Below are 71,526 nucleotides of genomic sequence, written 5' to 3' on the forward strand. Positions count from 1 at the left end.
TTTGAGACCGATAAAGTACCTAATTAGAATGAAAGATAACTTACTCTCCAATCATCACCGTATACAAGTAAAGATTAAGCTTTAAGACTCTATTACGCTATATTGTTCATGTCGCTCTCAGGAGTCGGGTAAAGCGGGTGTGTCGCCGAAAGAAATATATATTATACTTCAGAAATCTGTCTAAGGTTTAGCCTGATCCTGCCGTGTTAAGCCCCATCCAAAATTCCAAACACACGCGCTTTGATTAAGGCTTGATTAAGATTTGCAGAGCTTCAGCATTTGCCATAAAAAGGCGAGCAGTTTTTTTTATAAAACTATATAAATTATTTATCACTGTAATCACAAAACTTCAATCTATTTTCGTATTGTAACGGAATTTTAAATTATGTCTTTATTTTCGAGAAAATTTGGTCCAAACATAAGGAATATTTTGTTGATGTTTGACCATCAAAATCTTAAAAATAAAAAAGTTGTCTAAAAATGTGCTACAATACGGATATAGTAGGTATAGAGAAACAAACCCTATAACATAGGATACAACATTTTAATGAACAGTGCTTTCCATAAAATCAATAAAATGAAAAATATACGAAATATTATACATGTACTGATTTCTTTCGAAAATCGACAACTATGAAACTGTGATACCTTCCCCGACACAAACGGTACATTGTGAGACAGGAAATTGAAGAGAGAAACAAGCCCTATAACATAGGATACAACATTTTAATGAACAGTGCTTTCCATAAAATCAATAAAATGAAAAAGATACGAAATAATATACATGTACTGATTTCTTTCGAAAATCGACAACTATGAAACTGTGATCCCTTCCCCGACACAAACGGTACATTGTGAGACAGGAAATTGAAGAAAGAAACAAGCCCTATAACATAGGATACAACATTTTAATGAACAGTGCTTTCCATAAAATCAATAAAATGAAAAAGATACGAAATAATATACATGTACTGATTTCTTTCGAAAATCGACAGCTATGAAACTATGAACCCTTCGCGGACACAAACGGTACATTGTGAGACAGGAAATTGAAGAGAGAAACAAGCCCTATAATATAGGATACAATATTTTGATGAACAGTGCTTTCCATAAAATCAATAAAATGAAAAATATACGAAATAATATACATGTACTGATTTCTTTCGAACATCGACAACTGTGAAACTATGAACCCTTCCCGGACACAAACGGTATATTGTGAAACAGGAAATTGAAGAGAGAAATAATCCCTATAACATAGGATACAACATTTTAATGAACAGTGCTTTCCATAAAATCAATAAAATAAAAAATATACGAAATAATATACATGTAGATACTGATTTCTTTCGAAAATCGACAACTATGAAACTATGAACCCTTCGCGGACACAAACGGTACATTGTGAGACAGGAAATTGAAGAGAGAAACAAGCCCTATAATATAGGATACAATATTTTCATGAACAGTGCTTTCCATAAAATCAATTAAATGAAAAATATACGAAATAATATACATGTACTGATTTCTTTCGAACATCGACAACTGTGAAACTATGAACCCTTTCCGGACACAAACGGTACATTGTGAAACAGGAAATTGAAGAGAGAAATAATCCCTATAACATAGGATACAACATTTTAATGAACAGTGCTTTGCATAAAATCAATAAAATAAAAAATATACGAAATAATATACATGTAGATACTGATTTCTTTCAAAAATCGACAACTATGAAACTATGAACCCTTCCCGGACACAAACGGTACATTGTGAAACAGGAAATTGCAGAGAGAAACAAGCCCTATATATAGGATACAACATTTTGATGAACAGTGCTTTCCATAAAATCAATAAAATGAAAAATATACGAAATAATATACATGTACTGATTTCTTTCGAACATCGACAACTGTGAAACTATGAACCCTTCCCGGACACAAACGGTACATTGTGAAACAGGAAATTGAAGAGAGAAATAATCCCTATAACATAGGATACAACATTTTAATGAACAGTGCTTTCCATAAAATCAATAAAATAAAAAATATACGAAATAATATACATGTAGATACTGATTTCTTTCGAAAATCGACAACTATGAAACTATGAACCCTTCGCGGACACAAACGGTACATTGTGAGACAGGAAATTGAAGAGAGAAACAAGCCCTATAATATAGGATACAATATTTTGATGAACAGTACTTTCCATAAAATCAATAAAATGAAAAATATACGAAATAATATACATGTACTGATTTCTTTCGAACATCGACAACTGTGAAACTATGAACCCTTTCCGGACACAAACGGTACATTGTGAAACAGGAAATTGAAGAGAGAAATAATCCCTATAACATAGGATACAACATTTTAATGAACAGTGCTTTGCATAAAATCAATAAAATAAAAAATATATGAAATAATATACATGTAGATACTGATTTCTTTCGAAAATCGACAACTATGAAACTATGAACCCTTCCCGGACACAAACGGTACATTGTGAAACAGGAAATTGTAAAGAGAAACAAGCCCTATAACATAGGATACAACATTTTAATGAACAGTACTTTCCATAAAATCAATAAAATGATTAGATTAGAGTATAATCCTTTATTTTTAATTTCCTTCTTCATTTGTGCAAAAATACCTAGCCAGTTTTACATAAAACGCTTATTTTGCTACTTTTTCGGACTAGTGAAATGGACTCTTAAGTGTTAATAAACTATAAATAAACAGTAATCACTACTATTATTTGTTGTCAAGAATTCTGTTTTTTGATACAAACCACATAAAATAATTAAAAGTAGTGTTTAAAAAGAGCGATTTTCGCAAATCTAAAGTTTGTCTGCATTCATGGGACACAGAGCACAGAGTAGATCTTAACAATGCAAAAATTAGAATGAAAGAACCGATAGGCTATAAAAAACTAATATAAATAAATGTATTACTCTCTCTCTCTCCCTCAGGCTTCTGTAGCAGTTAATAGTTTAATAGCGAATGGTTAACGTTTCATTTTAAGAGAACGTCAACGGTTTATATCCAAATTTTTGTCATTGTGCCATATTAATTACCAAACGTAATAAAACAAAAACCTATTTAAATATGTAAACAAACATGAATAACATGATTAAAAATAATTCTTTTGTTCTCATAATTGTCGCTAGAAATGCTATCGTAATATCTTATATAACATTTTATTTCAGATATTAATATATGACAAATTATATTACTTAATAAAGGAGTATATTAATATTAACATCGAATATCAAAATATGATGAAATCATACAGATATCAGCATGAAACATCGGTATTCATTTATACATCATTATCTATTAGTTTAAGCCTAACCAGATCACTCCGCCATCATAAATAACCACAAAATTAGTTTATTTTCAGTTAATAAAATAAAAATATCACTGTATTTGCATTAAGCGAATCACCAAAGCACACTCGTGCGTCCCCAAACGTCACAACGATGACGTAGACATAGTTTTCATTCATCGAGCGAATCGATTTGAGGAGGAAGCGCCGTTTCCTCAGTTTTTTTTCTCTTGAGTAAATAATGATTCATTTTACCGAATTAGAGAAATGCCAGGGGCGTACATGGAAGCAAGGGAAACAGTGATTCTCCAAAAAAATACAAAAAATCATCTTCTAGAAGGATGTACAATGTAGAATGTTTAGGAGAGGGGTTACAGATCTATTGTGTGTTCCCCTTTCTTGAGTTATAATGAGTTATAACTCATTATACAGTCTCAGAGCTTGGACAAAAGCCAGTATCTGAGACAACAGTGTTCGATAGAGTTTAGATCTGGTGAACATGCAGGCCAGTCCAAAACTATGACACCTTACGTTTCAAAACATTCTCTAGCCATTCTGCTGGTATGGGGAGGTGGATTATCGTGTATAAAGTTAAAATTATCCCAAATACAGCTCTCTAAAGTCTAACGATTGGTTCTAGCACTAAATCAACATACCTCCGAGCTGCTCCCAGCATAATACCTCCCCAGAATATTACAATTCCTCCTTTATATTTTGGTACAGATTTGGCAGCCTGGAGCCTCGCTCGTCTTCCTGGAGCTCTGAGAACCCGAATTCGATGGTGATCTGATCTTAAGCCAATTCTGGTCTCACCCAAAAAAAGAATACTTTGCCAATTCTCAATCGTCCAGTTTTGATGTTGAAGGCACCCATTTAGCCGGTCAATTTTATTTTGGCGAGATAACTGTGGGACCCGGAACTTCCTTAGTCAACGATAAAGTAAAGTCCATTATCTCATTTGTTTCGAGGTTTACAAAAAAATGTTAAATACAAAAGTTATAGGGAAGATTAAGATACACATTTTAAAATTATTATACAGTATACAGGGTGCTTCAAAAAAGTGTGGCGGATATAACATATGTTTTTTTAAAGGCAACAACCTATTTTTTATTTCATTTTTAGAATCTGCGTAAAATTCTATAACTTTTTTATATATAATGTTATATACCTAAAATAAATAGTTTTTGTAATATTTAAATTTGTTTATACAAATATTAAATTGCAGTGTGGTAAAAAATTGTCAGTGGTACCATTGTTTCTGAAGTTGGAACACCAAAATTTGGTATGAGAGTTCTATAGAGATTAAAAAGAAGATATATGTTAAGATATTTTAGTTAAATGCTACAGGGTGTTCAAAATATATTTATAAATTTCAACTACTTAAAATTAAAAAATCTAAAATTTCTTAAATGGTACACCCTATATATTTTGATTTTTTCTGATAGATTTTGCAAAGCTCTTCAACTTTTATTAAGTATGTCATATATCGATTTTTAATAATTTGCGATTTATTCCAATTTTTTCTATTTTTACCCATATCTTTAATACAATTACGCTGTAACATCATAGTTACCATGACAAAAAATAATAATTATTATCAAAATTTCATTTGTCTGTTAAGCAAGTTAAGAACAAAAGGTGAATTTTAGTTTAATTTGTTGTAATAAGTATAAATGTTAGAGGTAGAGGTAATGGTTTCAGATTTTCGTGAAAATGGATTAGTCAATGTGACTGATATACACGAACAAGCCAAAATAAACATATTTTTTGGTTCAGTACTATATATTATATAGTACTTTGCTAAGTACTACAAGAATAGATGTAGATTATCTAGAAAACATTTTCATATTATATTATATTATAATATTTTCAGTGTGTAATGGGACGGTTTTGTGGCAGTAGTAATATTGGCTTTACGAAATGAATTATAAACCAGAATTACTACGAGAACAAAAACTTTACTGTATGTCGGAGAAAATTTCAATATCAGTAGGCGTTAACAATTAGGTAATCTAGCATTACCATAATCTGTGGCTATTCGGCCCGACGGAAAATCGAAATGCCATCTTTCATAATATAGAAATACACCAAAAAATTCACGACTACGATTTTAGTTTATTTGAGTAAAGTTAGTTAATTTTGACTAATAATAACAATTGTAACTAATTATTAAACTACTTATTAAAAATAAGTAATAAATATGTTTGTTTTGTTACGGTAACTATGATGTTATAGCGTAATTGTATTAAAAATTAGGGTAAAAATAGAAAAAAATGGAATAAATCGCAAACTATTAAAAATAGGTATATGACATACTTAATAAAAGTTGAAGAGCTTTTCAAAATCTATCAGAAAAAATGAAAATTTATAGGGTGTACCATTTAAAAAATTTGAGATTTTTTAATTTTAAGTAGTTGAAATTCATAAATATATTTTGAACACCCTGTAGCATTTAACTAAAATATCTTAACATATATCTTCTTTTTAATCTCTATAGAACTCTTATACCAAATTTTGGTATTCCAACTTTAGAAACAATGGTACAACTGACAATTTTTTACCACATTGCAATTTAACATTTGTATAAACAAATTTAAATATTACAAAAACTATTAATTTTAGGTATATAACATTATATATAAAAAAGTTATAGAATTGTACGCAGAATCTAAAAATAAAATAAAAAATAGGGTGTTGCATTTAAAAAAACATATGTTATATCCGCCACACATTTTTGAAGGACCCTGTATACTCTATAATAATTTTAAAATGTGTATCTTAACCTTCCCTATAACTTTTGTATTTAACATTTTTTTGTAAACCTCGAAGCAAATGAGATAATGGACTTTACTCTATCGTTCACTCACCCTGTACAACCCTTGATCACGAAGCCTTTTTCTTATGGTTTGAACTGAAACGTTCACACCTGTAGCTGCCAGAAGTTGTCTTTGTAGCTCAGGATGAGAAACATACAAATAAATACATTACAAATAAATATTTTTCTAAAAAGATCGATTTTTCTACTGAAAACTTCACCGTACGCCCCTGGGAAAAATACAGGTAAAACAGAGTAATTTCCTGGCCATTAAAAGCCCACAGCCCTGCTGAAACTATTCGCCATACTTGCTGACGTATGATACACGAATTTTATAAACAAACCGAATAATATTATAAACAAACTCTCGGCAGACGCTTAGGCCAGATTATCGGGAGTTGTCGAACAGGGAACATATATCCTCTGGAACGAATCTAGTCGAAGTATTTTTGTGATAATATTTGTAGAAAGCTCGGTCTTTAGTTTTATATAATTTACGGACAATCATGAAACTGGAAAGTTTATTGGTCTTCAGTGTGTTTGTTTGCTTCAGTGTTGCTGTAAGTATTTCTTTCTTATTTTCTATATCTTAATTTTATATCATTGTTCAACCATTTCCAAAAATATGGTGTAGCCTCCCTAACATATTTATATTATCTCTTTGTAACTGGGCCCATTGTTGTCTATTGTTAGCTATATGGGCCCAAGTTATTCCTGCTAATTTCCTAATATTATGGTTCCATCTAAGGTTTGGACTTCTTCTATATCTCTTAATGCCTCGTGGATCCCATGCTCTAACTTTTGGTCCATCTGTTATCCGTCGTTCTTACCAGGTATCCTGCCCATTGCCACTTGAGGGATTTGACTCTGTGGATGACATCAATTACCTGGGTCTTTTATCGTGTATCCACTGTATACTTTTACGGTCTTTCTTGGCTTGGTTATTCCCAGCATATTTCGTTCCATTGAGCGTTGTGCGACCTGCAGTTTCCTTATGACGTCCGTTTTAAGTGTCCAGGAATAGATCATCACTGGTAGTACACATTGGTCGAACGTTTTCTTCTTTAGATAAAGTGGCATTCTAGGTTTGAATATGATTGAGTTTCTTCCATAAATACCTACTCCATGCTGACTTAATTCTTCTGTGGATTTCTGCTAGTAGAGATCCCGACCTGTGTATTAGTTATCCCAAATATATTTGTATTTTTCTACTATTTCTAGTGTATACACTGTGTCAATTTTAAAACTTCCCACCCTTAATATCATTCTTGCAGTTAAAATTATGAAAAATCGGAAAGACACGTCAATTTTATTTGTAAACTTTAAAAGAATAGTTTTAGCCTTTTTCTTTCAACCCCCTAGGAGGAGCAGATGTCACCCTTACAATCTTAAATGGGAATGGGGGTCAATTGGCACATCGTTTTAAAGGGCGTTTAATTCGCTTTTTATTAGTATCCTACTTTGTTGCTTTTTTGCCAGAGGTTTCCGAATAATTGTGTTTCAAAGTTGCAGAAACAATTAAATATGTCTGCATTGAGATTTTGGTTTTCAGACTAGTGTTTACACAAAAATGATTGCAATGGATCTCCTTGTAGTACAAATGTGATTAGAATATTAGGTTACAGCACTTATAGTACGCCCTATCTTATAAGTTGTTCAAAATGTTGTCCATTTTCCTGTAAACAATAATAGAGTCTGTTTTCAAATTCCTCCCAAACATTTCGGTAAACTTCACCGGGAATTGACCGGCATTCTGCTGTAATTCGCCTTTTAAAATCATCAATATCAGTAGGTTGTGTTTAATAAACATTGGATTTAAGATGTCCCTTAAGAAAGAAGTCTAAGGGTGTTAAAACAGTGATCTTGGAGGTCATTCAATTGGTCCACTTCGGCCAATTCATGTACCCGGAAATCTCTCGTTTATCCACTGTGGGACCGGAAGAAAATGAGGTGGAGCACCATCCTTCTGGAATGTTAACAAATCCTCCTGTAAAACTGGATTACCCTCTGCATCAATTTGAGTGTCTGGCTCTTGGGTGATAAAAGGATCAATAGTCTCTTGAAGCATATTAAGATGCAGATCACCTGTCAAGTTTCCTTCAATAAATAAAGGACCAATTCATTCAAGCATTTCCAAAAACACCAGCCCGAACATTAACTTTTTGGGGATATTGTGTATGTCCTTCTCGAAAAATATGAGGGTTCGAGAAAAATAAGAAATAATTTGAGAAATGAAACGTTAATGGTTATGATGTTTTCTATTTATTAGTATTTCGACCCCCCATAGAAAAATGTAATGCCAACGTCCATGTTACTACCTAATCTTCTAATCATTTGTACTACAAGGAGACCCATTAAAATGATTTTTGTGTAAACACTAACCTGTAAACCAAAATCTCAATGCAGGCATATTTAATTGTCTCTGCAACTTTGGAACGCGATTATTCGGGAACCTCTGGACAAAAAGCAACAAAATAGGATACCACTAAAAGACAATTAAACGCCCTTTAAAACGATGTGCCAATTGACCCCCATTCCTATTTAAGATTGTAAGGGTGACATCTGCCCCTCCTAGGGGGTTGAAAGAAAAAGACTAAAAATATTCATTTAAAGTGTCCCATATATTTTTGTCCCATATATCATATTTTTAACTTCAAGAAAGATATTAAGGGTGGGAAGTTTTAAAATTGACACAGTGTATATAATATACACGTAGTTTTTTTTGGTGAAATAAACTTGAAAAGTACACTTCCCCAATAAATTAACGCACCACAAAAAAATAACCAAAAGTTTAAGTTAAGTTTTTGGCAAAACCACTTATCCGATTTGGACGATTTTTTTTTTGAATGATAGGTTATTCTTTCCACAGTGTTGCTATACTAACTGTGTTTTGATAGGAACCCTTTTTATACTAATACCGGGTGTAGCAATTATAACGTGTTTTTTTAATAAAATTTGTGATACCCTGTGGAGGTTTTTTAAAACTCTCAACATTAAGACAACGTTTCGTAACAGCTCGGACCGTTCAAACTCAGCTCAGAGATACTAATGGTCTACAAGTTTGCACAGAAACTAGCATCTCTATTTGACATTTACTGGTAATCCGTGTTTTTCCATAGCCTGCTACTTACTTTAGTGAATAAAATGGAAAAATAGTAAAGAAAAAAAAGGAAGATAATGGAGTAAATAAAAAAACAAAATGTAAAAAAAGATAAGATTGATACTGTAACTGATCAACTCTACAGGGTGTCACAAATTTTATTAAAAAAACACGTTATAATTGCTACACCCGATATTAGTATAAAAAGGGTTCCTATCAAAATACAGTTAGTATAGCAACATTGTGGAAAGAATAACCTATCATTCAAAAAAAAATCGTCTAAAGCCGGAGTCTCATGCATCCGAAATCCGATGACACGACGATCCGCCGGTGCTCCTATTGGTCGAAATATTTTGACAACAATTTTTATCCGATAATTTTAACTAATCATCCGACGTCGTATAAAGTTAAATTTTGTTTAACTTTTGTACGATATCGTGTGTTTTTTAACCTCACTTTTTTTGAAAACATTTGTTTTTAAAAACAAGTTTAGTGGGAAGTGGGCAATTTCGGGATATTTGGCGAGGAAGTTATTTTTATAAGTGTTTCTCCAATAAAACATGACATGAATCTCTATTCAGCGCAGCAGAAAAATGTCAAAACTGTCAAATTTCGGAACGAACTTTCGGATGTATGTGACAGGCTTTTTTTATTTCACACGATAACTTCAAATTTCGCATGTCGTACCATCGGATTTCGGATGCATGAGACTCCGGCTTAAATGGGATAAGTGGTTTTGACAAAAACTTAACTTAAACTTTTGGTTATTTTTTTGTCGTGCGTTAATTTATTGGGGAACTGTATTATGACTTTGGTTTACCCTATATAAAAAAATAGTTTTATAGGATAAAACTTCAGACCAAAAAAAGCCATCCTGTATAATTTAAACAGTACTAATGAATAATGTCACAGGCTTCTTGTACCGATGTTTTACAGTGCAACAAAGTTGTACAGGGTGTCCCATTTTGGTTGAAATCATACGGTATCTCCGTTATTAGTGAAGATAGAAGGGTGCGGTTTGCACAAACCTGTCTCACTTTTTTGTCAAATGGAAGATGCCGTAAACAAAATTTTCATAGCCTTCTTCGTTTCCGAGCTACAGGGTCTTTATGAAAATTTTGCAATTTGGGACACCTCCTGTATCTCTGTTATTGTTAAAGCTATCGAGAAGGTGAAAACTGTTTATTGTAGAACTTTTTACGTAGAATACAGTGGCGTAGTCTGTTTTTCTACCAAAAAAATATTTTTGAAAATATGAAATAAAGTTATGTTTTTTTAAATGGAACACCCTGTATATTTATAAATCATATGATCTGTCTTGCCATAAGCTTCTAAAAAAATATATATCACTCTATATTTATTTTCATTATTTACTGCAATATTTAAAAGTTTTTATTAAAAGATCATATTTATTAGTAGGCCATGATTGATAATAAAAGAAACTAAAGAATTATTAAAAGTATACTGGCTATCTATCTCTTGTTTTATTTTGGGAGCTGCTAATAAATTCTTTATATATTAGGGAAACTTAACTCTCTACCGCTATTTGTAAATCTTGGAATACGTGTATACGTAAGAATAATCTATCGTATCGGAAATTTTAGATATTCCTTTAGCTAATTTACGTGAAATATACTTTCAGCAAGATGTGGAACATTCCCCCTCATAACTATTGAAATATTAGAATACTGTTAAATTATTATTTTTCAAATCAATGAATTGGAACCAATGAACGCATATTGATAGCCTCCTCGATTCCCGGATTTCGTTCTCGATTTCTGATTTTGGGGATTTCTGAAATACGAAATATATCGTGGGCACTCCAACCATGTCGAACACCTGAAAAATGCTTTAATAATTCAAGATTTAGATATTTGCAAACCCATCCCGTTATAAAAAAAGAAAAATATATTCACAGTTTCAGTGGTAACAGTTATTTCAAAAGTAAAATATATCAATCCCAAATAAAGTTTAATATGTGTATGACTATTTTAGTAAATACCATTTTGATTTTTTGTTATTTATCACGGCCTACTAATAAGAAAATGATATATTTTAAATATTGCAGTAAATAGTGAAAATAAATATAGAGTGATATATATTTTGGAGAAGCTCGTAGCAAGACAGATCATATGATTTATAAATATACAGGGTGTTCCATTTGAAAAAACATAACTTTAGTTCATATTTTCAAAAATATTTTTTTGGTAGAAAAACAGACTACGCCACTGTATTCTACGTAAAAAGTTCTACAATAAGCAGTTTTCGCCTTCTCGATACCTTTAACAATAACAGAGATACAGGGGGTGTCCCAAATTGCAAAATTTTCAAAAAGACCCTGTAGCTCGGAAACGAGGAGGGCTATGAAAATTTTGTTTGCAGCATCTTCCGTTTGACGAAAAAGTGGGACAGGTTTGTGCAAACCGCACCCTTCTATCTTCACTAATAACGGAGATAGCCTATGATTTCAACCAAAATGGGACACCCTGTACAAATGTAAATTAATGTTAACAAAGTGTGTTCTCTTAAACAGCTTTTATTAATGCTACATTTTGTTTCGCGCACTGTATAACATAGAAAGAATCTAAACAACATTCTTTCTTTCACAACACTCAGTTTGTGTTGTTTTGCATGTTTACTTTCAGGTAACATATCGGAAATTATATTATTTTTGTTGTTTTTTACAAGAATGCCGGTTTAAATATAGTAGGTATTTTATTCAATTCATTTCGATTTATTTCTGTTTTTTTTTCAGTAAACTGCGGTATTAAAATTCTAATTGATTTTATAAATTCGCGATTATATAACTGAATTAATTATTCCTAAACTGGGACATATTTACATATTTGCTATACTTGTACAATAGGTTTCTATCTAAAAGTGCACGATTATCACCGGTACTACCGATCGAGTACTACCAGTCGACTCAGTGTTGCCGAAATTTTCGAGCCAATTTCTTGAGGAGTATTAAAACACCTTCATTTTCCTTCAACGCAAAAAAATTCCAAATCTTGTAAAAAATCAACTAATTTCGTGTATTTTACCTATTTTATAATTAGGAGAAATTTTTTAAAAACTTATAACTAGTAATTTTTGGACCACAATGTATTTAAATATTTTTTTTTCCATAGCAACTGTTAAAATTGCCTTATATTGCTTATATCTATCAAAAATAGTAGATAAAATAGTACTTTAACCACAAGGGTAGATTAAATGATACTTTAACAGCGAGGATAGGTTAAAAACTTTATTTCTTCTCGCACGTTTTTGATAATTTTTGTATTCCTTTTCATAAGTTATTCGGGATTTAAATGGAAGAAATTTGGATATGGCGTTTGTCGCATCAGCCTGAATATCTGTTGGTAATTGACTTATTTCGTTTTGAGCCATTTCTGGCTCCAATTCAATCAGCAATCGATACGAAAGAGAATTAAAAAATATTGACTCAAAACTGACAACTAAAGAGACAGCTTTATTTATTTGTCAAATTACATAGAAACCAACGCCAACCCAGCGCAATATTTTTTCTACTCGTAATAAATTCCTTGAAATAATAATTTCTGAATATTTTTTAAAACGTAACTCGCTATGGAAGAAAATATTGTTTTTACACGACGATAAAATTGCATTATCGTCTCCCGAATTTTTTTCTCGATCTTCGTACATTTTTTGGAATAATTCCTCTTTGATTTGATGATCTAAAAGATTTAGTTTTTTTCTCGATCTAATACACGCGTAATAACTACACCCACATACTAATATATTTGAGAAAACCCACCTAAAAACCTTCAAATTGTTTTTATATCATATAACTTACGACTTTGCTAGACGCCGTTTGGTAGATAACAGACCACCATGGCGAGGAATTCGCTCTCTTAAATTAACAGGGTTTACGTAAAAATAAGGTATTTCGTCTATCCGGAGTTCCTTGTATATTTAGATTTTGATTAGATAAATGACCAGAATCCGAGTTTAGGTGTTTAAAGCATTTAGGCAATTTTAAATTCCAATAAAAGCTAACTTTAATTGGAATATGCCCATATTGGGCTATACCAATAGCCTAATATCTTCTTCTTCTTCTTCTTCTTTTAGAAGGCGTATCGCCTATTTAGTTCCGGTTTCCTCCTCGTCTAAGCAACTCTTGCGAGGTTGACTGCCGACTGTCTTGTCAACGTTTAGGTGGTCGTCCAGTAGGTCTTCTGCCATGGGGTACGTTGTTGCGAATTATTATGGCCATTCTGTCGGGGCCCATTCTATTGACATGCTGATTCCATTCTCTTCTTCTCTGCCTTATCCATCTGACAACGTCGTTTGTTTGGCACTTTTCTCTTATGTCTACATTTCTCTGTCTGTCCCTCAATGTGTATCCAGTTATCATTCTTAAGGTCTTCATTTCAGTAGTTCGTAGGATTCTCTTTGTTACTGATGTTTCAGCTCTGGTTTCCGCACCATATGTCATCACTGGTCGTATGCAGGTTTTGTATATTCTTGACTTACATTCTGTACTCAAATGTTTGTTTTTCCATATGGGATATTTAAGATGTCCTGATATTGCGGCAGCTTTATTGGCTTGTTTCCTTACTTCTTCTTCCAGGAATCCTGAGCTTGTAATTTTGCATCCGAGGTATTCGAATGACATTATCTGATCAATAGTTTTGTTTTTTATTACCAATTTGCACCATAGAGGCTCCTTTGTAATGGTCATGCATTTGGTCTTATTTGTGGAAATTTGCATGTTAAGTTTTTCTGCCTGTCTGTTAAAAGCTTGTAGCATTCTTTGGAAGTCGTCCTCTGACTCTACAATAAGTACTGCGTCATCCGCATAGCATAATATGTTTACTTTATGCATTCCCATTCGACATCCTAATCCAGTAGCCTAATATGTAGTTAAAAAATGGCCGTTGTACTTTAAATCGAATTAAAACTTGACCCCAAAAGTTATAGAGGGCCAGACAAAATTAATATTTGAACATTAGTTATTTTTAAAAACAAATTATTTTTTTAATTTAAATGGAACACCCAGTGTATTATTCCGATATCCAATAAACAATCCATGTCTCTTCAAAGGATTGTTAAGTTTGCCTACCTCTCAGACTAAGATTTTCTTACATATTTTCATTATTATACAAATTAGTGTTATTCTCTGATGATATGAATCACCCTTTATATCAGGGTTCACAAAAAAATAATAATTTTTGTTTCTTTTTCCATAGCAACTGTTAAAATCATGATACAAAGAATACAAGGTATGATATTGCGCAGGTTGGTCACTACGTCACAGGTGATAAACGGCACCATTGGTCGGCAAGCTCCGCGCGGTAGTTTCAAATTGTCAAACAGATGACACAATAAACGCGAAAATAATTTTTCAAATGTCTAGCTCCTTTGAATAAGAAGACTAAGGAAGGAGCATAATGCTATCCATGTATTCATGCATGGTGGGCGGAAAAAGCACCATAAAAGCTCTGTAGGGTGGGGATCCTTGACAGTTCTGTTTGACGATTCATTTGACACATTTGAATTTGATTTGAAATTTTGTGGATTTGTCAGTCTTTACGGAGCTTATTTTATGTTATTTATTATTTATTATACTACTGATAGTTGTATAAAGGTAGTAAATCTAGATGGAAATTGTGGCAGCACTTAAATTAACAGTGACACAATCGCGATTTATCGAAAAAGACTCTAAAATAGTTGGTTGTGTAGCGTGCGGTAGATCTCGGCAAAAATTGAGTGAAATAATGGAACAACTTTTCGCTAGTAAGTGACTATATAATATACATACGTGTAGTAAACCGATCATTTATGAAATTCACTTAAATTAACTAAATTATATATTTTTCTTGCATTTTAGCTTTTATTTATCACTTGTCAAAGATTAGATGTCAAAGAATTTAGATACGTTAGTTTGACTTACCTGCTTCAGTAGCGTATCGGATGTTTGTGTTAATAAATACTTATTATAACTTATCTATTTTTATTAGAATTATATATTTTTATAACAATTTTAATAACTACCAACATTTATTCATAACGTAAAATAAAACAACAAATTATTGAGTCTAGCCCACGTCTACCCTACATCATAGTTTTACATTTTTTAAATAAAATTAGAACGACACTGATAAACCGGAATTTAAGTCGGCCATATTTGAGGCCCTTTGGTGTACCTAAGATTTTTGATATGCTCCTTCCTTAGTCTCCTTATTCAAAGTCTAGCTCGATAGTTTGACATAACTTTTGGGGTTATGTCCTAATTCTTCCCTATTTTAGGTCTTTTTTTACTAGTGGCAATTGAACAATATGGATAGTTTTTTGTATGGTGTATGACGTCACAGGTGGTATGAGCAAACTTAACGAAATTGAAGCCGCTATCGATCATACCTTGTTTTCTTTGTACCATGTGTTAAAATTACCTTATATGTATCAAAAATAGTAGATAAAATAGTACTTCAACCGCAAGGGTAGATTAAATGCACAAAACATCCCCCTTTAGAACTTCGTCTGTCATGTTAAGAAATGAATGTAAATAATAAAGCGCCTCTCGTGTTTGTTCGCATTCAAAAAATTTCATTTAATGCCTGTACATATTTTTAATATATTTTTTAAATTTACATTTTTTTAATTGTAAAGTAATATATTACATTTAAATGGAATATATTACATAACAATTATGTCAATTACATGATTACAAGCTTGATTTCAATCTAACATTTTTTAAATAAAACGAATGATAAAATTTCAATATATGTATATTTGTCGTAGGTATGAAAAAAGTAAAATATAAAATGAACAAACGCTTACTTACATTGCAATAAAACTTCCACTTTTACTTTTGCAATCCAAACACAATGTTTCTATTTCACAAATAAAAATATCCGACAACACTAAAATCACTGAAACTTCCGCGGCTAACAACGAAAACTGAAAAATATATCGGCAGTTTTGTTTTGGACCTGCATATCAACATTATGCTGTACTATTATGTGTTTGTTGTTGAAATAATATAAAATATCTAATTATAACTTGTAAATTTTAATATATTTTTTAACATGATTTTAACTACCTTTGACAATAACTAACTTTTTGGTATCAAGATGACATTTTAGACGGCAACTGACATATATGTCATAATATTTGAGTCTTATGGTCTTAAATATGTATGTAATATAATTCAAATTACTATATATTATAATGCAACTTTATACTAAGAAAACATTTATACATTCATAAAATACAACAAAGTCTAATAATATAGTTTGAAAACAATGAATATTGAATTAAAATTGAAAAAGTTAAGCATGACCACTTGTGTCAAAATTAGATGATTAAATTTTCGCAATTTGTACACCATTTGATGACCGGTGGTGCCTCTAGTGTTTGTTCGGGCGGTTGGGCTTTTACTCCCGCTTATGGCCATTAAAGAAAAAGTTCTAAAGGGGGATGTTTTATGATTAAATGATACTTTAACAGTGAGGATAGGTTTTTTAAAAACTTTATATCTTCTCGCACGTTTTTTAATTGCTTCCATTTTTGAAAATTTTTGTATTCCTTTTCATTAGTTATTCGGGATTTAAATGGAAGTAGTTTGGATATGGCGTTAGTCGCCTCTGCCTGAATATCTGTTGGTAATTTACTTATTTCGTACGAAAGAGAATTAAAAAATATTGACTCAAAACTGACAACTAAAGAGACAGCTTTATTTATTTGTCAAATTACATAGAAACCAACGCCAACCCAGCACAATATTTTTTCTACTCGTAATAAATTCCTTGAAATAATAATTTCTGAATATTCTTTAAAACGTAACTCGCTATGGAAAAAATATTGTTTTATACACGACGATAAAATTGCATCATCGTCTCCCGAATAGTATAAAAAATAACTAAAAATACCTTTTTTGCTTACAGATGACGGTAGCTCCCAAAAAGAAATCAACAGAAAAGAACAAACGTAGATTTCAAGCAGTCCTACCGGCAAAATGCAAGGACATATGCGAAGACACCAAGACGCGGTACCCAACCAAAAAGATCCAGAAACTGATCAAAAGAAAAAAGTACTTGACGCTGTTCAACAACAAAGGACCTTTACTGGAACCGGCCTCCCAGCCTGCTCCATTTAATGTGCTCAAGGAGCAGGAACTCGAATCTGAGAATTTGTGCAGGACAAGGACAGTGAATATGTTTCCTAAGGCCGCCTTGAATTTGGTCACGGGTGAACCTGCGTTGATTGTGAACGTGCCTAGTTATCAGCAGAACCTAATCTACGAAACATGTGTGTAAGTAAACTATATTATTATTATTATACAGGGTTGGGGTTCACCACATACGACACGGAGTAGCTAAACAATTTGATTTTTACAAATTGTTTTAGGTTAGTTATAAAAAAGTTACAAAATATTTTTACAAGATACAGAGTCTCCCAAATAAGTAAAAATGTTAAAGTTGTATTTTTTTAAAATGGAACACCCTGTAGATTATCCTATTTTTAGATTCTACGATTAAAATAAAGGCAAATTTAATTAAGGTTTATCACACTACCGTTTTTTGAAATATTTTCAATTTTATGAAATTACTGTAATAATTGTAAGGCTTCATTTCTCCAAGGGTATCAAAGTTTTTAATACTAAATATTTACTGAATTTTATTTATTGATCAGATATTGTGTTGCAGTAATAAAAATAATACTACCTTATACAGAGTGTCTAAAAATCTATATTATATAATTACTAGCTTTAAACGGCAATAACTTGTTTAATTTAAATGGAACACCCTGTATATTTTACGAGAATCTTATGCACAATGTAATTGTCTATCAAATTGTCTTATACCTTTTTTACCTATCTCTTCAATTTTTCGTAGAAGATGCATTTTCTTATAATTTAGACCTCATTTATCACTATACCCATGGAATATTAAAATTTTAGATTATTTTTAAAGATGTAACAAATTTTCAAAGAGTACCAGATACTAATATTGTCGATATACTTGTAAAAAATTTAAAAAAATGTAAATATATTTTTTAAATAGGTATACTCTTTTACAAAGATTTTAATAGTTTTCTTTTTGTAAACCAATGGACTTGCAACATTATTATTTTTACCACCTGTACATTTTGTACATATGTTACTTTAAAAAAAATCTAAAATGTCAATATTCCATGGGTATGGTGATAAATGAAGTCTAAATTATAAGAAAATGCATTTTTTACAAAAACTTGAAGAGATAGGTAAAAATGGTATAATACAATTTGATAGAACATTATCTAGGTTTCTACGATGGAGTTGTCATTTTTTTTTGTTTCCTACCAACGAGTCAGACAAAATTTTGAGAGATGACAATTAAAAAATTACATAAAATCCTGTGAGTTAAAATGAGGCTCACAAGAACTGTCATTGTCAGATTCCTAAATTTTATACAAAACAACTAATTAAATATGCTTAATAACTAGGAAGTTATATGCACAATTCGGTATATTTCCTTTAAAATTTTTACAAAATATAAAAGATTATAATATTATTAAAATATTTATTGGAATTGACGAAATTTTATTTAAATCCAAAGAAAGTATTCTCAAAAATTATACCTACAGTTCTTAATGAGATTATTGAACTATCTGGCGGAATATGAAAGTATTTTGTTTTGAAATCAATAAAATACAAACGGATGTTAAACCATAACATAATATATCCGAGTATATAGGAAAAATTAATAAAATGATGTAATCTTACCGTGACAAGAGACTAACTTACCTGGAACAGCTAGAAATTTAAAATCAGTTAAAACCAATAATAATATCAACGGCAAACAAGAATAATAATTGTTAAACACGTATTTTATGCCCCTGTTGTAAAATGCTTCTTAAACCCACCCCATAGCAAATATACAGGGTGTTCCTTAATGATTTGCGAATATTTTAGTGAGCGATTCCTGAACATATTGTAAGAAAAAAACTTTATATTAATGTGACGGCCGCTAGAGTGCGTAACTCCTATGTAAAATAACATAAATAAATAAATAAATATAAATAAATAAATAAATGCTTTTATTGTCAAAAAATTTTTCAATTTGTAGACAAAGGTAAACTAACAAACAAAGTAAAAAAACAAGGTACACAAACAAACCAACAAAAGATAGTACAAAACATTATACAAATAATATTGTCAGTCTTATTGTTTAAAATAAACATTTATAAATGTTTACAATGTCAAAGAACAAAAAAATAAAAATAATATTCAAAAATATTTAGTTACTTTATAGTAAAATATCAATGACCTCTAAATAAATTTATTTCGATGTCATTAGTAAATATAGCAATAGCGAACATTAGACCAGTGTTTACAAGATCAAATTCGATTTTCAAAATATAATTCATTTACGGCGTAGAAAGCCTTGTCTAGTAAATACGAGTTCAATGTTTTGCGAAATGAAAAAAATGATGTTATGGATTTGATTTCAATTGGCAGGTGATTGTGCATTTTTTTCGAGTTGTATAATAGTGAACTTTTAACTAACTCTGAGCGTGGGGTAGGTAGATAAAGATCTTGCTCGGCGTTCCTGAGTGGATAAGTGTGAGATGGCCTTTCTTGGGAAGCTGATACATGTTTACGTATTAGGCAAACGGATTCAAATATAAATAAGGAAGGAAGAGTCAATATATTTAATTCTTTAAAAAAGTCCCGGCAATGAGTTCTGCTGTTTAGTCCCAGTGCATATCGAACAGCTCTTTTCTAGAGCTTGAAAATGCGGTCAAATTGAGTCGCACAACACGTACCCCAGAATGGAAGGGCATACCTGAGGTGCGACTCAAAAAGTGCATAATAAACAGTTCTAGCTACTGACAAGTTAAGCTCCTTAGAAACAGACCTTAATGCAAAACAGGCAGAGCTTAATTTTTTCGACAAGGCTTCGATATGTATATCCCATTTCAGAGAATTGTCCACAACAAGCCCTAAGAATTTTACAAATTTTACGACGTCAATGGTGGTGTTGTTAAGTACAAAAGGCTGCAACGAGTTTTTATACCACAAAGCTTTAGTTTTAGAAATGTTGAGACTCAGGAGGTTCGAATCGCACCAAGATTTAATGGTGATTAAGTCATTTGATATAATCCTATGAAGTGCTGTGATGTCCTTGTTGCTCCAATAATCGTGTGTCGTCCGCAAAAAGACATATTTTGCCACTGATGTTTATGTTAGCAATGTCGTTAATAAAAAGAAGAAACAAAAAAGGGCCTAGTACTGAGCCTTGTGGTACTCCACATTCTATTGGCTTGCTAGAAGACAACGTATCCACCCTCACAAGTTGACTTCTGTTGCTCAGATACGACTTAAACCACTCGAGAGATGATCCCCTGAATCCATAGTAAAGCAGTTTATTAATTAGGATCTTATGATTTACAAAATCGAACGCCTTAGAAAAATCACAGAAAATTGTTGCTGTAGAATGATGGTTGTTTAGGCCGGAGTAAACTTTATTAAGGAGGAAAAACATAGCGTCATTTGTGGACTTGTTGCTTGAAATCCAAATTGATATTCAGTAAGTATTTTGTACTTAAACAGAAAAGATACCAGCCTTCTTTTAACCAACCTTTCTATGATCTTAGATAGCGTTGGAAGGAGTGCAATTGGGCGATAGTTAGAAGCTTCATCTTTGTCACCTCCTTTATGCAGAGGAATGATTATTGCCGTCTTAAGACATTTTGGAAAAATATCATTTTGGAATGACATGTTTATTAAAGTTGTTAGCTGATTCAGAGTGCTTTCTGGCAGATTCGAAAATATTTTTAAAGTTAGCCCGTCGGTCCCAGAAGAGGATTTATTTTTGATGGTACTAATTGTACTGCGAAGCTCTTCTAAAACTACGGGCGAAAAAAAGAAACTGTGTAAGTTTACATTATCATTAGAGAGATAAGAAAGTGGATCATGAGAAGGACATATGGTATTAGTTAAATTTTTAGCTACATTTACAAAGTAATCATTAAGGTTTTCAGGTGAGATAGAGATATTGCTAGTCGAAGAAGCTTTGTTTCTCAATTCATTCACAATAGACTATGTTTCTTTAGCAACATTACCAGAATTGACTATTCTCCTATTATAATAAAGGTCCTTAGCGGCTCTTATAGTCTTATGATGAATTTTTCTGTATAGTTTTAGTTTAATAAAATGGAATTTTTAAGAAATTTTGCATAGATACGATGTACTGTAAATAATAGCTTCATAACCTTCAGTAAATTTTGGATCTTTTTTGTTAGAACCATTTTCTCCTATCTGCTAAAATAAAGTGATTAGGGAGGGTTAGGTCTGCTTTTATTTAAACGTTAATAACTCCGGAATGGATGATCGGAATCCAACAAATGATAGCTCGTTTAAAAGAGCGTTTCTTACTCTATATTATATTACATAAAAAATAAAAATAACCTTTTGAACATAGGCGCCAAGAGGCGCTGACTTACAATTTAACAAACATTGCGCGTTTTTTCAAAAAAAATTAAATGCGATAGTATATGTAATTTTAACATTTACTAAAGAGTAATAAAAGCTTAACAAGACCGCGAAAACCGCATCTTGATATCTTTTTTCAAACCAAAATTATTAGCAATGTTAGGTATAATAAACACGAAAATATAAGACCTAAATTGCCTTATTTTTCTAACACGGTATTACTAGTCATCTTGATTATGACCATTCTAATAAAAAATAAGATAAAAAAGATTATTTTATTCAAAAAATCGACAATCAACAAGCATACCATACTACTACGTGCATCTAATAGTTAAGATATCAATGATGGTAGACAAGAAACGATAAAAAAAATATAAATATAAAATATAAAAATAAAAAAAAAATATAGAGAATTATAGACCAATAAGCCTTCTCTCGCATCTATACAAGCTCTTCACTAGGATTATCAACAACCGACTGTCTACGAAACTAGATTCCTATCAGCCAATAGAACAGGAAGGCTTTCGAAAAGGTTTTAGAGAGTACCATCTCGATCATCTACAAACAATTAAAACAGTCATTGAAAAAACAACAGAATACAATATACCTCAACATTTGGCCTTTGTAGATAACCAAAAAGCCTTTGACAGCATCGAAACCTGGTCATTTCTAGCTGCAATGGAGGACGCGAGATTTGATTCCAGATATTATTCCATTATTAAAAATATCTATGATAGTGCAACCTTCCAAGTTAAATTAGATGATGACCTCAAAACAGAAAAAATACTACTCGGCAAGGGCGTGAGACAAGGAGATACCATCTCTCCCAAGTTATTTACACTGGCACTGGAAAATGTCTTCAAGAAATTAGAATGGGAAAATAGAGGTCTAAACATCGATGGGGTACACCTTAGCCATCTTAGGTTCGCAGACGATATTGTCTTGCTGAGCACCGACATTCAAGAACTAAACACCATGCTAAATGAGCTAAATGACCAATACCAGAAAATTGGCCCTAAAATCAACTTGAAGAAGACCAAGATAATGAGCAACAATATCCATAACATTACCGTGGACAACGTTATTATTGAAAACGTAGACCATTATATATATTTAGGTCATAAAATCAAGCTGGGCAAGGAAAACCAAAATACGGAGATCAAACGCAGGATCCATTTGGCATGGGTAGCATTTGGAAATATGAGCGATATTTTCAAGGATAAAAAGGTGCCCATGAACCTAAAGAAAAAGGCTTACGACAGCTGCATTCTACCTGTGCTTACGTATGGCTTAGAGACTATGGCAATTACTCGAAAAACAGCAGAACAACTACGAGTAGCACAAAGAGCCATGGAAAGAATCATGTTGGGAGTCACCATTAGGGAAAAAATACCCACATACGTCAAAAAACAAAATTAATAGATGTCGTTAAAAGAGTGGCAAGTCTGAAGTGGCAATGGATAGGACATGTGGCAAGACAGGATCCAGACCGATGGCCCCAAAAAGTAATCCTATGGAGACCTAGGGGAACAACAAGAAATGTGGGCCGACCAAAAAAGAGATGGGTCGATGACGTCAGGGCAGTCAGGCGGGAAGACAATGGATAAGATTGGCTAGAGATTGCGAAGCATGGAAAAACCTAGAAGAGGCCTATATCCAACACTGGATGGAACCAGGCTGAGAAAGAAGAAGAAGAAGAAGACAAGAAACGACACCTCAGTGAATTCATGGTAGGCTTTGGAAAAAATGCTTTTAGAGGGATAGTTTAAACATCAAAATATTATTATATCAACATTTTGATAGTCTCAGCAGCATTTATCTTTTGATTGCTTTTCTCAAAATGCCTTACTTACATTCATATGTTTTTTTTTCTTAAAATAGGTCTAAGAAACACCTCCTAAAATATTAATATGTCATTAAGAAACACCCTGTATATAGTTTGTTACAGTGTATAGTCTGTCCAACGAGAAGATCCTTGACAGTGATAGTTGTGTCTGTCATTTTAATTTCAAAGTAGTTTATTTTATTTTAAGTATTTTAATTTGTAAGTTGGTACAACTGGAGCGCATATCAGGAAATTAATATATGTATTTAAAATTTGACTGACAAAACAAACTATTTTATTAATAATAACACTTACCAAATTTTATACCTCACAGGTTGATTAATTAACTTTAATCTTAATTTTTTAAACCAGTACCTTTTGACATTATTTTTCTGCAGTACTAAAATCCATTATTTACCTATCGTGTGATGTCGATATTTTACAGCTACTCCAGTTTTTAGTATGTGTTTAGTATGGTCCTTCTACCATATTCGAGATGCACTTATCTACGACGAGATGGTATACGAACTTTATTGATAGTAACTTTATTGGTGTATCTGTATAAGACTTTCTGCCTGGGCAGCGAGTATTAACCATAAACTGTGCTCTGGGTTCTACAGTTAATTTTCACTCGATTTTTCCTCCACTTGACTTCAAAAGACACAAAACACTCGTAATAACACGAATCAAAATGCATCATCTTCCAAAACGCAGGGTATTTGACAAAAGTTGTCACAAAATTATAACCTATAATTTGGCAAGACTTTGACAAACGTCAAAAATCTAAAGGCAAATTCATACGCATCGGCTTCCGTTTGTCGTTCATCGTTCCGTCAAACCAATAAAATTGAAATATGATCTGTCATTTTTGAAATAAACCAATAAAACTGGTTAAAAACAACAAGTGACGACGCATGACGAATTTATATTTAAACCCATCCATAGTTAACTTAAAGATTATTAGAAACTTTTTTTAGTAAAATAAATAGATTGGTATGGGACGTCATCTGCTTTTCTTCTGTCATCGTCTGTCGAAATCTTACCTGAGAAAAAAAACAGAGTTATAGCTAGACAATTAGTTTTCCGAAAATCTTGAAAAAAGCCTAACACAAGCCGAAATATGTATATGTAGAGATATAGTTACTCTCATCATACTTGAAACATCTAAAAGTGTGTTTTATTAAAATACTGAAATCTGGTTTTTCTAAAGCCACATGTTTAATGTTATGAATGGGCTCTGCGATTTACAATAATACACGTGGCGAAAATTTGAGTTAAAACGGAATTTCTTGCTATTGTTCTTCTATAAATATATGCTTATAGTATTAAATAACTTAAAACTATCCTATCATAAATGTTTCATCACTAAGATCGAAAGCAAAATCGATTTTTAATCATTTTACAATGGAGAGTAATGATTAATATATCTGCTTTGATCTTACTACATCAATTAGGTGTATATTTTTTGTAAAGACTGTAAAACAATATCATAAAGTTACAAGCATTATTACTTCAAAATTACTTAATATATAAGATTATGCATTTACAGGAGAAATTGTAGCAGACACATATGTTTATCGGTTGTACTGATGATACTTTTTCTAGAACAACAATATAAAAATGGCGAAAGTTGTTTTACTTTTACTAATACGTTATGTTACTCGATTATAATCATCTTCGATGTCTAGTAAGATTAATAATTGGTCGTAACTAAAATATGAAAGTAATTGTTTCGTTTGGGATGTTCAGTTTGAAATGTCAGTTACATAACAATAATTATTTATAACAAATTGTTCTTTAACGTACTTTTCTTGTAGATTAAGAGTCCCAAATTAAGATTTCTGATATATAAAATCCTTAAGTGGCTGACTCACTGATTAATCACGATCCTGCTCAAACCACTCAACGTAAGAAGCTCAATTTTGGCATACAGGTTGATTCTAGGGTGTAGAGGTTCGATAAGAAGGGAATTTTCGAAATTCCAGTTCCAGGGGGGTGAAACCACCCCTCAAATATTACAATATTTTTTATTTAAAAAATGGTCATATTTTAAAAATCTATACAGGGTGTTTCGAAAAATCTGGTCATTGATTAATCACGATCCTGCTTAAAGCGCTTGACGTAAAAAGCTGATTTTTGGAAAACGGGTTGACTTTAGGGTGTATAGGTTCGATAAGAAGAGATTTTTCGAAACTCGAATTCTAAGGGGGTGAAACCACCCCTGCAATATTAGAATAGTATTTTTTATTTCAAAAACCGGTGAGTTTTTCGGAAAAACTCTCAAACACGTATATTTTATTTTGTTGTTTTACATATTTAAAGATTTCTTAAAAATTTATACAGGGTGTTTCATAAAATATGATCACGATTCTGCTTAAACTGCTTGACGTTTAAAGCTGATTTTTGGCAAACGGATTGACTGTTGGGTGTAGAGGTTCGATAAGGAGGTTTTTCGCGAACCTCAAATTCCAAGAGGGTAAAAACGCTCCTCAAATATTACAATATTCGTCATTTAAAAAACGGTTAGTCTTTTGGGAAAACGCTTAAACAAGCATAATTTATATTGTTTTTTTACATATTTTGAAATTTTTTAAAAAATCATACAGGGTGTTCCAAAAAGTTGGGTAATTGATTAACCGCGATTCTGCTTAAACTGCTTGACTTAAAAAGCTTATTTTTGGCAAACGGATTTTTCGAAAATCAAATTCCAGCAAGATGAAACTATCCCTCAAATATTACCAAGTTATATAATAATATCGCCATATTGTTTTTTCTCATGCTGACATAAATGTGAGAAAATTTTATCCAGTTTGTATGTTAATGGAAATTCTTGCTTTGCTTTATCATCACCATTACAAATGATTAATTCGACGAGAACAAAGTCGCGGGTACACGCTAGTTGTACTTATAGAATCTTTTCCTTTTCCAGAGATGGTGACGGCAAATGTGTCGACAAAGAAAGTCGCCCCTACGGTTTCCAGACGGCGTGCAAACAGAAATACAACAAAGTGAGACTGGTATCCATAAATTCCGAAGGAAAACTGGAACATGGCAAGTTTTTCGTGCCCAGTACGTGCGTTTGCAGCAGCTATACCTTCAAGCGATAACAAACCTCCAACTCTCAGCCAGTTAATGTCCAGAATTCGAATTAGTTGAGAGAAAATCTGGAAAATAAGGACAAATTCTGTCACCCCCCCTTAGATTAAATATATTAAAAAATATAGCATACAATCATAACGGTGTTTCACAGTTTAAGCCAACAGATTACTGACATTAGTCAGTCTGTTTCAATGAGACCGAAAGGTATCATAGATATACAAATCTGCTGTATCTTTTATATAATTAATCTAAAGTTCCCACACTAGTTACAAAATAATCTGCTCCAATATTTTTCTTTTTAAAGACTATTTGAAAATAGATATCGCGATCTTTGAGTGGAACTAACTAATTTGTGACTACTGTGTGTTTGCAAGCCTATTCATAGTATTATTAAAGAGATTTGTTAGTGTTTAGTTCAAATTAGCAAGAAATACTTTATTATATTAAAAATCTATAAGTGTGGTTTTAGGTCGGACGACGCATTACGGATGCATGTAAACCCACACTAAGACACTAAAACTGATTCGTGATCAATCAAATGAAACAAAAATTTAAAATTTGTTAAATGAATTGTAAAGTGTGATATACCTATTTATTTTACATGAGTTTCAAACTTTATTTTAAAAATAAAATATCTCTATCTGTCCAACGAATTAGGGAAACTTTCGACAGATTGCGACATCAAAAAAAAGACAGAAAATACGATTTTCCTGTACGTTAAAGTGACAGACACAACTGTCACTGTCGCGGATCCTCTTATTAGACATACTATATGATCAGGTACAATATGTCTCCAGATTGTCTACTAAGAGGAAAAACTTTTTCATTATTGGAATTTTGAGAAAAAATTCATTCTTCATTCATTCAATTCATTTCTTACTTGGTTCCTGTACATTGTAATAAAAAAAAATATTTTAATGAATATTAATTAAATCTCATAATATTTGACTTATTTAGGTTTAGGTAATTTATTTGAAACTTCGTCATTTATTCTATTTATGTTTGTTTACTTTTTTATATAAATTATTTTTTTAATAAAAATGTAAAATAACATTTTTTTGCATATTATTTACCATTTGCCTTAATTTTCCAGTACCTAATGTAAAAAATTAAGAAATAAAAACAAATATGTACAGGGTGGTCGAAATTGGTCTGTTTTAACAGAGAAAACCTTTTACCTGACTAGATAGAGCAAAACCGACATAGATGTCATGGGCTCGATTTCTGAGACACGTTTTCTCATGGGCTCGATTTCTGAGACACGTTTTCTCATGGGCTCGATTTCTGAGACACGTTCGGTTTTGCTCTATCTAGGCAGAAAATAGGTTTTCTCTGTTAAAACAGACCAACTTCGACCACCATGTACAGGGTGGGTCAAATTCGACGCTTTTAAATGGAAACACCCTTTTCTATAGGAGATAGACGAAAACTAATATCGGTGTCTGGAGCTCAATTTTTGCCAAAAACATGATAGTGAAAACTGCATATCGATATCTGTTACCGTTTCGGAGTTACGGGGTGTTTTTCAAAAATATGCACTTTTAACAAATCGCTGTAACTTTTTTGTAATGGAAAATTTTGTATTTTTATGAAAACATTTCCAAAGCACCTTTTTACGTAGAATTTAATGGTTTAAGTATATTTTTTTTTAAATTAATAATTTAAGAATTATCAACAGAGAATTTGATTTTTTATATGGGACAACCTGTGTATTTTTAATTTATTGAAAATAATTTAAAATTACCTTTCCAAAAATATAACACACTTGATATTTTGCTCAATTCCTTTTCGAGATATAGAGTATATAAAAATTCGCCCGCTTTAAATGAGTAGGCTTTGAACGGCACCGGCTGTAATGCAAAAAAATCCAGCTATGCGCATCAATTAAAACGAAAATAATATTTGCTATGAGAGATGCAGAATTTTATAACTATTTAAAATATATTTAATCAACATCAACACATTTAAACTATATCTAATAACAAGAAAAATAAATAGCAAACCAAGACATGAGATTTTGGTATAGGTGTTCGACATATCGACCGTCTAGATTATACGGAAGAATAAGGAACCTTTATTTTTCCGCAAATATATCGATAGGATTAGATCCATGGGCACCAAGTCAGGCGGCCTCGACGGCCAACGGCTGGAATCTTGGTTGGCTATTCAATTATTCTTGAAATTGGATGCAAAAATTTGCTGATAACTTTAGCGATCAGAGGCGGTGCGTCGTCTTGCTGGAAAAATATGTTTTCGAGTTCCATTAAGGGCATATCATCAATAAAGGGTCCAAAGCCTACTAGTTAAAAGTGGCGAACTTTTAAAAATTCTGTATTTCGAAGGGGATATAACAAAATATCAAGTGTGCTATATTTTTGGAAAGGTAATTTTAAATTATTTTCAGTTAATTAAAAATATACAGAGTGTCCCAAATAAAAAATCAATTTTTCTGTTGATAACTCTTAAATTATTAATTTTAAAAAAAGTATACTTAAACCACTAAATTCTAGGTAAAAAGGTGCTTTGGAAATGTTTTTATAGAAATACAAAATTTTCGATAGCAAAAAAAGTTACAGCAATTTGTTAAAAATGCACATTTTTGAAAAACACCCCGTAACTCCGAAACGGTAACAGATATTGATGTGCCGTTTTCACCCTCATGTTTTTGATGAAAATTGAGATCCAGACACCGATATTAGTTTTCGTCTATCTCCTATAGAAAAGGGTGTTTCCATTTAAAAGCGTCGAATTTGACCCACCCTGTACAAAGGAATTTTATATACAATTAAGAAAATGAAATAATTTTACAAAATCTCAAAGTCAAAACAGGTTTGCCCAAGTCATTTCTGGAATTTACCAGACACCGGAAACTACGACGCTTGTTTTTTTCTTAAATCCGCTGCAAATTTGAAAAAAAAATAAACAGATATTTCAATCCGGTCTATTATTATAGTCTCAAATCGTTCGATCATTCCGTTATAGTTTATTTTTCTTTATTAGATAAAAAAACTGGTCTGGAAACATCTTGGAAAATGCATCTGGTCTCGTGGAAACTGTAATAAACAAATTCTGGATAGACAATCAATCGAGCACCAGTCAAAAAACGAACACAGTCTTGTTTAAATTTCGACTAAAAATGGAGGAGCTTAATGAATATATTTTCGACTGAGCCAGAACTTTAAGTAATGTTGTAAATATTTTAACTTGGAAGGTATGCCAGCCAATTATTAATGATTTAATATGTAAAAACAACGAAACATTTTAGGCACGCCTACGTGTTCGACTTGATTTAAAAGTTCCTCGAGAATTTTATTGGGAAAAAAGCAAATTAATTTGAGGAGGTGTTTGACGTAGAGGTGCAATGTTATGCTGCAGGAAAATTTCTAAAAATAAAAGAATACATCTGTCAAATAATGATAAAAGACGCTGGTCAGAATATAAAAATGTTGATCTAATGACACTTTGACGTTTAAAAATCCAAGGAGGCAATAGAGAAAGAAAACCAAGAGAATCAGAAATTATCAGTATATGTATACTTCACGCCGCGCCACAGCCGCACAGTGCTTCGTCCCATGGACAAAAATCGAAAAAAAGTTAAAATTTATTAATATCTGAATATGTAATTATATACTTATAGCAATGTTCAACCATCCTGTATATTATTTTTCATAAACAGCGTTTTTCGTTAGCAAATATTTTCACTAAAAATAAATTTTGCGATCATTATCTTATAAGTGAAAAGAATAACATTCATAGTAGTTCTGTATATTATGGAGTTAAACGGTACGTACTTAATTGAAAGCCACTATGGATATTGTTAAACAAGGAATGTACTTTAAATTTATTTCTAAACAAGTTCGTGATTGTTTAGTTTTTATTTATTTTTTAAGATGATTCTTAAATGTGTATAAAAATTTTACGTTTTCAAACTTCAAAAAGGCATTTAAAAAAAACATATCAAAACATATCGTAATTATTGAATATATTTGTTGTCATATTCATACACTTTTAATTTTTGTATAGTTCACCTGCGCCTGCTTGCGACGAACTTTATTTTATAATACTTTTCAGATGGAGTAAAATTGATAAGCAATGCCGATCTGGTTAATACTTGGCTTGATCATAAGGACAAGAACTCAAAATTATTTGTATTTCAAAAAATGTGTTCTTTATTAGATATTGATAAACCTTCCAGTCAAATGAAACAACACTTGTGCCTGAAAAAGTCCACTATGTTGGAGCGAAACGTCGCATAAAAAAAGTTTCCATGTTTCAATTTATTATAAAACCTCATACCCAAGAAAAGGAAAAAATAATATATGGATATGGTCTATTAAAGAAGTAACTATTAACATCCGAACCCCTCATACCAACAAAAAGAACAGTAACAACGCGAAAAAGTAACATATTAGAAAATGATGTACATAAATATCTTATATGTGAGGATACTTCATCTACCTGTGATTTGGATACTATAAATTTGGAAGATTCTGTCAGCAGTGATTCTTCTGAATCAGAGTAGTTACGATCTATGCATTTTGTTGTCCTAAAGTAAATTTATAGTATCTTAAGTTTTTGTTAATTAAATATAACATTAATGTTTCTTTTTCATTAAAGAAAAATATTTTTATCTTATATTAGGCTTATATTGTAGGAATCATGTTCTAATGTTATTTCAATTCTTTTTTATCACAAGGATTTATTTAGTACTTACACCGTTTTCATACTATAAATTATTATTTGCTTAGATGGAACACAGCTCCAACATTTTTATTATTTATAAGATTTTTTTTTTCATAAACGTGGAACTAAAAACATCATCATTTAGTACAATGAGAGTACTCATCATTTGTGTCAAATAAACCTAGTTTGAATAAATTGCCTACAATAAAAGAGAAGTTTTGGATTCTTGTCCTCTAGAGCCATATGTTCGAAGCACTGTGCGCCGCGGCCGCCTTCATGTTGATCGCATTAAAATAATATTGAAATCGTGGTTTTGCCATAATATTTAAGTATTTTAGTTTTTTCCTAGTGCAGTCATTGAGACATTAAAACACTTAGGTACGAGGTTTGTGTGATGTAACGCTGTTTCGGGTAGTAAAAAATAAGTGAAAAATAATTCGAACTAGGCATCGCGTCGTGTTGTGTTGTGACAATTTCAAATGTTAATAAAATAGCCGAAAAAATGTTAACGCGTAAAGAAGAGCGTAATTAGGGCGTTGTTGGGTGCAATAACATTCAATAACTCAACCTTCCCGGATAATTCAACTCTCCCGAAATAACCATTTTATAGCTTCATAGTTTCTCACATTGATTTAATCAAAAGCCAAAATGGATTCAAGCAGTTCGACAAAACAAATGAGTAAACAAAGTGCTCGTTACATAATCAAAAAATTAAATAGACATATACTATGAGAGGATATAAAATATAATTTGGCGATATTAATGGTATACTTTTTTAATCAACTAGTGATTAAATGTTTTATGAACATCTAAAATTATAATTATGTACCTAAAAATACCTAATTTGTACCTAAATCTCGTTATAGCCGAAATAGCTCCAATTATGCCCAACTAGCAAAACTGGTGATAAAACTATGCTCGCTACCGTAGTTGAACTTATCTAGGAGGATGGGAAATTGTCTGTCCACCCTACAACAAGAAAATTCCCATGTATCATGAGTTGTAGACTGTATGATGAGTTGCAACTCAAGAAAGTGCAAGCAGTTGAAACACAAATGAACAATTCCATTTGAGCATAATTTATAAAGGTAAATTAATATAGGTAACTAAATATTTTCTACTGGAGTTTTTTAAATCAATTAATTTTCCAGCTGATTATTATTAAGACTCTTGTTATATTCAGAAGAGGATACAAAAACGAAAGATTTAATTGTGTTTATTAATACCTCTTTTCCCATTGTAATTAGAGCTACCTACAAAGCTTCACAATCCCACTCTTATGTTACCCAATTTTAATTAAAGTCGAATTACTTATTATTATTAATAACTCACAAAAAATATTCAAAAAAGTCAAAAATAATCTATATTTTCCAACTCTATTCAAATTTTTCAAAAAGTCTTATAAAAAAGCAACAAACAGTGAACAAACAGTAAAACCTATTTTCCCCAAAACTTACTTTTTCGAGTTACTGCGTTTTTCGTTAGGACGGCAGAATATACAATATGATTGAAAAAAAAACGGCTTCGACGATGACTTTGAAATCGCTGTCATTTTACATGTCAAATTGTATAGGCAATATTATCGAGAATCATTTCACGCTTTAAAATTTTCATGTAGCTAAATTATTTGACTTTTTTTAATTTTCTTTCATTTCTCTCTGAGTTAACTATATTTATCAATGATCATACCGTTTAATTGAATTACATAAAAAATAATCCTCAGGAAAATGCAAACAGACCGGAAAGACGAAACTACCGAAAAGAAAATTTCGATTTAATCACATTAAATAAATAATTACTCTCCATATATTTACTAATTATGTAATAGGTAAACAAAATTAGAACTAAGTAGATCTGTATCAGTAAAAAGCCAAAATTTACATCAAGAATTCGATTTTCAGCGACGTGACATTCAGCAGGTACGATTTATTTTGTGGCGGAATTAGAAATGAAAAAGTTGAGGTTCTACTTTTACCAGAACACTGAATAAAACTTTTTAGCAAAGAAAGGAGTTTTTTTTTCTTCTTGTTATGCATAATATCAAAAAGAAATAATATATTTCGAGTTTTCAAATCACTTTCAGTTCTGTAACAATATTTGAAAATATTCTTTTTATTTTTAAATTGTAAAATCTTACTTTTTAGTAATTTACTTTAGTTTTAATCCAATTTAAAACATTTTAAACATTAATTTTAGTGTATTTAACATACAGTTCTTTTAATATTGAATAAGGAGTAGAGCCCAAGTGGGGATTTTGAGATTTAAGAGCCCATTTCACTAGTCCGAAAAAGTAGCAAAATAAGCGTTCGGCATTTAACGTTTTATGTAAAACTGGCCAGGTATTGTTACACAAATAAAGAAGGAAATTAAAGATAAAGGATTATACTATATCCGTATTGTAGCATATTTTTAGACAACTTTTTTATTTTTAAGATTTTGATGGTCAAACATCAACAAAATATTCCTTATATTTGGAGTATTTTTTTTTCGAAAATAAAGACATAATTTAAAATTCCGTTACAATACGGAAATAGATTGAAGTTTTGTGATTACAATGATATATAAATTATATGGTTTTGTAACAAATCGCTCTCTATTTTATGGCAAATGCTGAAGCTCTGCAAACTTTAATCAAGCCTTAATCAAAGCACATGTGTTTGGAATTTTGGGTGTGGCTTAACACGACAGGATCGGGCTGTGCTTTAGGCAGATCTCTGAAATATAATATATATTTCCTTCAGCCGCACACCTACTTTTCCGATCCCTAAGTGCGACCCGAACAGTACAGCGTAATAGACTTCTTAAGTACTCACAACTCACAAGCGCGGCAGAATAATATAAAGGAAAAAACCTTAGATCCTGTTAGGTACCCTCATCATTCTTCTTCTTCTTTACGTGCCGTCTCTTTCGTGGAAGTTGGCGACCACATTAGGAAAATCTCCACGACTCTCGGCTTTCCTTATGAGTTCTTCAAAAGTGAGGTGAGTACAGTTTCTGATGCTTCTCAACCAAGATAGTTTCTTCCTGCCGAGACCTCTTTTTCCTTCAATTTTACCCTTAACTATTAATTGTAAGACGTGGTGTTTTTCATTTTTCAATATATGCCCTAAGTATGATGTTTTTCTTGTTTTTATTATATTGAGCAATTCTCTTTCTCTGCCTATTCTGTTATAGACTTCGGTATTTGTGATATGAGTAAAAATAATGAGTCAAAAACATGAAATATCTAATTTTTCGTAAAATTCTCCAAGTGAGTGGGCAAAACTCCTATTATTTTATAATTGCAGATCAAAAAACATATTTATGGAGAACTTTTCAGCAATCACTGTATACATATTAAAAATAGTAAAAAATATCTGAATTTTAATCCTTTATGTTATTGCGGTGCCGTATTATAATGAAAGGAAAATAACCTGAAAAGAGAAAAAAATACATAATAAAATACCGATACCAGTGAAGCTTAAAATATGCCCAGTTCACATACATATAAATAAACGAAATCTAGTAATTTGTCTAATTATTGATACGTTATAAGAACCGTTTATATGCTCGAGAATATATATGTCAGAGATTCGAAAATCGTACTACAAGAACTTTCGTCGTTTTATTCAACAACAGTATCGATATTAATTATTTATTTTTTAAATACTACAGAAAAAAAATTGGATTTTTTTTTAGTTTTTAGTTACAAACATAATTTCTGGATAGTATAGCAACATAGGTAGTAGATTAAATTTACAAGGAAGAAAACCATGAAAAGATCCAGTTCAAAATTGAAGCAAAAAGCTTTTTATGGAAATTTTCAAAGTAAAATAACTCCGATATTTTTAACTTATTTGAAAAACGATAAAGAGAAAATATGTTTCTTTTATCGAGATCTACCAGCCCTGAAAATATTTGCACTTACTTAAGACTCACCCTGTATAAACGGTAAAAATTATATTAAGCAAAATATGTGTGTACAGGGTGGAGAACCCTGAAGGTACTGAGGTCCCTGGATTCGGGAGGCTACTCAGCTATAGTTCATATGTTTGGTGCCAATATCTTTTGACTATGAGTTTAACATTTTTTGCTTTTGACTGCTCATTTTTTGGCTAAGATATATTCGCCCAGTCACGGTTGGTAAATGTTAGTACACTCAACAAGGCCCTTATTGTCATACTAAGTCATACTGAACCAAAATATCGGCACGAATGGACAGTAAATGATTGTATTTAAATTTAATTTTAAACTAGAAATTATTCCCTGCATAAATCGAATCCATTAAATACACATACACATTAACACATGTTATACAATATAATTTCCAGATGAAATAAATCCGGAAAAGCTTTAGCACAAAATATTACAACAGAAAAATAAAATATATGCTTTAGTTAACGCTAGTTAGAAAATGAGGAAACATTTACTTTACCTTTAATAACATTCTTTGTCCAAATAACTAAAACTTAAAAGCTATTACTTAACAACTATCATCTCTGTTCTTTGTCTGATTTCCCTCTCCCTAGTTTGCGTATAGATTTTTTAAAAATCAATAATGATTTATGTATACAGAATGTCTTGAAACTGATTGTTTTAAATTTAAAGAAATATATATATATTTATTTTCTAAAAATGGAGAAAAAATTGGAATTTACTCGGTATAGCTTAATATGTATCTAAATTAACCATTGAAGGGCAACGGTCCAGCTACGTCGAAACACCGGTTCCCATTAGAACACCGAAGTTAAGCGACGTAACGCGATACTAGTGGATGGACGGGTGACCGGTTCGAAGCTCTGTATCGTGCTGTTGTCCAAAAAAAGCCAAAAGTGTAAAATCCATTGACACACACTGCTCATTCACGCCGGTTCGAGGCCGGATGAGATCAGATATCTCGTGAGTAAGAGTCGATTTAGACACTTGCCAAATCGGTAGGCCATTGACCATGATATGGCCGAGGACCGCGGTTCGGATTCCGCGTAAACAAAGTAGGCCCCGTCCAGATTAGCTCTGGCAGCAAAAAGGAGACGTTAACTGAAATCTTTACTTTAAATTAGCCATTGTACTTAAAATCAAATTAAAATTTGACCCGAAAAATTATACGGGGTGAGACAAAAATAATATTAAACATTGGCCACTTTTAAAGGCAAGTTACTCTTTTATTTTAAATGGAACACCTAGTATATTATTCCGATATTCAATTGGGAATTTATGACTCTTCAAAACACTATTAAGATTGCCTACCCATTAGACAAAGATTTTCTTAGATATTTTCATTTTTATGACTTATACAGGGTGTTTCAAAACAAATGCGAAAAACTTCAGGGGGTGATTCCTTGTTCAAAATAAAGGGTAGTTTGCTTCATAAACGTTGCGTCAAAAGTCAACCATTAGGGAGATATTGCGGTACAAAGATGGCGGAAAAATAATGTTTTTATTTTTTATCTTGAAAACGAAAAGGGATAGACTAATAAAATTTTATGGAAGCATTATTGTTATAAAAACACACTTTCTGGTAATTTTTTCACTTTTTTAAAATGAGTGGAAGGGGTTGAAATAAACTACCCCTATCATTCTTGTTAACGAAATTTAAAGAAAAATCTTATTAAACACATGCAAAAAAATTAATTTAGATTTAGATTCTTAATCTAAAAATGTTTTTTGTCCTGACATGTAATGCTTTACATTTTATTTTTTAATTTCCAATCGGTGAGTTTTATCAAAAAAACAAAAGAGGTAAAAAAGTTTCTAAACAAACTAAACTATCCAAATTAAAGCATTTGCATGTGTTTGATAAGATTTTTCTTTAAATTTCGTTAACAAGAATGATAGGGGTAGTTTATTTCAACCCCTTCCACTCATTTTAAAAAAGTAAAAAAATTACCTGAAAGTGTGTTTTCATAACAGTAATGCCTCCATAAAATTTCATTAGTCTATCTCTTTTTCAAGATAAAAAATAAAAACATTATTTTTCCATCTTTGTACCGCGATATCTCCCTAACGGCTGACTTTAAACCGACCCAACGTTTATAAAGCAAACTACCCTTTATTTTGAACAAGGAATCACCCCCTAAAGTTTTTCGCATTTGTTTTGAAACACCCTGTATAGTGTCAGTAGATCTTTATTATTTGATAAAACATAGGTGGCTGTGATATGTCTATCGTTATTAAAAAAAATATATTAAAGAATGTAGAGTAAAACATTCAACACTAATAAAATAGTGCACGTTTAGAACATATACAGAGACAAAATATTTATTAAAAATATTGTGAAAAGAGAATATATCGATACCTGATCACCTGACGTTGAAATTAAATAAAACTCTTTCAGTTAAAATTGAGACGTTCTTCAACATTAATTTATACTCCAATCTTCTCCTAGTTTGATACTTCTATGGTTATTTAATATCCTGTGCCCCAAATAAGCAGCCTTAAGTAAACCTGAATTGGGGTTTTCAAAAAGCATCAGCTTTGAAATTCATTTAAAAATCCTGTACCTACTTCTCATACGGGAATTTCATTTTCCTCCTTCTCCCAAACCATATATTAAAATACTTGGGCCTTTTCATGTAAAAGACTTACTTTTACCTCGGAAGATTTTGCTAAAATTTACATAATATTAAAGTGATTTAGAATAATACACATGTCGTACACGTTCAGGGTATAGACCTAATACTAATATAATATTATCAACAAAGGAGAGAGGAAAGTATGTTTTATTTAAGAGATTTAACCAGAAAAATAGTTATTTATGGTACTATTGTGTATAAGTCACGCTGGGAAATGTTTAGCTAATAGCGCAGAATATCTAGCTACGCGTAGCTAGATATTCTGTGCTAATAGTTTGGCTAATTTTCTCAAGTGACTTATATATGTTATACGTGCTAGAAACTCCGCCTGGGGCAGCTATGGGTGGATTGAGTAGCTCACAGTTGTCATTGCCGGTCCCAAGCCCGGATAAAGGAGGAAGGTTCTTAGGTAAGGCTAGCAACCTGCCTAAGGTAAAACACTCACATGATCATAGCACCGGTAATACAGCCTCGGAACCAGGATTGATTTCACAGATAATGACCCACGCGCGAAAAAGGACAAGGAACAAACTTTATATGAAGAAGGAACAAATAAGAATTGCATGCTGGAATATAAAAAAAACTTTATTCGAAAGACCATGAACTAATTCCCGAACTCAACGAACATAAAATAGACATATGTGCACTTTCCGAAACAAAAAAGAAAGGTAAAGGAACAACAAAACTAAATAACTACATTTTAATATACTCAGGCGTACCAAAAGACCAAAGAGCAACATCAGGCGTTGGAGTAGCTATAAATGATAAATATGAACAGAATATAGAAAGCATAGAATACGTGTGCGACAGAATCCTGAGAGTAAAGATTATGTTTGACCAACCCATTCACATTATATCAGTGTACGCACCCGACATTAATAAACCTGAAGAAATGTCAATGGACTTCTACGAAAATCTACAGTCAGCGATAGACAAAATACCAAGACATGAAAAGATAATTCTGTTAGGGGATTTAAACGCAAGAATTGGAAACGAGGTAGTGGATGGAATAAAACAAAAAAATATAACGAATAGAAATGACGAAATTTTGACCGAATTCTGTGGACAGAATGAACTGAGAATAAACAACACATATTTTCTCCATAAAGAACAACACAAATACACCTTCTATGACAATAGAAACAATAATACAATAATCGATTATATCATCACCAATCGAAGTTTCTTACCTCAACAGATAATAGACATAAGAGTCTTATCCTCAGCCAACATTGGAACAGATCACAAACCTGTGCTAGGAAAGATACGAATAGGTGCGCCGCTATCCAAAAAAAAAAAAGACCATCGAAAAAAACTGAAAAATTCAATATAGAATCCCTCAACCACGAAAGCACTAAACAACTTTATTCAAACAGATGCCAAACACATGTCACTCTTAACCCCATAGTACAGTTTGATACTCCTAACACAGCTTGGAACAAACTGAAAGAAAACATCTGCAAAGGTGCTAAAGAAGCTTTAGGAACACGTACTATATCACACAATAGAAGACCGAACATTAAACCTTGGTTTACATTAGAAGTCAAGAACATTACAAGGGAAAAGAAGGAAAAATACTTACAATACAAGAAATCTCCAACACCGGAGAACCGAAATATCTATACCGAAATAAGGAACAGGACTAATAATAGAGTACGAGAAATTAAAGAAGAATATTGGCAGCGATTTAGTAGCGAAATGGAGGCGGATATCTACAGAGCACAAAAACGTATTTGGAAGATGTTGAGGGGTTGGAAACGAGAAACAAATGAAACAATACAACTAAGAACAATTGTAGAAGATACGTGGGAGAAATATTTCAGAGACATATACGCAGAAACAGATGAACCAATGGAAGCACAAGAGACAAGCCAAAGAGATAATACAGAAGATCCTGCGCAAATCACTTAAAAGCAAGTAGAAGAGACAATAAGGAAACTTAAAAATAGAAAATCTCCTAATCAAGATAAAATACCAAACGAGCTAATAAAAAACGCAGGCACGGCTATCATAAAGGAATACACAAAACTGTTTAACATTATATTACAACATAAGAAAATACCAGAAGAATGGAAACAAAGTATAACAATACCCATTTTTAAAAAGGAGATAAAACAGACCCAGCAAACTATAGAGGAATAACATTACTGAGCACCTCGCTAAAACTTCTGACTAAGATCATTGCGGACAAAATCTCCTCAATAGTGCCAATAAGCGAGAAACAACAAGGATTCCGAAGAAACCGATCAACTACCGATGCACTATTCATACTCAGGCAACTAGTTGAAAAATCCTTAGAATATAACTCTCCAGCCTATCTATGTTTTATAGATTTAACAAAGGCCTTTGATAGAGTCCAACTAAAAGACATCATCACCATCTTGGAAAGCAGTAATGTCTCGAAAGAACTCACAGAACTTATCAAGGACTTAAACACAAACACAACAACCCAAATAAGAACAAACTTTACCTTAACGCAGCATCTTCGAACTACAACTGGTATTCGCCAAGGCGACAGCCTCAGCCCTCTGTTATTCAACACAATCATGGATCAAGTAATAAAAACCGTCAAGAATACTGGATTAGGATATCGAATGGGAATGCATAAAGTAAACATATTATGCTATGCCGATGGCAGTACTTATTGCAGAGTCAGAGGACGACCTCCAAAGAATGCTACAAGCTTTTAACAGACAGGCAGAAAAACTTAACATGCAAATTTCCACAAATAAGACCAAATGCATGACCATTACAAAGGTGCCTCTACGGTGCAAATTGGTAATAAAAAACAAAACTATTGATCAGATAATGTCATTCGAATAACTCGGATGCAAAATTACAAGCTCAGGATTCCTGGAAGAAGAAGTAAGGAAACAAGCCAATAAAGCTGCCGCAATATCCGGACATCTTAAATATCCCATATAGAAAAACAAACATTTGAGTACAGAATGTAAGTCAAGAATATACAAAACCTGCATACGACCAGTGATGACATATGGTGCGGAAACCAGAGCTGAAACATCAGTAACAAAGAGAATCCTACGAACTACTGAAATGAAGACCTTAGGAATGATAACTGGATACACATTGAGGGACAGACAGAGAAATGTAGACATAAGAGAAAAGTGCCAAACAAACGACGTTGTCAGATGGATAAGGCAGAGAAGAAGAGAATGGAACCAGCATGTCAATAGAATGGGCCCCGACAGAATGGCCATAATAATTCGCAACAACGTACCCCATGGCAGAAGACCTACTGGACGACCACCTAAACGTTGGCAAGACAGTTGGCAGTCAACCTCGCAAGAGTTGCTTAGACGAGGAGGAAACCGGAACTAAACAGGCGATACGCCTTCTAAAAGAAGAAGAAGAAGAAGATACGAGCTAGAGTTCCAGAATGAGCCGTTGTAATGACAGAGCCTATTTCAAGCAGTGGAGGAAGCATACAAGGTTTTACAATTTCTGAATTTACAAAAAAAATCATTTTCATTTAATGTTAATGTTAATTTAAAAGTGCACACAACTTTGGTTTTGTCGATGTTTAGCTTAAGGCCCGAAGCTTAAGTATGCCCAGGTATATGTGTTCAACATTTCTTCATAATTGTTGTTACGTGTTTGCAACTAGAGCGCAGTCATCAGCGTATTGAAGTTCTGTGATGAATTTTGTACGTCTTTTCGCCCTGAGTCTTTTTATTGTCCTAAATAATAACAGGATACAGGACACATACATCCTCCTAATTTTTCGCAAACAATAAGATACTTTTTATTATAGAATGTGAATGGGTTATTTTAATTTCTAAATCGTTTGTTTGTATAATATCGAACGAACTTTGTAAGAATGGCATTTGTAAGTAAATACACCTAAAATAAGCTATCTTTTTGACGTCATTATACTCAAAAATAACTATTCCGGTCTATAATTAACACTAAATTAAAAGGCGAATTAGAAAAATGCTGAAATAAAAATAGTATTCCCAAATTCCTAAATAGCTCTATTTTTTACTTAACAAGAACTGAAATAGAAATTACTACAATGATGTTCTTGGAAGCGATTGTATGAAAAAATACTGGTATTTGCGGAAATTCATTAACATTTCTTCAAAATTTGTCTGATGCAGATGTTTTCAGATACTATGTGCTTAAATAGATTGATGATGTGTCTTTTTTTAGTAGATTTTTAGTTACTTTTTATACAAGACGATAATGCAATTTTATCGTCGTGTATAAAACATTATTACGTTTTAAAAAATATTCAGAAATTATTTCAATGAATTTATTACGAATAGAAAAAATATTGTGCTGGGTTGGCGTTGGTTTCTATGTAATTTGACAAATAAATAAAGCTGTCTCTTTAGTTGTCAGTTTTGAGTCAATATTTTTTAATTATCTTTCGTGTCGATTACTGATTAAATTGGAGCCAGGAATGGCTCAAAACGAAATAAGTAAATTACCAACAGATATTCAGGCTGAGGCGACAAACGCCATATCCAAACTACTTCCATTTAAATCCCGAATAACTTATGAAAAAGAATAAAAAAAAATTCAAAAATGGAAACAATTAAAAAACGTGCGAAAAAAAATAAAGTTTTTAACCTATCCTCGCTGTTAAAGTATCATTTAATCTACCCTTTCGGTTAAAGTACTATTTCATCTACTATTTTTGATAGATATAAGACAATTTTAACAGTTGCTATGGAAAAAAATAAATTCCTTATAATGCTATCAAAAACAAAGATAGTTTAAATCTGTTAAGTTAGCTATACACTTGCAGTTTTACCTTAAGGTATGTACTGCCCACTTCAAGCCTTGAGATATTCTTCAACGTATATGGTGAAGACTTTGGAGCTTCTTTTCCTGTATGGTGGTTTTCACTTTGTTACAGTTTTTCGCAATAAAAAAATCGTCGAGAAATGCTCCACATCTTTACATTCTCTTTAATACATATGTATAGTTAACACGCGCTAAATACCAACATCTATTTCGTTTTTTAAATATATATTTATATATTACTAACATTTATATTTTTATAAGTATAAAATTAAGTAAAAGTTGAATAAATAACTTATTCCAATGGGGTATAATTTAATTATCAGTCTTAGACACACATGTCTACCGACTTAAAAATTTAAATTAAGTAGATATATAGATTTTAAAAGCATTTATGAAATGCGCACCTTTCCATTAGCAAACTAGGGTATTTATTTTTCGCATAAAAGACATAATAAAATAGTTAAATACATTTCTTACTCTTACGTAAGTTCAGCCAACAGGGCTTAGTTTATAGAATAATAAAAATAATTGGACGAAATATCGTATAATCGAGAAAAAAAAACGGCGTCAAAGACAGCTAGGATGACAATCGGTGATAATTTTGACGAGGTCAAGCCCTAGATGACATTATTTGACCCATGCTCTTCATTATTTTTAATGGGGCTTACCTTAGGGGCTTACTGCCAGGTGGCCTTAAGACGGTTGGAATTTATTATTATATTGAGTAAAATGATTTTAATGCTGTATACTCCTCTTTGACGCCGTTTTTTTTTAATACAGTACTGTACTTCTAGTAAAAGTCAGCTAGATAATATTTTATCTCCCTGCCTGGGTCCAACATTGGTTGATTCAAAATCTATATTTAATAAATTATTCAGTTAGCTCTTATCACTCTTATGCAACCAAACATACACTACATGACCCATTTACGTTTAAATTTAAATATACCTACTTCTGTAGAAAGTTGTTTTATTGGTATAATACTAATGTTGTTGCTGTATCGCTAAGTAACCTTGGGATGCGTATATAATATTTATTTATCCTCACATAAGATTAAAGCACAAACCAAGTAAGTGTTATTGCAGTTTTGTTTAAAACAAGGTATGTACTAGAAATATTAATTATCCACCGCAATAAAAACGCAGTCTCATTTTTTTACATGTAACTTTTACACATTTAACACAGTTAATTATTTTTCAGAAACAATTCTGATTAGTATTGCTTGAGAGAAATTCTTAAAGTTGTCTAAATTGGCATTTTTTTCATATGTGCCTCTTTTGCTGTAGGCACAGTAATTCAGAACGAGATTTGAGTAGGTCAGTAAAAAACATTTTTGGTTTAATTAACTTTCTTCTTCACATTAAAAGTATATAGAGAATACTCAATACTAAATCTAACTTTCTGTTTCTAATAATTTCAGTAAAAATACATCTATTTCTCCGCACCTTTTTAGGTACTATAGATTTTTCGTATTAACTCTTGAAATTAACACATATACACTACTATAGTCTGTCCAACGAATCAGGAAAGATTTCGACAGAAGAGACATCCAAAAAATGACAGAAAATGCAATTGGAATGTGATTTAAAATGACAGACGCAAAAGGGTCACTGTCAGGAGTCCTGTCGTTGAACAGACTTATACAGGGTGGTCTGAACTGTATTCCGGAAACTTCGGCAGCATATTCTGCAGATAAAAATAAGCAAAAAAGTTTGTATAAATGTATGTTCTAAAATGCTTAGTTTCGGAGATACAGGGTTTGACATAGAAATTTCCGTAGAAGAGACCTTTTTTACGTAAAAAATATTGTAAATGTATATTTTTTTACTCCCTAGTTTTATACAGGTACGGACGAAAAGTTATTACCCTTTGACTTATCTTTTTCTGCAGAATATGCTGCCGATGTTTCCCGAATACAATTCGTACCACCCTGTATATTTTCACTTTTTAAATACAATTAGAACGACACTGATAAACCGATATTCACAAAAGTATCGCGAATATTTAGTTAAATGTTCCACTGCACGATTAATATTGTATTGCTATATTTATATAACTAGTACCAATTAAGTTGATAACATTTTCATACTTTCATATTTTTAGAAATATGGTTATCACACTATATTCCGTATCTGATGGCCCACCATCTTTAGCCGTACAACAGTGTTTGAAGTACTTGGATCTAGAGTATAATCTAGTAAACGTTGATTTTGGATTAGGGGAACACATGACAGATGATTTTGCTAAAGTAAGAATAATATCAAAGTACACCATATAAATATACTTAATTATCTCGCTATATATTTTTAAAAAAAATAATGATTTTTAGAAAAACCCACAAAAGGAAATCCCAGTGTTAGATGATAATGGATTTCAACTAGGAGAAAGGTAAATGGCCAATAAAGATAATTTTTAACCATTTTTAAATGAATTATATTAATTTCAGTAACGCCATTCTACAATATTTAGCAGACAAATACCCCAAAGATGAAACTCTGTACCCTAAAGATCTTCAAGAAAGAGCACTAGTGAACCACCGTCTTTGTTTTAATTTGTCAACATATTACAGATATATTTCGGAATATGTTGTAAGTATTTCCAAAAACCTTTGAATTTAAAAATTATAGATACATTATATTGTACCACAAACAATTTTTTTCTCACTATGAGTGCAAAATTTTTGCTAATCGTAATATACAGGATATTTAAAAAACATGTGACAAATTTTAAAGAGTTGATTCTTCGTTAAAAAAATTGGAAAAATGTTTCTAAAAAAAGGGAAATTAAAACAACTTTGGTTGCGTCATCAATGACACAGTGCGTCGTCTTATGGAGTTTGCTGATGGTCGTATTATGGCAAAATGCATAGTTTTAAAGATACAGGATTTTAAACTTTAAAAAATAGGGTTTTTGAACTTTTAAACACCCTGTATTTAGTACCGTTGGCAAAATGACTAAAGCTAAATCTTTAGTCCAAATTATGAGAGAATATGCAAGGATTGTAACCAAAAATCTGTGGGTAGACCAGAGGATATCTAACAAATAAATGTCATTAAAAATGTTAAGAGAAATACCGTATAATCGAAAAAAAACGGCGGCAAACACGGCTGGGGAAAGACAGTCGATGATAATTTTGGCGAGGTTAAAATCTAGACGTTCGTTTACTATTTACTTATTTTTTCTCGAATTTTAAACTACGCCATTTAAAAATTATTTTACCTAATATAAAAAAAGTAAATTACAAAGGCCAACTTGCAGGGCTTGACCTTACCAAAATTACCATCGATTGTCATTTCCTAGCCGTCTTTGACACCAGTTTTTTTTCGATCTATAATACCATTCACTAACCATCAGAAGATCGATTATACGCTCAATCGCCTTGATTTTTTTTATTAATTACTTTTGTTATTATTTTTATTAGATGGCTCCCATATTTTTTGACTATCAAAGAACCCCACTGGGTTTGAGAAAGACTACAATTGCTCTAGATAATTTTAATACCTATCTGAAAAGGACAAGGACAAAATACGCGGCTACCAGTAAGTATATGTCAACAAATTTATAATCCTTTATAATAAATAAATATTTTTAATAAAATAGATAACATCACAATTGCTGATTTTCAACTGGTAACGGCAACAATGTGCTTGGAGGCCATCAACTTTGACATTTCCGACTATACGTTTGTTAAGACTTGGTACGCAAATTACAAGGAAGAATATCCAGAATTATGGAAACTTGTGGAAGGTGGCATGAAGGAAATCAGCGCTTTTGAGAAAAACCCTCCCGATTTAAGTCACATGGTGCATCCGATTCATCCAGTGAGAAAGCAAACCAAACTATTGAACAGTGACCTGTAATAGCATACCGTATGATTGAAAAAACCGGCGTCAAGTTGGCTTGAAAATTACGATCGATGACGTTACCCATATAATTTTACATATAAAATAACAGTGATCTTCAATAATTATTCATAACCGTTCCTGACGCCGTTTTTTTTTTCGATTATCTTGTATTATATTACATTATACCTTATGATAATAGAATGAGACATGAAACCATGATAAGTGTTCAGGAAAGTGATATAAACATACTCCATTACCGTATCTAGCAAAATACCTGTCAACCACAAAGTCATTGAAATTAGCAAATTTATTTTTTATTATACTTTTATATTTGTTATAATAATATAGTTTATATATAAAAATTGTTTTATAATGAAAAATAGAAATATACTTATATTCTATTTCATAAATTTATTTATTTCATTATATTTAATTTATTTTCTTTTTTCATCTACGTCAAACTAGTGATACACCTACTATTAAACAGGGTGTTTCATATAACATGGGCCATATCTCGTGGGGAGATTCCTCACGAAAAAATAAGATTTATTTTTCATATCAACATAGTTCCGATTCTGCTTTGTTTCGTAGCTACAGGGTGTTAAAATTTTAATATTTTTTCGATTTATACTCTGTTTTTTTTCTCAGGTAAGATTTCGACAGACGATGACAGAAGAAAAGCAGATGACGTCCCATACCAATCTATTTATTTTACTAAAAAAAGTTTCTAATAATTTTTAAGTTATCTATGGATGGGTTTAAATATAGATCCGTCATGCGTCGTGTCTTGTTGTTTTTAACCAGTTTTATTGGTTTATTTAAAAAATGACAGATTGTATTTCAATTTTATTGGTTTGACGGAACGATGAACGACAAACGGACGCCGATGCGTATGAACTCGCCTTTAGATTTTTGTCATTTTTGACGCTTGTCAAAGTCTTGCCAAATTATAGGTTATAATTTTGTGTCAACTTTTATTAAATACCCTGCGTTTTGGAAGATGATGCATTTTGATTCGTATTATTACGTGTGTTTTGTGTCTTTTGAAGTCAAGTGGAGGAAAAATCGAGTGAAAATTAACTGTAGACCCAGAGCACAGTTTATGGTTAATACTCGCTGCCCAGGCAGAAAGTCTTATACACCAATGAAGTTGCCATCGATAAAGTTTGTATACCATTTCGTCGTAGATAAGTGCATCTCGTATATGGTAGAAGGATCAAACAAAACACATACTAAAAACTGGAGTAGCTGTAAAATATCGACATCACACGATAGGTAAATAATGGATTTTAGTACTGCAGAACAATAATGTCAAAAGGTACTGGTTTAAAAAAATTAAGATTAAAGTTAATTAATCAACCTTTAAGGTATAAAATTTGGTAGGTGTTATTATTAATAAAATAGTTTGTTTTATTTACCTATGTTGTTTTATTTATTACTCATTTCTTTGTAAAATAAAATAAACTACTTTGAAATTAAAATGACAGACACATCTATCACTGTCAAGGATCTTCTCGTTGGACAGACATTATAATTATCTTCCAAGTACTTTTAGCGTTTCGAATGAAATTTTGAGGGTAAAAGTTACTATAAATGCAACATATTTTAAAACTAAAAAATTGTCGACATATTCACCAGGGGCGTGCATATGGTTTTTTACTGAAATATTTTTCTAAAAAGCATGTACACCACTGACTTTTTTCTCTTTTTAACGAAATAGTGTAAGCAGTTTAATGCCGATTAAAAGTTATCCTTGATATTTTGTCGATTTCGGCCTCCTTGATGAGATAAACGCAATTTTATTAATTTGCCTTGATCCAAGTCTAATAGCAACCTTTAAAAAAAATTCATGAACTTGCAAAAGTTTTAAATAAGTACTCATTGATTCCTCATCAAAAAATATAAAAAAATTCCTATAAATATGGGTATGGAAATGCATAGTTTTAGTTAGATAAAATATATAATTTATTAAATATATTTTTATTTTAATTTTATTAATAATTGTGATTAATGAAATTGCGTTTATCTCATCAAGGAGGCCGAATTCGACTAAATATCAAGAGATAACTTTTAGTTGGAATTAAACGGCCCAAGCAATTTTAGTATCAAAAGAAAAAAGTCAGTGGCGCACATGTTTTTTTTTTGAAAAATATTCCAGTGACAAGTAAAACCCATACGCACGTCCCTGATGATTTTATCGATATTTTTTAGCATTAAAATATGTAGCATTTGTAGTAACGTTTACCCTCATTCCAATCACTAAAAGTACTTGAAAGAAAATTATAAAAAATCGAAAGCTTATTAAGACTTTAACACCCTGTAGCTACGAAACAAAGCAGAATCGGACTTATGTTGATATGAAAAATAAATCTTATTTTTCCGTGAGGAGAATCAATGTCCCCACTAGAGATGGCACATGTTTTTTGAAACACCCTGTAGAACAGAATATTCTGATCTTAATAAACATACATTATATTACTGCGCTTTCAAATAAAATCAGATGAATAATCTAATGAAAATAAAACTGGCTAAAGACTGTATTTCATTTATTTTTTCCATGTTTGTCTTATCGTCATTTATATATTTTTATAATTTATTATAATATTAGCACATTGTTGCAAGTCTGAATTAATATATTCTAAAAATGAATATTAATTATTATTCACCTATTATAATTATATAATAATATTATTCATAAATTCACCATTAATAAATGTAATAATTATCTTATAAAAAAAGAATGTTTTCAGTTAAGTCAATACATTTCTACAAAGCTCTTTGTAAATGTCAACCAAATGTTATCTAAAATAAAAACTTCGTATATTTTTTGGCCATGTTTTTGTATAATATTTTTATATTTCACGTTTTTTAGCACGTTTTTTTTGGTATTTAGATCTTTGAAAATCCACAATTAAACACAAACAAATAAAAATATGTTTTCAAATTAAAATGTACAGAAGATAAACCAAAATAATGGAAAATAGATCAAAAGAATGAAACTATAATGGCTTATCATTCTATGCCAGTCAATAGGAGTTAATAAAATCAATAAAATATCTATGAATATAAACAACCGGTAAAGCAGTGAAAATATTTTATTTAAATTAATTTAACATTCAGTTTCTTACACAGTATAAACATCAATTTAACAAACAGAGAGAATAAGTTAAACATCGAATTGTCTATAAAATATATAAAATATCTCTGGCCATAGATTTCCAATAACGCAACAAAAAAATTAAGAAACATCAGCCTATCGATGAAATTAGTCCAAGGGTGTAAGTCGTTAAAGACGAAAAAGTATTTCATGATTTTTTCAAAATAAGTTCTGAATTCTGAAAGACGGCTAATATAATTATAATTAGATTATACCACAGCCATTACTACCCCTTTCCCGTTCAAAATATTCTAATAAGGTTGCGCTGAGTTTTTTGAAGGGGCTATTAAGCTATCTTGTACCACTTCGCACCAAAAGAGGTTCTGAAAAAAACAATGTTCGAGTGCAAGCTCTGTTAGTAAACATTTTTAAGCTTAAAATATCACAATACAATGCTTATTTGAACCTAAAACTCGTAATGCAAAACTAAAGTATTAAAATGAATGACAATGTCAAAAAAAATCAAATAGGGGAGTCTCGTTTTACGCGGGGATTACGTTCGTTGAAAATAAAACCGCGTATATTGGAACAGCGTCTATCGAAACAGTGTATATCTAAACCGGGTATATCGAAACCGCGTATATCGAAACAGCGTATATCGAAACAGCGTATATCGAAACAGCGTATATCGAAACAGCGTATATCGAAACATCGTATATCGAAACCGGGTATATCGAAAACGCGTATATCAAAACCGCGCATACCAAAACCGCTTATATCGAAACAGCGTATATCGAAACATCGTATATCGAAACAGCGCATATCGAAACAGCGTATATCGAAACCGGGTATATCGAAAACGCGTATATCAAAACCGCGCATACCAAAACCGCTTATATCAAAACAGCGTATATCGAAACAGCGTATATCGAAACAGCGTATATCGAAACAGCGCATATCGAAACAGCGTATATCGAAACCGGGTATGTCGAAAACGCGTATATCAAAACCGCGCATACCAAAACCGCTTATATCTAAACAACGTATATCAAAACAAACATTTTATTACATAAACTATACAGAGTCTTAGATTAGTGCAAAATTTGCCAACCCTAAAAATATTTAATATTTTTAGGATTGGTATATTTTCGACCCCAGTAACAACTCTACAGTTTTTTTTTTTAAAAATCGAAAATTTTGTATTTTTGAAGAAACGTAATAGAAACGTAGTAGGGTAGAAAATTAAATTTCGAGGAAAGAATAAACAGAAGACAAACAGTGGATTCAGAATTTAAACAAATTGTTTTTTAATTTTCAAAGTAAAATAGTGTCAGAAAACAAATAAATAAATAGTGGCAACTTGCCATTTTTTACAGCAGAGCTACCAACTGAATCCCCAGCGGGAAATTTAAATTTCAGTTAGTCAGCCCAACGCCGAATATGTCCATGGATGGGAACAATGAATTTAGTATTCGCGTCCTCGATGACGCAACTAAAAGTTTAATTGGTATAGCTTATAGAAGTAAAGCACTTTTTTTTTGGGATACGAAATCATATAGTATATTTAACAAAACTTTGGTTGTACGTCATCAATGACACCATGCGTCGTCTTATGGAGTTTGCTGGTGGTCGTATTAGCAATTATGCAGATAACTATAAAGATATGTTTCTCAGTGTGTCTGGTAAACTATGATTTAGTCATTTAATTGAAAATAGGCTTTTACCGACAACAACTTACACCCTGAGACCTCGACTAGAAATAGGCTCTAATCCAAAAACAGTGTAAACATCCATAAATTGCACCACCCACGATTCAAAAGAGGTTGTTACTTCAACCTCTGAGTCACATTGGCCAAAGCCACAGCAAAAGCTTGCAACGCCGAAAAGGGATATTGAAAATCCAGAGTGTAGGCGTTACCATCTATTCGGCCAAACTGCATCACCTGGAAGATTTATATAATACTAAGTAGGTATATCTTTGAACTAAATTTTAGCTTAAAAATGTACCTGTTTGCCTCTAAACTCGATTTGGAAGTTTTTGGCTGATTCTTGGGTTACTCTACCACCAAAATCAAGTTGGTACACTTGGCTGTTTTCGTTCCACATTGGTGCTTTGTTATGCATCACGAATTCTCTTCTTTGTGGGACGTTTTGGTTGTTGTTACAGCAACTGCTTCCGTTTGGTTCAATTTTACCCCTCTTCAGCTAAAAAAATCAAATTTTGAAAATTTTACAGAAACATTTATTCACTCTACCCAGTGAGCAGTTTATTCCTTTAAGAGTCTGTTACGCTGTACTTTCGGGTCGCTCTCAGGGGTCGGGTAAAGCGGGTGTTTGACCGAAGGAAATATATATTATATTTCAGAAATCTGCCTAAGGCTTAGCCCGATCCTGTCATGTTAAGCCACGCCTAAAATTCCAACCAACACCTGTGCTTTAATTAAGGTTTGCAGAGCCTCAGCATTTGCCATAAAATAGCGAGCAATTTGTTACAAAACCACATAAATTATATATCACTGTAATCACAAAATTTCAATCTATTTCCATATTGTAACGGAATTTTAAATTATGTCTTTATTTTCGAGAAAATTTAGTCCAAACATAAGGAATATTTTGTTGATGTTTGACTTAAAAATAAAGAAGTTGTCTAAAAATGTACTACAATACGGATACATAGTATAATCCTTTATCTTTAATTTCCTTCTTCATTTGTGTAAAAATACCTAGCAAGAGACTCTTAATGAAAATGTGTTCTAGGTGACGTCGTTATTACGTTACCAGGTCCTTATTATGCCTGATAAAGAGCAATAAAACGCAGATACATAACTGTTCCCTAATGTTCCCTAAATGTGACAAAACTTTGCTAACTGGGTAGATAACCATAAAAAAGGAAAAAGTGATGGCACTATACTCACCTTTTGCCTCAACTGAGATTTCTGGAAAGTCTCCAGATCCTTGTAGTTAGTACCGTTAAAAACTTCGTCCGTTGAAGCTGTCACTTCGTCATCCGAGCTTTCTTGGTATTTGTTCTTTTTTCTGGAGAGGAAAGGAGAATTCATAAGTTTCTTCCTAATGGGAGACGCCGACTGGGGTCTAAGACCTGGAAAATATTGGACAAAAACACGTTTAATGTAAAATATTCAGTAATAACTGAACAAAGTACCTTTTTTGACTGGTGCAGGCGATGAAGGAGAACTCCTAGGCAATCTAGGAGAGTTTGGAGGAGTTGATTTTCCAGAATCGTCTTCCCTTAACCTCGTTATCAGCTTCTCCAAATTGGCTAAGGCTTGGGTATGGACTGGAACCCCATTTTTCTCACAGCCATTCTTTTCTCCATCTGTTGAACCGTTTTTACTCTTCCCTAGAAGTATAGATATTTAGGTTATAAGTCCAAAACAACTTTTACAGTATGAGTGATCTCTTAATCCAGAATTTCGAAAAGAATACTCTAAAAGTTAATTGGGGATGAATGACGTACAATCTTGTATTTCATACTGTTTGGATAACACATATGGAGTGGTAAGAATTAAAATGGATCAAGTTCAATTTCCTATTATTTTAAGACAATCGTCTTTATACGTTTTTAAAATATTGTTTTTTCCAGCAGAGAAATGAATGAGAATTCACGCATAAAGCAGCTATATAGCCTGTTTCTGTTTGGTTTCCGAATATTCCGTTGACTCCTTTCAAAAATGACACGTGCTAAAATTTAGAGCTAAAAAAATATTTTTTTGATAAAATGGATGACAATGAAACAAAGTCAGAACCAATTGTACCAAGTGAATCAGATTATCAGCCATCTGAAAGATCTGATTCTATCGATTCTGAAAGAATAGTTTGATTTATCATTATTTTCACTATTACTACATCAATAATTTAGGCTGTTTTTCTTACAAATACTTAGATATATCTGACATGTTGTTGATCTGAATAAAACTGCACGAGGAAGACAAATCTTATCATTTCATATAGACGTAACGTAACACACTCTAAAAGGCAACACATGAAAGATCTTCTTCCGTTCATCCCGCCGATATACCATAATTTTTATAAAAATCGAAGAAAACACTATTAATAGACAATGTGAACTCAACAAATCCATTAATGACGAAGAAGAATGTACAGATAAACCAATTTATATCTAAAATTTCAAATATTTTCCGAGATAACATGGTTCAAGTCCAAAAAAGTATAAACAAACATTCTTAAAAATGACCACAGTTGAATTTTGAGTTACTTTAGTTTGCAATTATACAATTTATAATATAACAATGCATTGTGTCAAGTTTTCTTCTCCAGCTTGTTTTATTTTGATTCAGTAACATTAAAAAACTTTACTCTCATTTTCTCCATAATTATGACTTGATCCAGTTCACTTGTGAATCCTTCACATGTTTTTAGATAATAATTACCTCTATCTTTCCTTCTTCTCATTAGGGGAGACGAAAAAAAGTCCCTGGCAGTAGATCTCTTATTACTAACGACTTTCTCGGGCTTTTTTGGTTCTGGTTCCTCGATTTTCTCAATAACAGGCGCCGGTTCTATCTGTTCCGGAATCTTTTTCTCCTTCAACACAAAACTAGGCGTTGTAGAACCGTGAAAAATATCACTGGAGTCCAGACTTTTCGATTTGCCGAAATTCTTCAACTGTCCGTTCACTTTAACGCTGGCAGGCTTCGTTCTCAGCCTACTCTGACGTCTCTTTCCACCGTCTCTATCGTTATTCACCAGAACCAGTCTCTTGTTAGCGTTTTCCCTGTTCAAATTGGCAGTTCTGAAGATGGGCGGTACCATTTGGACGTCGACCATGTCCAGGTAGCCGACGCTGCAACTTCGCGTAATCAAATGGGCAGTGCGGACTTCGGGTGGTTTCTGATTTTGACTCTGAGGAAACTGAAAGCAATCTTTGTCGTCTTGCGGAGGCGCAGCTTTTCCAGGGCTGTCTGGGTTTTGTCTAGATCTAGAATAAAGAAAATCAAATAGAGGAGTCTTCGCCTCGTTTTACGCGGCGATAACGTTCGTTGAAAACAACGCGTATATCGAGACAGTGTATTTCGAAACCGCGTATATCGAGACAGCGTATATCGAAACAGATTATATCAATACAGCGTATATCGAAAACGCGTATATCGAGACAGCGTATATCGAAACAGATTATATCAATACAACGTATATCAAAACCGCGTATATCGAGAGAGCGTATATCGAAACAGATTGTATCAATACAGCGTTTATCGAAACCGCGTATATCCAGACAGCGTATATCAAAACAGATTATATCAATACAGCGTATATCAAAATCGCGTATATCGAGACAGCGTATATCGAAACCGCGTATATCGAGACAGCGTATATCGAAACAGATTATATCAATACAGCGTATATCAAAACCGCGTATATCGAGAGAGCGTATATCGAAACAGATTGTATCAGTACAGCGTTTATCGAAACCGCGTATATCCAGACAGCGTATATCGAAACAGATTATATCAATACAGCGTATATCAAAACCGTGTATTTCAAAACCGCGTATATCGAGACAGCGTATATCGAAACAGATTATATCAATACAGCGTATATCAAAATCGCGTATATCGAGACAGCGTATATCGAAACCGCGTATATCGAGACAGCGTATATCGAAACAGATTATATCAATACAGCGTATATCAAAACCGCGTATATCGAGACAGCGTATATCGAAACCGCGTATATCGAGACAGCGTATATCGAGACAGCGTATATCGAAACAGATTATATCAATACAGCGTATATCGAGACAGTATATATCGAAACAGATTATATTAATACAGCGTATATCGAAACCGTGTATATCGAAACCGTGTATATCGAAACAGCGTATACCAAAACAAAAATTTTATTAGATAACTACACAGAGTAAGGTTTAAATTAGTGCCAATATTTTTAGAGATGGTATTATTACGAGGGATTTAAAAGATTTTTAGATATTAAAAAGATTTTTAGAAATTAAAAAAAACATTTTTGTTATAAACTCACCTATATGAACATTCTGCTTGCGTTTTCCTCAAAGCTATAGGTTTGTGATCATTCGAATTCAAGTTGAAACTAACAGACAGATCATTCCTAGCATTGTGTTGATCGAATGTCGGTTTCACCTGAAAACGGTAACGAAATGAACGTAAATACTGATGGTTCTAAGTGAGAACAGTTGATTTACCTGTAAATTGTTATTACTACTAGTCGAATAGGATATGATGGTAGGTGCAGATGGCCTGTCGAAAATAATGTCGCTAGGAGCTACGGCGTTTTTTGGCGATTGCAGCGATGGCACGGACACTTCGCAGCAGATTGGTGATATGGCGTGTTTCTGGTTCTGACCTCCGGGTTTACCTAAAATTAAATGAAAATAACAAAAATAAATAAAGAGAACAAGTTGAGAAGAAACAACGGCCAATGCAAATTCTGTGGGAAAAATTGAAAAACACCACAACACTGAGTGTGCCGAGACGACAACCATGTGTACCTCTGTAGTTTTAAAAGTTCTAGGGATACTTACCCAGTGAGCCGATGAAACTTGTAGAATTTTGACTGGTAGTCGGACGCAAAAGGTTCTGTGGACGGATCTGGTCTCTGTCTTCGATCTCGACGAAGGAACACTTGTCCTCGCCGGCATTTTCGGCACTAAAATTGGCAACATTGGATTCGTTATGCAAGTAGGCCTTCTGTTTGGTCAGGGCACTCGTCCTCGGTGACATCGGCGCTATCGGCGGGCAGTTATCCATACTCATCCTGAAATGTCAGATTGGTAACTAGTAGTAACTAGCAATCGTACTAATTATATGAAATAAAATATTAAAACCCTTTCCAGGTCTCCAAAAAAGTCCTAAGGGAGACACAATAAATGTAATGGTGTGTAATAAATTAAAAACCAATTAGGAACGTGCATTGTAACTGTATTCGTAAATCCTCAACCACAGAATGTAGACATTACCTTGGATTTTTAGGTTTCTCTCCAGCAGAGTTGGCTACTGGTTCTTCCTCGTCCTCGCTGAACAAGTTCGGATTGAAAGTCGGATCAGGTCCAATAGGAAAATCATCTCTAAGTTCTGTAATGACTGGTTTAAAAGAAATCATATTAATTTAGAAGTCTAGTAATATTTAGTTAGATATTGGACTTACCTAGAGTCATTTGACGAGGCTGCAAATGTAGCAAAGACGTTTTATAAGTCACCTGACCCAAATTTGCGGGGACTACGCTTGCTAAACCGTGGATTTTGAATTTGGTGCCCCAGATATTGGACGTCACCTCCACTAATCGCACTTGCTAAGCAAATAAATACAGTTTTAAATATCATTTTTTACACAGTAACATCATAAAAGCTTATACAATATGATCGAAAAAAAAAACGGCGTCAGCGATGACTATGAAATGAAGATCGCCATCATTTTATATGTAAAATTATATGGGAAATGTCATCGATGTTCATTTCCAAGCCAACTGGACGCCGTTTTTTTTTTGACGATCATGTGTAGTGCCTTAACTTTGTAGCACTAAAAATTTCTCTAATTTTTCCTTTTTTTGTGCAGACCAGTGTTCTAAACGAAAAAGCTTCAGTTCATTTCATTTCTTTTCTTCAAAAAAAATCTTTGGTGTGTTTCTACTAAAATACACCCCTAAATAATCACCCTGTATTACCTCAGGTAGCGTATCTGCATAGTTCAGTTCTTCCTGATCTAAATCTGCATCACCCCGGTACTGCCATGCCGTTCTCTCTGTCCTTTCCCCAAACGAGTTTTTATGTTTCTTCTTTTTCTTCCTCTGCATCCTAGGCGAGGCGGTACAACCTTCTTCCCTGTCCGATTCCGAACTATCACTGTACCCGCCACTGGCATTCGCCGTCGAGGTTCCCGAACTGGAGGAACTCTTGGATTCCGAAGACGTATGATACCTATGGTAGTCTAAAAACGTACTTTATATAATAAATAAGCAAAATAAAAGAAAAATAGCTCACGTTCAAGTTGAGGATCGAAGATAACAAACTCCGGACGAATTTTGCTGGTTCTCTTGCCTTTGAGTAGAGGAACCAAGCCACCTAGGTACTCCAGGTACAACGTATAGCACGTTCCTGACGATATGTTGACGTCTTCCTCGTGTCTGATCATCGTACAATGTAATCTGACTGATCCTGTAGGGGGTCTGGATACAAAATCTCTTAAAGCACTTGGTTCCGGTACACAACACTACAAATTATAAAATTTCATAAAAATGTCTTATAAAAATAACACACTAGCTAGACAACCGCAGTCTATAGAAAAAATACCGTCATCCGCCGGCGGTATGATATTTATATAACTGCACATACCGGTGGAAAAATGAACGAACTTGTCGTTGACGGCGCGGCGGTATAAACTTGAACGCGGCATATTGTAAATCTAACCTAACCTAACTTCTAGCCGCTGCCTGTAACTTAATAAGTCTCTGCAAATTAGAAAATTACATTGGGAAAGACAAAAATACATAAAATTTGGTAAAATAAGGGCGGTATTTCAGTCTTTTAAATAATATACCGCCGGTATACCGCCATATACCGGCCATATGATATTTTTATAACTTCATATATCGGTGGAAAAATGAATGAACTTGTCGTTGACGGCGCGGCGGTATGAACTTAACGATAGAGATAAAAGCAACGCGGAATAAAAGTCCAACAGCGGCATATTGTAATAACTGAAACATCAAATACCGTCAAAATTAACTAACTTTTAGTCGCTGCCGGTAACTTAATTAGTATCCTTAAATTAGAAACTTACGTTGGGAAAGACAATAACACATAAAATTTGGTAAAATAAAGGCAGTATTTCAGTTTTTTAAATAATATACCGGCGGTATGGTATTTTTATAACTGCATATTCCGGTAGAAAAATGAATGAACTTGTCGTTGACGGCGGTATGAACTTAACCATATCAAATACCGTCAAAATCAACTAAATTCTAGCCGCTGCCGGTAACTTAATTATTATCCTTAAATTAGAAACTTACGTTGGGAAAGAAAATAACACATAAAATTTGGTAAAATAAGGGCGGTATTTCAGTTTTTTAAATAATATACCGCCGGTATATGGCGGTATACCGGCGGTATAAAACTGAAACAAACGGTATACGGCGGTACATATAGCTTCGGTTGAAAGAAAAATTTACCTCGTTGTTCGGCGGTATGCATGTTAATAAATATGAAAAACTGTCTAACGGCGGTCTTGCTTTCATCAATTGTCTATACCGCCCGTTTGTAAAAATAAAATAAAATGATTTACCCTTATTGTTTGAGCGAAAAGATTGCCAATAATATTCCTCAACCTAATCGGTAATGGAAGCTGATTCAGCATCATCTCGCTTGGTATCAAGTTATAGATTCTAAGCCTACAAAGCAGCTGTAACGAAGCTATCCTCTTAGCCACCCAGGCTATGTGTATTTGAGTGCCGGTAGCTAGAAAAAGTCGCTTGTCGTTATGACCCCATGTCAGCGTCGATACCCTAGCCTAAAAATATTTATTTTAAAGAAAACGTTAATGAAATTCAGGACAGATTTATTACATGCTTGTCAGGAATAAGCGTTTGGTACAACAGAACGCCCTTGTCTGTATAAAACTTCAACATGTTGGTGTACTCCATTTGTGGACCTAATGTTGGGGATTTCAGTGTTATTCCTGCTACAGCTAACAGTTCTCTGGAGTTGCTCCACTCCATGCACAAAGATCCTTGAAGGCCGGTGTTGATTTGTATTGGAGCCACATCGTCAAAAGTGGTTAAGAGGTAGATGTAACCGTTTTGTAACGCTACCGCCAATACAAATTTCTTATCACCTAAAAAGAAACAGGAAAAAAAGATTAAATAGACTTTTCTGGGTGCATAACATTAGTACAAAAAACCCACAGAATAAACTAATAAGTTAAGATAATTTTTTTACCAAACAAAAAGACACAACCATCAAAAATCCACATTACAAACACGACAATTTCAATACCACAATTCACGACACCCACATCACGCTTGTCCTTAAATTTTGAAGTACCTTGGCAATAAAACCTCCTATTTTTTATGGTACCTGAGCTAGAACACTCGTCCTCCCCCTCCTCCATCTTGAATTTCTCGCAGGACCAGGCCATGGAGGTGATGCCAACGTCACCGCTTAGTTGGACTTGAGACACCATGGCCCCGTGGACGTCCATTACTATGATCTGGCCTGAGGTGGTACCAAAGTACACCTGCTGGTCGTCCGGTGTCCAAATTCCGCAGGATATGGTCGCGTCGAGGTTCAGCATGGAAGACCAGTACCTCTGGCCGGCTACCGAGCCCACCAAGACAAATCCATCCTTTAAATTAAACAACAGTAACGTAGATAACATTCCAGACAATGAAAAAATGTGTTAAAATTAATACTATTAATGGTTATTGATAGGAATTTAGAATTTATGCAATAGGTCTTAAAATATAAATTTGTGTATGCTTTAGAAACTAACTTGGTAACATATTAAAGCCATTCTTCCATCGTGGGACCAGGAAAAATGTGTCACGGGTGTGTTTCTATCGTTGATGAGCTCTATGGACCATCGTCCTTCATACTTGATCCAGACGAATATAATTCCAGAACTGTCACATGATGCCAACTTCTGGTAGGGTTCGTTCCATTTCACCAAGATCACCTAACAGTTGAGAAATAATAATCTTTACTTTGTGCCATTTAAAAAATTTGCGATTATTTAATTTTAAATAGCCGAAATTCATAAATCAGAGCTAATATCTCGCAGTCGAGCGAGCCAACCAAAAACACGTCCAGCCTGTGTCGCGAGCTTTCTTTGTCTCGCGAGGCTCTCGCGAGACCCGTCCACACTTAACAAATTTGGAGTGTCTAGCGCTCGTCTCGCTCTCGTCTCGTCAGGCCTGTACGCACCTTTAGAAATACGTAGTGACGCGACGTGTATTTGTGAGCAGTCCACGTGTTTATCAAAAATATTGGTGTTTTAATACAAATTTCGTGAACTCCAAATGAAATTCATGTTCATAAAATTATTATTATCGATAATAGATAGAGTGGGGGAGCTCTCCCGAAAATTGGGAGTAATAGAAGAAAACGTGAGCTCTATTTGGATACAGGATACCATTTTGCATAATCTGAATATGATTTTATAACAAATAAAATTTACAAAAATGTCTTTCTTACCTCCGATCTGTGTCCTCTCAAATTGTAATTCGTCCTCAAAGGAAAATCGACGTTCTTCTTGCAATGGCTGGTGGTAAAAGTCACCCCCACTATCCCCCTCACGTTCCCTGTTGCCAGCCATCCCTCCTGATAATAATTATTCCTATTTAGCTTCCATCCCTCGTCCTGAAACATAAAAAAGGCGTCACGTTTGGTCCTAGTCCTAGTCCCTATAAAGTCCCAAGGGTATTTTATTAAAAGCACTAGGTCATACCCCGGAAAACCCGAAGGCTATTAATCTTTCTCCCTTTGGGGAATTTTCTCGTAGGGAAACTGGGTTAACGGTTGAAAAGATATCTTTTTTTATTATTTTCTCGGGTTAAATTAGATAATATTTTATCTAATATTGTATTTTTCTTCTTATAAATGTCTTTATTTGTGGATTATTAGAAATAAATACATAATAAATTCAATTATCTCGTATACTATAAGGATTGAAATATAAATTCTAGGGTCCTAATACAGGGTGAGCCTTCATTTTTTTTTTAGTTTTTAGAATTCGTTTTTAGTTTTTAGTTAAAAAAACATAACTTCTTGATAATATGGCAACGTAGGTAGTAGATTAAATTTACAAGAAAAAAAACAGGAAAGATCCAGTGGTTCTCAAAATTTAAGCAAAATTATTTTTTTTGGAAATTTTCAAAGTAAAATATGAAAATAACTCGGTTATTTTGGACTTATTTGAAAAACGGTAAAGAGAAATATGTTTCTTTTATCGATATCTACCAGCCCTGAAAATATTTGCACTTATTTAAGACTCACCCGGTACATACAGGGTCCGGTAATAGTGCGTCGAGCATCTGTAGCTCCTATAATATAAAAAACTTAGGAATTTTGTGCAAGTGCAAACCTAAAGTATGTATTAGGATGTATTTCAGGAAAATATTTTAGCTTCTACAGGGTGACTCAAAAAAGTTAGAGTCGATCACCGATAATTTTTTAAAATAAAACACTCTGTATATTATTGAATTTTTGGCTTCCTTTCTGATCACTTTACATAATCCTAAGATATTATTAAATAAGTTTTGATAGTTTCAAAAATATTAATAAATAAATAATAAAAAATATATTTTTGCAGTCTTTTTTAAAAAATTACTAGGTATTTACCAGGATTTATCGATTCATCGATTTATTGATTTATGGATTTCTCGATTTATTGATTTGTCGATTTATTGATTTATGGATATATTGATTTATTGATTTATCGATTTATTGATTTATGGATTTATTGATTTATGGATTTATCGATTTATGGATTTATCGATTAATCGATTCATCGATTTATTGATTTATCGATTTATCGATTCATCGATTTATTGATTTATGGATCTATTGATTTATGGATTTATCGATTTATTGATTTATGGATTTATCGATTCATCGATTTATCGATTTATGGATTTATTGATTTATGGATTTATTGATTTATGGATTTATTGATTTATGGATTTATTGATTTATGGATTTATTGATTTATGGATTTATTGATTTATGGATTTATCGATTCATCGATTTATTGATTTATCGATTTATTGATTTATCGATTTATCGATTTATCGATTCATCGATGTATTGATTTATGGATCTATTGATTTAAGGATTTATTGATTTATCTATTTATGGATTTATCGATTAATCGATTCATCGATTTATTGATTTACCGATTTATTGATTTATGGATTTATTGATTTATGGATTTATCGATTCATCGATTTATGGATTTATTGATTTATGGATTTATTGATTTATGGATTTATCGATTCATCAATTTATTGATTTATCGATTTATTGATTTATCGATTTATCGATTCATCGATTCATCGATTTATTGATTTATGGATCTATTGATTTAAGGATTTATTGATTTATCGATTAATCAATTCATCGATTTATTGATTTATGGATTTATTGATTTATGGATTTATTGATTTATGGATTTATTGATTTATGAATTTATCGATTCATCGATTTATTGATTTATTGATTTATGGATTTATTGATTTATGGATTTATGGATTTATTGATTTATGGATTTATGGATTTATTGATTTATGGATTTATCGATTCATCGATTTATTGATTTATCGATTTATCGATTTATTGATTTATCGATTTATCGATTCATCGATGTATTGATTCATGGATCTATTGATTTAAGGATTTATTGATTTATCTATTTATGGATTTATCGATTAATCAATTCATCGATTTATTGATTTATCGATTTATTGATTTATGGATTTATTAATTTATGGATTTATCGATTCATCGATTTATCGATTTATGGATTTATTGATTTATGGATTTATTGATTTATGGATTTATCGATTTATTGATTTATCGATTTATCGATTTATCGATTCATCGATTTATTGATTTATGGATCTATTGATTTAAGGATTTATTGATTTATCTATTTATGGATTTATCGATTAATCAATTCATCGATTTATTGATTTATGGATTTATTGATTTATGGATTTATTGATTTATGGATTTATCGATTCATCGATTCATCGATTTATCGATTTATGGATTTATTGATTTATAGATTTATTGATTTATGGATTTATTGATTTATGGATTTATCGATTCATCGATTCATCGATTTATTGATTTATCGATTTATTGATTTATCGATTTATCGATTTATCGATTTATCAATTTATTGATTTATGGATCTATTGATTTAAGGATTTATTGATTTATCTATTTATGGATTTATCGATTAATCGATTCATCGATTTATTGATTTATCGATTTATTGATGTATCGATTTATTGATTTATCGATTCATCGATTTATTGATTTATGGATTTATTGATTTATGGATGTATTGATTTATTGATTTATGGTTTGATTTGGTTTGGTTATTTTACATCAATTTATGAATTTATTGATTAATCGATTCATTGATTTATAGGTTTATCGATTTATTGATTTATGGTTTTATGGATTTATGGATTTATCAATTCATCGATTTATTGATTTATTGATTTATCTGTTTATGGATTTATTGATTCATCGATTTATTGATTTATGGATTTATTGATTTATGGATCTATTGATTTATTGATTTATGGATCTATTGTATTATTGATTTATGGTTTTATTTTGTTTGGTTATTTTACATCGATTTATGGATTTATTGATTAATCGATTCATTGATTTATCGATTTATGGATTTATGGATTTATCGATTCATCAATTTATTGATTTATGGATTTATCGATTTATGGATTTATTGATTTATCGATTTATGGATTTATTGATTTATCGAATATTGATTTATGGATTTATCTTGGTATTTACTATAATTGGTCTGTACTTACTTTCCTATAATTTTCGTAATTTTAAACCATACAGGGTGTTCAAAATCCTATGCCAAACTCTCTAAAATATAAAATTGTTTTTCTTCGTTTTTTTTTGGTAAATGGAACACCATGTATGTTATTCCATTGTTAGATGGAGAATTAAAAAATTAACATTTTTTTTTATAAAAAGTATTTCAAAATCTTTAACGGATATTCGTAATATTATACTACGTATGGGTTTTTCGAGAGTTAATTTTTATCAAAGCTATCTAATTATTTTTGTCTGATATTTTACAGTTAAAAGAACCACATGGAATAAAACGCCATTGTCCACCATGGACCATAGAGGAAACAATCTTTTATCAATTGTATCATTGTGATTAGTAAATCTGAAAACTGCAAAATTGTATTTATAGTTTAAATTTAATTTATAAACTTGCAAATAATTGCAAAAATAGTACAGTTTTTGTAACAATCAAGTTGTTACACATAAACAGAAGAATAGAAAATATGGCGCCCAACGTGGGACACTTATATCTCGAACCATTTTTGTAAAATTATATTATTTTGTGAAACTATGCAAAAATATTAGATATCTTTCTAAAAGTCGCTTAGTAAAACTCTTAGTTCTCTAGACGGTGTTCCGTCTTAATACAATTCAAGTAAAAAGTATACTTGGTGCTTAAAAAATCGATTAAAAAAGTTCCTTTAGTGGTAAAAATAAGAAAAAAAACGATCAGGATCGAACTTCGTCAAAATTATCAATTTAAGAGTTGATGAAAGTTCCGCAATGGTAATTGGGGCCTAGCTAGGGGAAAATTTCCATTAATAATTCCGGAAATGACAATTCGAAAGAGGGAATGGAGGAACGGGATAGACTGACAAATTATTTCTGTATTCGGGGTAATGAAAACATATACAGAAAATGCTACGTCACTTTAACCCTGGGGTGTTTCTATAGAGAAAATTCTATTATAATTGTTGTAGTAAGTGGATTTTCTTAGAGATTTAGGAGGGTGAACATTTCGAAAACGATCGTCATGCTGTTGTTGAGAACTTGAATGCTTTCAGTGAAGCTGAAAGGAGAGAACCCACATTGACTATAATTATAAATTTGTTATAATATTGCGGTATATGATATACATTTCTTTAAAAAATATTGTGTTTGTACAAAAATGTTTTATCTAATAATTTACATTTAAAGATCTACATTTTCTTTAAGATAAATTTAAATATAATTTAATGCTGTTTATTTTTTTATGATATAGCATTATAGTAATTGATTTTAAGATTATTATGTGATACAAATATTGCTGTATTGCAAGTTAATATAAAAAGATATAATATCATTCTTAATTAAACAATGAATATAAAATAGTAAAATTAATTCTGATGTACTTAGATTATATAATGGTTAGATTATTTTGATTTTCGGATTCTGAGAAAAAATAAAGGTAAATTTCTTAGGAGCATATGATTAAAATGTAAGGTTTTTGACATATTTAGCATTTTCTAAAAATGAAGAATAAATTTTAAATTTCAGTGAAAGCTACCTAAATAGGAATTTACCCTGTATAGCCTAATTTGTCGTTAAAATAACCATTATAATATTTAAATCAAACTAAATCCTAACCGAAAATATATACAGGATGAGAAACAAAATTAATATTAATCAATGGTCACTTTACAAAAGCAAGTTACTCTTTTATTTAAACGAAACACCCAGTATATTATAGCGATATTCAATGGGGAATTCATGTCTCTTCCAAATACTATTGTCTACCCTTCAGACAAGGATTTTCCTAGATATTTTCATTTTTATGATTTAGTAGATATGTGTCAGCAGATATACAGGGTGGTCCGACCTATATTCCGAAAACTTTGGCAGCATATTCTGCACGTAAAAATAAGTAAAAAGGTTTGTATAAATGTATGTCCTAAAATGCTTAGTTTTCGAGATACAGGGTGTAGAAGTTTCATTTTTATTTGGATTTTTTCCAAATAATTTCTGAAGTAACGTCAATATTTAAATGAAAATTGGTGTCTGAGAGTTTTTTGATATGAGAAATTTGATTTTGATGTCAGTATGACTCCTACTTGTAGAGGGCGCCACTTACATACTTTTTAACTGGTTTGAAGAGTAATAACTTTTTGACCGTACTTGTATAAAACTACTGAGTAAACAATATACCGTAAAATCGAGAAAAAACGGCGTCAACGATGGCTATGAAATGAAGATCGCTGTCATTTTATATGTAAATTTATATGGGAAATGTCATCGATCGTCATTTCCCAGCCAACTGGACGCCGTTTTTTTTCGATCATACGGTATATTTACGACGTTTTTTACGTAAAAAAGGTTTCTTGGTAAAAATAGCTACAAGTAATGGTTCTAGAGATATTTGGAATCGAAATTATCAATACCTGTCATTATTGACATAACTTAAACATGTTGACTAAATAGTTATAAGACTGAAATCATAAATTTGAAATGTTTTTGAGCCAAAAGTTCAACAGAAACTGTTTTATGGTCATTTTTTTCGCAGAAAAAATTATGATTAAGTTAAAAAAATAAACATTTCCCAAATTTATTATTTCAGTCAAATAACTACATACTCAATGTGTTTATTTTTTGTCAATAATGACATGTATTTATTATTTCCATTCTAAATATCTTGAGAACGGTTGCTCGTAGCGATTTTTACCAAGAGACATTTTTTACGTTGAAAATCACGGAAATGTATATCTTTCACTCAGTAATTTGTGTTAGTTAACAGTTAAAACACGTGTAGGTGGCGCCCCCTACAAATAGGAGCCATTTTAACCTCAAAATCAAATTTGTCAACTCAAACAACTCCCAGAAACCAATTTTCATCCAAATATTGATGTTATTTCAGAAATTATTCTGAAAAAATCGAAATAAAAATGAAACTTCTACACCCTGTATCTCCGAAACTAAGCATTTTAGGACATACATTTATACGAACCTTTTTACTCATTTTTACCTGCAGAATATGCTGCCGAAGTTTTCGGAATATAGTTCAGAACACCCTGTATTAAATTTTTAACCGAAAATTTAAGAATTTTTCCAAAAATAATTTTTTTTCAATTTTTTTCACGAAAAATACCCATAGACGAGTTTCTGTGATCGAAATATACGACCCCTAAAAATATTTATACTTAAGACTCACCCAGTATAGTTTATGTAATAAAAATTTTGTTTTGATATACAGGGTATTTTCAAGGAACGTAACTAGGTACTCCCGTCATGTATTATATTAATAAAAAACAAACAATCAACAAAGAAGCTAAATCAACTCAAATAGCAATAACAAGTAAATTCAATTTACCATAACTTAAGCTAGTAATTTGGTCAGTCTTACCTCAGGTAACTCATCTGGCACTTTTCCCATCCATGTCAAACTCAAAATAGGACAATCCCCCTTCGCATTTACCGTCCTTTCGAAGTGCAGATGCATCGTAGGGCACTGAACACATGCGTGACACACTTTCATGAAAAAACGATTTGCCAAAAAAGGTTTTTTTATCCAACGTCACAGAAAAACGTTTCTTAAAAGGCACATTCTGCGTCCATCAGACACCAGATCGGTGTGAATTTCCCCGATCTTTTCCGCGGATTTTCATGATCGATGTTCGTGTGGCCGAGCGAACGACGCGATAACGGAGGAAAGCGACGGTCGGGTGACTTTCCACGGTTAGGGAAAACGAAGAGTACGGTATTGATTTCCGCGAGAGGGATTTTCCTGGAAAATACGCGTATAAGCAAGCGCCGGTTTGAGCCTGATCGCGCAATGTTTTCACTTTTCTTCTAATATGCTGGTCATCGATATTAAAAGATGTAGAATGCTAATTTTCCTTTGAAAACACTGACGGACATAAAATGAAACGGTTACAGGGTGGTCCAAACTGAATTCCGGAAACTTCGGCAGCATATTTTCCAGTTAAAAATAAGTAAAAAACTTCGTATAAATGTATGTCCTAAAATGCTTAGTTTTGGAGATACAGGGTGTAGAAGTTTTATTTTTATTTCGATTTTTTCCAAATAATTTCTGAAGTAACGTCAATATTTGAATGGAAATTGGTGTCTTGGTAGTTTTTTGACATGAGAAATTTGATTTTGATATCATTATGACCCATGGTACAAAGAATACAAGGTATGATATTGCGCAGGTTGGTCACAGGTGATAAACAGTACCATTGGTCGGCAAGCTCCGCGCGCCAATTTCAAATTGTCAAATAGATGACACAACAGATGACATAAATGTGAAAATAATTTTTCAAATGTCAAGCTCCATGAATTTGACATAACATTTGGGGTTATGTCCTAATTCTTCCCTAATTTATGTCTTTTTTATTAGTGGCAATTGCACAATATGGATATTTTTTTGTCAGGCGTATGACGTCACAGGTGGTATGCGCAGACTTAACGAAATTGGAGCCGCTATCGATCATACCTTGTTTTCTTTGTACCATGATTATGACCCCTATTTGTACGGAGCGCCACCTACAAGTGTTTTTAAAAGTAATAACTTTTCGTCCGTACTTGTAAAGAACTACTGATTGAAAAAATATACATTTTCGTAATATTTACGTAAAAAATTAATTGCTGATGATTTGGCACAAAAACATTTTAAATTTTTGATTTCAGTCTAATAACTATTTGGTCAACATGTTTAATTTATGTCAATGATGACAGGTATTGATAATTTCGATTTCAAATATCTCGATAATTATTACTCGTAGCGATTTTTATTAAGAGACCTTTTTCATGTAAAAAACGTATATTTTTTACTTAGTACTTTTATACAGGTACGAACAAAAAAGTTATTACTTTTCAAACCAGTTAAAAATATGTAGGTGGCACCCCTTACAAATAAGAGTCATATTGACACATATAAATCAAATTTCTCATGTCAAAAATGAAAGTTCGATATCCTGTATCTCCGAAACTAAGCATTTTGGGATATAAATTTATAAGAACTTGTTTACTTATTTTTATCTGCAGAATATGCTGCCAAAGTTTCTGGAATACAGTTTGGACCACCCTGTATTATAATTTGTGCTACTTTTTGTGATATGTAATATCATATACATATTTTGCTCCGTTTCTTGGATTTTTAAAACCAATGTGTAGACAACTAGTGTAACATAAATTTTAGTGTGGCGTTTCGTATATCCGTCAGTGTACAAGTAATACCGTATGATCGAAAAATACGGCGTCCAGTTGGCTGGGAAATGACGATCGATGACATTTCCCATATAAATTTACATATAAAATGACAGCGATCTTTATTTTATAGCCATCGCTGACGCCGTTTTTTTTTTCGATCATACGGTACTATTAAATATGCTTTAATAGTTTCAGAGATATTAATAAATAAATGAAAAAAATTCAGCCTTTTTAAAAAAAATATTAAATTACTAATTAAATGTTTAATCACGTGATTAAGCTTGGCCGGTACAGCGTTGGCTACTTTTACAAATTTTCTTTTAATCAACATATTTTAGAAAACATCAACAAAACTCACCTCCTTAACAGCAATTTAGGGACATAAAAGGCCATAACTACCGCTTTCCCGTTCAAAATATTCTAATAAGGTTGCAATAAGTTTTTCACAACGGCTATTAAGCTATCTTGTGCACTTCGCACTAAGAGATTCTAAAAAGAGCAATGTTCGACTGCAAGGTCTGCTAGTAAAAATGTTTAAGTTCAAAGTATCATAACACTATTTATTTAAACCAAAAACAAAAAAAATACACAACCAAGTGTCAAAACGAATGACAATTTCAGGAAATAAATAAATAAATGCGGCAACTTGACATTTTTTACAGTAGAGCTACCACCTGAATCCCCAGATTTAAATACAGGAAATTTAAATTCCAGTTAGCTAGTCTGGCGCCAAATATCAATTGTCGGCAACAATGAATATAAAAATCGCGCAATGGATTACGTAACTAAAAGTTTAATTGGTACTTGGTATATACCGGGTGTTGCATCGTCGAGCGGGACATAGGAAATCCCATGTAAATTTTAATGGGGTCAATTATTGGCTTCCCTAATTATTTTAGAGAATAATTCTATTTAGGTTTATTAAAGAGCACTAAAACCCACATTCAAAAGAATAACTTTAGATATTTTTGATTAGCCCGTTTACGAGTTATCGCCGATTCCTTTTTAAATATTTCACCTTTCTTATGGCCCTGTATTTACTTATGAGCACCAGTCAAGGTAAAAGATAACTGTCAAATGAAGTTGTCATTTAATAGTAATTAATAAGTTATTGAATATTGTAATAATACTATAATTAACCTTGTAATTGATGACTTTATCTTACTTTAATTCATATTAATTTGTATCTATAAATACATCTTTAAGATTTCCGATGTAGGAATGAGTTTTCAATAATAATAAAGCAGTAAATAGGTAAATTTCTGAAATGACAACTTCATTTGACAGTTTCTTTTACCTTGACTGATGCTCATACAGGGCCATAAGAAAGGAGAAATATTTAAAAAGAAATCGGCGATAACTCGTAAACGAGCTAATCAAAAATATCTAAAGTTATTCTTTTGGATGTGGGTTTTAGTGCTCTTCAATAAACCTAAATAGAATTATTCTCTAAAATAATTAGGGAAGCCAATAATTGACGCCCATTAAAATTTACATGGGATTTCCTATGTCCCATCCGACGATGCAACACCTGGTATAGATGATCTTTAGTCTGATCTGACACGCAAAACTGACAGGTAAAACGTTATGTATATGAGGGGCCTTAAATAAAACAGCAATTTAAAAACCGTAATCTTAATTTATTTACATTTGACAAAACAATCCTTACCTTCGTTGAATAAAAAGTAAAATAAATAAACTACAGAGTACTGTACAGATATAAACTTGCTTTGTTTCTGAAGTATCCACGATCGAAAATTTATATACACATAAAAAACAAAACGGTATAAAATCAATAAATGATTCGTCATCGACCAATAGAACTACACTTTTTTTCTTTATAAAATATCATTCTTCTCGTATAACGAAATACATATATAATACTAAAAATATAAAATTATAAACTTTGTAAATATATATATTTATATTCATTTCATATTTAAAATTCTCTACATATATATTCAACCACCTTTCATAATACTATACAGTAAGGACTAAACACATTTTTCTTACAGTAGCATTACTATTTTAGATATTAACAATAAATTTACAGAAATATATCATGTTGAATCTAAATATTTATTGACTAAATAGCCAAAGTATTATAACATTAAACGCTTAGCAAAACATTCTTAAAATATCTTAAAGAATCAGTTTAATAAAAACTTTTCCAACAAGTGCCAAACTTTTAAGCAGACCCTGTACAGGGTGGACCATTTTGGTT

At 32.1% G+C, this 71,526-nt stretch overlaps 4 protein-coding genes across 9 annotated transcripts; 3 read left to right on the forward strand and 1 right to left on the reverse strand.

Annotated features, from left to right (window-relative positions):
- Nucleotides 1-6,519: 6,519 nt before the first annotated feature.
- On the forward strand, nucleotides 6,520-27,537 carry LOC115885655. Of its 3 annotated transcripts, none has more exons than XM_030904631.1 (3): nucleotides 6,520-6,705; nucleotides 17,156-17,523; nucleotides 26,442-27,537. In XM_030904631.1, the coding sequence occupies exons 1-3, from the start codon at nucleotides 6,652-6,654 to the stop codon at nucleotides 26,617-26,619; spliced, it is 600 nt and encodes a 199-aa protein (XP_030760491.1). In that variant the 5' UTR covers nucleotides 6,520-6,651; the 3' UTR covers nucleotides 26,620-27,537. The 3 variants fall into 3 exon arrangements, with proteins under 3 accessions (XP_030760491.1, XP_030760493.1, XP_030760492.1); XM_030904633.1 differs by lacking the exon at nucleotides 6,520-6,705 and adding an exon at nucleotides 14,984-15,005; XM_030904632.1 differs by lacking the exon at nucleotides 6,520-6,705 and adding an exon at nucleotides 16,667-16,717.
- Nucleotides 27,538-38,148: 10,611 nt separating this feature from the next.
- Nucleotides 38,149-39,756, forward strand: LOC115885661. The gene is made up of 3 exons (XM_030904638.1): nucleotides 38,149-38,254; nucleotides 38,559-39,119; nucleotides 39,179-39,756. The coding sequence occupies exons 1-3, from the start codon at nucleotides 38,149-38,151 to the stop codon at nucleotides 39,754-39,756; spliced, it is 1,245 nt and encodes a 414-aa protein (XP_030760498.1).
- Nucleotides 39,757-43,585: 3,829 nt separating this feature from the next.
- Nucleotides 43,586-46,865, forward strand: LOC115885649 (glutathione S-transferase 1). 4 transcript variants are annotated; one of them, XM_030904622.1, is made up of 7 exons: nucleotides 43,595-43,716; nucleotides 43,816-43,931; nucleotides 44,719-44,863; nucleotides 44,945-45,003; nucleotides 45,062-45,203; nucleotides 46,037-46,154; nucleotides 46,216-46,865. In XM_030904622.1, exons 2-7 carry the CDS (start codon nucleotides 43,882-43,884, stop codon nucleotides 46,473-46,475), a joined length of 774 nt encoding a protein of 257 aa, XP_030760482.1. In that variant the 5' UTR covers nucleotides 43,595-43,716; nucleotides 43,816-43,881; the 3' UTR covers nucleotides 46,476-46,865. The 4 variants fall into 4 exon arrangements, with proteins under 4 accessions (XP_030760484.1, XP_030760482.1, XP_030760485.1 ...); XM_030904623.1 differs by having other exon boundaries at nucleotides 43,602-43,684; XM_030904624.1 differs by lacking the exon at nucleotides 43,816-43,931 and having other exon boundaries at nucleotides 43,586-43,716.
- Nucleotides 46,866-49,342: 2,477 nt separating this feature from the next.
- LOC115885644 (tubby-related protein 4) lies at nucleotides 49,343-67,876 on the reverse strand. The gene is made up of 18 exons (XM_030904611.1): nucleotides 67,495-67,876; nucleotides 60,759-60,923; nucleotides 60,058-60,240; nucleotides 59,643-59,910; nucleotides 59,132-59,400; nucleotides 58,852-59,076; nucleotides 57,552-57,780; nucleotides 57,236-57,498; nucleotides 56,719-56,863; nucleotides 56,531-56,654; nucleotides 56,096-56,328; nucleotides 55,757-55,929; nucleotides 55,576-55,694; nucleotides 53,970-54,517; nucleotides 52,721-52,918; nucleotides 52,473-52,657; nucleotides 51,565-51,762; nucleotides 49,343-51,500 (listed from the first exon to the last, which is right to left on the reverse strand). Exons 1-18 carry the CDS (start codon nucleotides 67,624-67,626, stop codon nucleotides 51,384-51,386), a joined length of 3,774 nt encoding a protein of 1,257 aa, XP_030760471.1. The 5' UTR covers nucleotides 67,627-67,876; the 3' UTR covers nucleotides 49,343-51,383.
- Nucleotides 67,877-71,526: the final 3,650 nt, after the last annotated feature.

The sequence above is a fragment of the Sitophilus oryzae genome, unplaced genomic scaffold (genome assembly GCF_002938485.1).
Source record: "Sitophilus oryzae breed Bouriz unplaced genomic scaffold, Soryzae_2.0 scaffold_410_pilon_pilon, whole genome shotgun sequence".
NCBI classification, from domain to species: domain Eukaryota; kingdom Metazoa; phylum Arthropoda; class Insecta; order Coleoptera; family Curculionidae; genus Sitophilus; species Sitophilus oryzae.

What these genes read in the sequence shown, in the direction of transcription:
- LOC115885655 (XM_030904631.1), top strand. Translation starts at nt 6,652, where the DNA reads ATGAAACTGGAAAGTTTATTGGTCTTCAGTGTGTTTGTTTGCTTCAGT. An exon ending in TTGTTTGCTTCAGTGTTGCT is followed by an intron (nt 6,706 to 17,155) that starts GTAAGTATTTCT and finishes TTTTGCTTACAG; the next exon opens with ATGACGGTAGCTCCCAAAAA. An exon ending in CTAATCTACGAAACATGTGT is followed by an intron (nt 17,524 to 26,441) that starts GTAAGTAAACTA and finishes TTCCTTTTCCAG; the next exon opens with AGATGGTGACGGCAAATGTG.
- LOC115885649 (XM_030904622.1), top strand. Translation starts at nt 43,882, where the DNA reads ATGTGCCTCTTTTGCTGTAGGCACAGTAATTCAGAACGAGATTTGAGT. An exon ending in TGACAGATGATTTTGCTAAA is followed by an intron (nt 44,864 to 44,944) that starts GTAAGAATAATA and finishes AATGATTTTTAG; the next exon opens with AAAAACCCACAAAAGGAAAT. An exon ending in GATATATTTCGGAATATGTT is followed by an intron (nt 45,204 to 46,036) that starts GTAAGTATTTCC and finishes TATTTTTATTAG; the next exon opens with ATGGCTCCCATATTTTTTGA.
- LOC115885661 (XM_030904638.1), top strand. Translation starts at nt 38,149, where the DNA reads ATGTTATACGTGCTAGAAACTCCGCCTGGGGCAGCTATGGGTGGATTG. An exon ending in TAAAGGAGGAAGGTTCTTAG is followed by an intron (nt 38,255 to 38,558) that starts GTAAGGCTAGCA and finishes TAATATACTCAG; the next exon opens with GCGTACCAAAAGACCAAAGA. An exon ending in GCTAGGAAAGATACGAATAG is followed by an intron (nt 39,120 to 39,178) that starts GTGCGCCGCTAT and finishes AATTCAATATAG; the next exon opens with AATCCCTCAACCACGAAAGC.
- LOC115885644 (XM_030904611.1), bottom strand. Translation starts at nt 67,626, where the DNA reads ATGAAAGTGTGTCACGCATGTGTTCAGTGCCCTACGATGCATCTGCAC. An exon ending in TGAGAGGACACAGATCGGAG is followed by an intron (nt 60,241 to 60,758) that starts GTAAGAAAGACA and finishes CTCAACTGTTAG; the next exon opens with GTGATCTTGGTGAAATGGAA. An exon ending in GCCTCGTCAAATGACTCTAG is followed by an intron (nt 56,655 to 56,718) that starts GTAAGTCCAATA and finishes CTTTTAAACCAG; the next exon opens with TCATTACAGAACTTAGAGAT.